This window comes from Lolium rigidum, chromosome 7 (assembly GCF_022539505.1).
Source record: "Lolium rigidum isolate FL_2022 chromosome 7, APGP_CSIRO_Lrig_0.1, whole genome shotgun sequence".
Lineage (NCBI taxonomy): Eukaryota > Viridiplantae > Streptophyta > Magnoliopsida > Poales > Poaceae > Lolium > Lolium rigidum.
The window spans coordinates 276108559-276180647 of NC_061514.1; the positions used below are offsets into that span (position 1 = coordinate 276108559).

At 42.7% G+C, this 72089-nt stretch overlaps 3 protein-coding genes across 7 annotated transcripts; 2 read left to right on the top strand and 1 right to left on the bottom strand.

Annotated features, from left to right (window-relative positions):
- The first annotated feature begins 19935 nt into the window (after positions 1–19935).
- LOC124669373 (COP1-interacting protein 7) lies at positions 19936–28056 on the top strand. Of its 5 annotated transcripts, XR_006992162.1 has the most exons (11): positions 19936–19994; positions 20067–20246; positions 20341–20443; positions 20530–20551; positions 20970–21000; positions 21707–21859; positions 22663–24781; positions 25024–26326; positions 27090–27173; positions 27333–27449; positions 27801–28056. XR_006992162.1 is itself a non-coding variant. In XM_047205994.1 (10 exons), the coding sequence occupies exons 1-10, from the start codon at positions 19936–19938 to the stop codon at positions 27395–27397; spliced, it is 4119 nt and encodes a 1372-aa protein (XP_047061950.1). In that variant the 3' UTR covers positions 27398–27742. The 5 variants fall into 5 exon arrangements, 4 of the variants coding, with proteins under 4 accessions (XP_047061950.1, XP_047061952.1, XP_047061951.1 ...); XM_047205994.1 differs by lacking the exon at positions 27801–28056 and having other exon boundaries at positions 27333–27742; XM_047205996.1 differs by lacking the exon at positions 27801–28056 and having other exon boundaries at positions 27090–27158; positions 27333–27742.
- A 2473-nt stretch (positions 28057–30529) lies between these two features.
- On the top strand, positions 30530–34939 carry LOC124678339 (succinate dehydrogenase subunit 8A, mitochondrial). Its single transcript, XM_047214238.1, has 2 exons — positions 30530–30705; positions 34645–34939. The coding sequence occupies exons 1-2, from the start codon at positions 30607–30609 to the stop codon at positions 34720–34722; spliced, it is 177 nt and encodes a 58-aa protein (XP_047070194.1). The 5' UTR covers positions 30530–30606; the 3' UTR covers positions 34723–34939.
- A 1291-nt stretch (positions 34940–36230) lies between these two features.
- On the bottom strand, positions 36231–41613 carry LOC124669597 (3-oxoacyl-[acyl-carrier-protein] synthase II, chloroplastic-like). The gene is made up of 13 exons (XM_047206182.1): positions 41090–41613; positions 39854–40059; positions 39545–39748; positions 39314–39424; positions 39108–39203; positions 38991–39036; positions 38795–38874; positions 38473–38541; positions 38262–38346; positions 38019–38173; positions 37856–37936; positions 37137–37196; positions 36231–36941 (listed from the first exon to the last, which is right to left on the bottom strand). Exons 1-13 carry the CDS (start codon positions 41283–41285, stop codon positions 36825–36827), a joined length of 1506 nt encoding a protein of 501 aa, XP_047062138.1. The 5' UTR covers positions 41286–41613; the 3' UTR covers positions 36231–36824.
- Positions 41614–72089: the final 30476 nt, after the last annotated feature.

A 72089-nucleotide genomic window follows, 5' to 3' on the forward strand; every position in this document is an offset into this window, starting at 1 on the left:
TCTATTTTGTGTGTGCATGTTTCTTTGTGGATAAATATCTTTGTGATATTGCCCACTTAGAGAAACTTATACACATAAGAGATGATACATCTCCTTTTGATATCTTATTTATTTATTGCGTGTTGATTGGTCATGCTAAGCATATAATTCATTGAAGACTATGATGTTTTTTTCTCATCCTTGTAATAGTCTTATAATATGCTTTATCACGCCTTTCACATATCCTCTTGGTTGAGCCTTTTTATTATGGTGCCTCTTTCTTGTTGCTCAACTATTTGTTTGTTGCAAGTGTTAAGCTTATTTTTCTATCTATGATCTATTGCAAATGTTTGTGTTTTAAATGGTAATGAGGGAGTGATGATTCCATGTTATGCATATTGTATTCAAATACAACATTTTAATTTATGCATGTACCTTGGGGAGCTTCCTCATTTGATTTAGAGCACTATCTTTTGGTGATCATTAGAGTTTGATTCACTTGGTATCTTTTGTTTTTTAATGATATTATGGGAGTGATAATTCCATGTTTGTGCACTTTATACTCCAATGCAAGTTGTCTAGTTTTGTGCACAAACCTTGGGGAGCTTCCTCATATTATTTAGAGTAATCTTCTTGATCTTATCATAATATCTATCTTTCTTTTGGTATCTTCTTTGTGGTTCATTTGGTTGCTTGCTTCATTTGTTGAAGCTTCTAGACTTTGTTATCTTTTTGCAATCTTTGATCCTATCTATAGTGTGATTCCTTCCGAATATTCGTCATTGGATACGTGCATTTGATTCCACTCAAATTATGAGAAATGCACACGCTATGGAGGAACTCTCACTATATTGACCTTCTAAATTTTTCACCCATTTCGGAAATTGGTGCCAATGGGGGAGAAGTTTGGAGGGTTTAAGGGAATTTGGTTATGTCTTTGCTTTGTGCTTAAGCATGTGCCTTTATTGCATTGCATCTTGTTGCTTTGCATAGTTGAATAGTTAGAGGAAACTCCACTAGGCTTTGAATGCCAATATATGCAATGAAAGTCAAGATCATTCACACACGCATATATTATGGGGGAGTTTGCTCTATATATTCAACTTGCTTGCTACTTCAATTCCTTATATAAACCCTCTCAAAGAGATTGTCATCAATTACCAAAATGGGGGAGATTGAAAGTGCATGGAGCCCCCATGTGTGGTTTTGGTAATTAATGACAATCCCTACGGACTAATGTTTGCATTGAGTTATATTTGTAGGAGTTGTCCATAGGCAATTCTTGAACCATATGTTGGCTTCAAGGTTGCAATAAGAAGAATTTGATGAAGGATATCAAGTGTCAAGTATGTCTTGAAGATGAAGATGAAGTGAGCCCTCAAGTTACTTCAAGACATCAACATGTTTGTATTTGGTTGCAATAAGAAGAAATTGATGAAGGATATCAAGTGTCAAGTATGTCTTGAAGATGAAGATGAAGTGAGCCCTCAAGTTACTTCAAGACATCAACATGATGAAGAATGAAGAAATGAAGTGCAAGTTCAAGATGAGCCAACTCGAAGAGTTCATAAGCTTGAAGCTTGCCATGGAGAAATGAAGTGCAAGTTCAAGATGAGCCATCTCGAAGAGATCCTTTGCTTGAGTCTTGCCATCCATATGGTGATCATGGATATGTGAAGATGCGCCGAAGAAGAAGCTCTCCCATGGTGGATTATGGGGGAGCAATCCACATGGTGGTCATGGTTATGTGAAGATGCGCCGAAGAAGAAGCTCTCCCATGGTGGATTATGGGGGAGCAATCCACAAGACTTCGTCAAGCAAGCACAAGCAAGAAAGGTGTTCCATCTTGTTGAGGTCAAGATCGTCGTCATCAAGCTCAAGTGGAATGCGCAAGTATAAGGTTTGCTCTTGATAGGGTTTCTTTCTCACCGGTCTCATAGTGTAGTTGGAGACCGGTTTATAGTTTAGTTGCCGTACTATCAAGAGGGCTCTCGAGTGAGTAACTCGATCGTATCGTTCGTAGAGAGCTCAAACCTTTGCATCCTTGCATCATCTTTCTTGGTTGTTATTTGGACCTTTTCCATGTGATGTTTTAGAGCTTGTGCTTATTCTCATGACAAGCTCTAGTTCATCGAAAACGGATTTCGCATAGATCATTTGTTGCGTTTTCGAGTTTGGTTCATCATCTTTCTTGGTTTTATTTGGATCTTATCCATGTTATGTTTTAGAGCTTGTTCTTATTCTCATGACAAGCTCTAGTTCATCAAGAATGGTTTTTGCACGGGCAACTTGTTGCATTTTCGAGATTGGAGGTTTTACCGGTATGTCTTTTTTAGATAGGTCAAACCTTTCATCATTTGTTTCTATCCTCCCTTGTTGGACTATGATGGTTTCCTGCATGATCTTGTAGAGCTTGTTCCTAGCTTCAAAACAAGCCCAAGATCATCAAAATCGGAGTCCGGATGCTAAAGTTATGCCCGTTTTAGTTTTGGTGTTTCGAGTTTTCTCGGGGGGGGCGGATAATCCGGCCCGAATGGCCAATTCCGGGGAAATATCCGGCCCGAGTCCAGGGGCGATTTCGGGGGGGGGCGGATAATCCGGCCCGGGGCGGATTTTCCGGCCTCGGGAGGCCCCAAACGGTCATATTTCGTTGGGAGGGGGTATATAAGACCCCCTTCTTCCTCCTTGGGCTGGTTGGTTCACTTTCTCTCTCTCCCCTCCATTGTTGTACTTCAAAGCTTGCCCTAGTTCTTGATTCCTCCCATGATTCTTGCATATTCTTGAGGGAAAAGAGAGAGGAGATCTAGATCTACATTTCTACCAATCAAATCCATTTCTTTGTGAGTGGAACTCTCTAGATCTTGATCTTGGTGTTCTTTGTGAATTCCTTTGTTCTTCCTCTCTTATTCCCCGAATAGCTTTTGTAGCTTTGTTGGAATTTGAGAGAGAAGGACTTGAGCATCTTTGTGGTGTTCTTGCCATTGCATTTGGTGCATCGGTTTGAGTTCTCCACGGTGATTCGTGGTGGTGAAAGTAAGAAGGTTGTTACTCTTGGGTTCTTGGAACCCTAGACGGTTTCTAGGCCTTTGTGGCGATTTGTTGGGAGCCTCCAATTAAGTTGTGGATGTGTGCCCCAATCTTTGTGTAAGGCCCGGTTTCCGCCTCGAAGGAAATCCCTTAGTGGAACCGTGACCTAGGCCTTTCTGGCGAGGGTCACCGGAGATTTAGGTGAGGCGCCTTCGTGACGTTCGGTGTGTGGTGTGAGTACCGCATCTTGGGGTGAGGCCTTTGTGGCATTGGTGTGCATCGAGCAACCACACCTCAAGGTGAGCCTCTTGTGGCGTTCGGGAGCACTAAGCAACCGCACCTCTCCACCGGAGATTAGCACTCGCAAGAGTGTGAACTCCGGGATAAATCATCGTCTCCCGCGTGCCTCGGTTATCTCTATACCCGAGCTCTTTACTTATGCACTTTACCTTGTGATATCCATCGTGCTTGAAGTTATATATATTTTGCTATCACATACTTGCCTGTATTGCTTAGCATAATTTGTTGGTGCACATAGGTGAACTCTTGCTTAGAATAAGTTGTTGGTGCACATAGGTGAACCATAGTATATAGGCTTTGGGCTTGACAAAGTAAACGCTAGTTTTAGTCCGCATTTGTTAAGCCCATCTCGTAAAAGTTTTAAATCGCCTATTCACCCCCCCTCTAGGCGACATCCGTGTCCTTTCAAAGGGCCATTATCCTTCGTGGGTTTTGCTCGGAGAAGAAGGTGAGCCTTCATGGTGTTTGGGAATCCTTCGTGGGACCTCCACCTCTCCAAACGTGACGCACCTTCTTGCAAAGGAAGGGAACACGGGAATACATCTTCGTCTCCGCATGCCTCGGTTATTTCTATACCCGAGCTTACTTTCCTTGTGATAGCCATTGTGCTTGAAGTATCTATTATATCTTGCTATCACTTGTTGTTCATATATATTGTGCCTATCTTGCTTAGCTCTAGTTGTTATTGTTGCACTTAGTTGAGCCTAGCATATTTAGGATTTGTACTTGTAAAATAAACGTTAGTTTAATTCCGCATTCTTACAACCCAAATCCGTAAGAGTTTTTAAACGCCTATTCACCCCCCTCTAGGTGACATCTCGTCCTTTCAGTTTCATTGGTTTTTCATTGGATTGTGTGTTTCAACTAACGATAATATCGCGATCCAAGCGAAACCTTGCTTTCAACTATGTGTTTAAGGAAACCATCATATCTGGAGGATCTAAGGACATTTATGGGCTAATTAAAACGAAATAAAGACATTTCCTTTTGAGGCAAACTTGATCCTGGTGACGGAGAGGCTTTAACGGACATCGGTACGGGCGGGGCTTGCCCGTACCGTCCGCCCATACGGACCGGCGCCACCTTCGTATTATCAAAACAAACCTTTTTTGTGAAGGCACGGAGACGAAAAATAGAACACAACAACCACCATTCACACCAGAATAGAGGAGATCAGATCTGAAGAAGGAGAAGACCAAACTTGACTCCATCGAAGAGAGAGCGATTCATACTTGTAAGATTAGGGATTGAAACCTCTATTTCATCCTGGTTTGTATTTGATTTGATCTTCAACTATTGTGGTTTGCTACGGTAATATCAAGATGAACTCCATTTACTTTGCTATGATTTCATTATGTTATTCTCCTCTCATGTGTGAGTAGATCCCATTGGTGTGGGAGATGTAGGGGATTGGTGAGATGTGATGTCCCAATTTTATTCCATCCATTTGCGAACTTATGTTTGAGATTATTTTGTATATGAGTATGAATGTTTATCTTGTTATCTAATTTAAGGGCCAAGATAGCATGATCCCAATAACTCATAAACATGAACTTGTGTGCTAGTGAATCGGTGACCCCCGAGTGACACGGCCGATATCAAAGAGGATCTAGCAATACTCGAGGAATCACAAGGAACCACCAAGCTTAAAGCTTTACTCCGGTTTAACCACCTTAATAGATGCGCTGACCATGACTTTGGTAACAGGCAGAAGGATTATTGGAGGAAGATGAAATCTACCAAGAGGAATCTTTCTCTCTTACGGGTTACTTGCCTTCTCAAATATAAATATGAAGAATCATATTCACTTATCACATTTATTCCACATGGCACATTCACTATCACCATGAACCGAGTCTCCCCGAGCCTACTTTTCTATCTGCAAAAACTCGTTTATTTACTATTAGCTGTTTACTTTTATGCACTTTACTTTATTGCACTATCAATACTCAAAACTCTTATCAATCATACTCACCGCTTTCCATTTCAATTCTTGCAGTCAATTTACCTAAGACTTGTGAAACCTTGGGTGCGACAGAAACAACGCTGATAAACATCTTCATGCGCTCCTTATTGGGATACGATATAAAAACAGGAAATAGTACTTCCGCGAAAATATACATGAATGACCATGTTGTTCTTGCAGGCCATCAAGCTATTTCCTAGCACCGTTGCCGGGGAGTGCTAAGCGTAGGGTGTTTCTTTCTTGACATTTGTTAGTTTTGATGATCTCTCTTGAGTACAGAGGTTCCACACGCTCAGGTAGAGTTTATGGTGGACACGAATGGAATGAGTTTTTGGTTCAAGGTTTGGATGCACGAGAAGCATTCCCTCTCAGTACATGTCTTTGGCTAGCAAGGTTGGGTAGCAAGCATAAGAGTTGAGCCAAACAAACAAATATACATGTGATAGAAAACAATCATGCAATCTTCCTTGGAAGTACAAATGATTCAATCTTAAGAATATTAAGCTTATGAGCCAACAAGAAATAAAGATAATGGAATAATATATCTATATGTATTTCTCTCTTTTCTACTTAAGCCTCAAAGTAATGTTGCTACTGACCAATGCTAAGTTTGCCAAGACCAACTAGAATTACTTGATGCTCCCAAAGTGATACTAGTACTAACCAATAAGATTAGTCATATGATAGAAATCACAAACTAAAATAAGATGTGCAGAAAGTAAATTATAAAAACTTCTCATTAATATTCCATAACGGAAACTCACACCAAGGGATACATAGATAATCGACTAAAGGAGAGATACCTCCACACTGCAAACTATCCCATATGATAACTCCACTACTCATGATATGACTCTACTAAAAAGTAAATAGGTAAAAGATAATAGTGTGATACCGCGACACTCCCCCAAACTTGGAACAAGCCAAGGGGATGCCAATACCAATGATGAATTACTCCTTCGGTGGTGGTGGTGCATCCATGGTTGGAGTAAGAAAGTTCTCCAAAGATTCTGCGAAGCCTATTGTTCTCCTCTCGGAGAATCTCCACCTCCTTCCTCAGAGCTCGATATTTATCGCAAAACTCATCGGTGACTCGAATGGCTTCCTCTGCTGCAGGGAAGGAACTGAGGTCTAGAACTAGTGGTATTGGTCCCTGCATATTATGAGAAAAAGCACGTCCAGCGTTAATTGATCCTACAAGTGTAGGTTTTCTTGCCCTCAATCTTGCAACAATCTATCCCTCTTCGCTTGATGATATCTCCTTCACTTCCTCCATCCGTCCAGCAAGAGTCCCCCGATCAAGATCACGGAGGAGCTTGCGCCGGCGTTGAAGCTCGTGACGCTCTGAAGATGAACCCCGGGATGACATCTGGACAGAAACAGATAGAAACGAAAACACGACGAGAACACAATATACAGACCTCGGGGGATCTGGGGGATTATATAGCAAAAAGTTTCATAAGGAAGGGAACATGGCAAACCCGGGTCGGAAAGGGGCTACAGGACGCCCAGACCATGCCTAGGCGCGGCCTGGAGCTGGCCCTCGCCTAGGGGTGGTCTGGTGCCCCTGGGCACCTTCTCCTACCTGTTTCTGTCTCGTAATTTTTCATACTTAGTAAAAATGACAAAAATATAACCTGGAAAGTTTAACGCGAACTTTTTCTTACTAAAATTGTTACCTATTCGAAAACGGACTCTGCAGATTCGTGGATTTGCTCCTTAATGAATTCTTCCGGAGTTACCACTTGGACAATATCAATATCTTCGTTATAAGAATCTCTAGAAATATAATGTTTGAGTCTTTTCCCATTTACCACTTGTGTAGTGTTATCCTTCAATGAAGCAATTTTTATGGCACCGGAACGATACACCTCTTCAATAATAAAAGGTCCATCCCATTTCGAGAGTAATTTTCCTGCAAAAAATCTGAGACGAGACCTATACAATAGAACTTTATCACCAACCTGGAACTCTCTCTTAAGAATTCTCTTATCATGCCACTTTTTAACCTTCTCTTTAAAGAGTCTAGCATTTTCATAAGCTTCATTCCTCCATTCATCTAGAGAACTCAAAAGTCAAGCAACCTTTTCTTACCGGCTAGTTTAAAGTCTTTATTAAGTTCTTTCACTGCCCAATAAGCTTTGTGTTCTAATTCTAAAGGCAAGTGACAAGCTTTTCCATAAACCATTTTGTAAGGAGACATACCCATATGATTTTTGTAAGCAGTTCTATAAGCTCATAAAGCATCATTTAACTTACTAGCCCAATTCTTCCTAGATTTATTAATAGTCTTTTGCAAGATAGATTTAATTTCTCTATTTGATAATTCTACTCGCCCACCGGTTTGAGGATGATACACTGAAGCAATTCTATGATTAACATAATATCTAGCAAGGGTCTTTCTAAAACCACCATGAATAAAATGAGAACCTCCATCAGTCATAAGATATCTAGGCACACCAAACCTAGGGAAAATAACATATTTAAGTATTTTTAATGAGGTCTCACAATCAACACTCTTTGTAGGTATAGCTTCTACCCATTTAGTAACATAATCAACAACAACAAGTATATGCGTATAACCCTCTGAAGGAGGAAAAGGACCCATAAAGTCAAATCCCCAACAGTCAAATGGTTCAATAACAAGAGAATAACTCATAGGCATTTAATCTCGTCTAGAAATATTACCAACCCTTTGGCATTTATCACAAGATAAAATAAACTTTCTTGCATCCTTAAAGAGGGTAGGCCAATAAAACCCTGATTGTAGAACTTTTTGTGTAGTTCTATTTCCATCATGATGTCCTCCATAAGCACTACCATGACATTTTCTCAATATCTCTTGTTGCTCATATTCCGGAACACATCTTCGCATAATACCATCCACTCCTTCTTTATATAAGTGTGGGTCATCCCAAAAATAATGCCTCAAGTCATAAAAGAATTTCCTTCTTTGTTGAGCTGTAAATGTTAGAGGTAAATACTTGGAAACAATAAAGTTAGCATAATCAGCATACCAAGGACTCTCACGCAAAGTTACTTTTATTGCAGCCAATTGTTCATTTGGAAAACTATCATTAACAGGAATAGGATCATAAGAAATATTTTCCAATCTAGACAAATTATCAGCAACAGGATTTTCAGCACCCTTCCTATGTACAATATGCAGATCAAACTCTTGTAAAAGCAACACCCATCTAATAGGCCTAGGCTTAGCATCTTTCTTTTCCATGAGGTATCTAATAGCAGCATGATTAGTATGAATAGTAACTTTCGAATCAACAATATAAGGTCTAAATTTATCACAAGTAAAGACTACAGCTAGAAATTCTTTTTTAGTAGTAGCATAATTCTTTTGAGCAACATCAAGAGTCTTACTAGCATAATGAATAGCATTCAACTTCTTATCTACTCGCTGTCCAAGAACAACACCTACCGTAAAATCACTAGCATCACACATAATTTCAAAGGGTAAATTCCAATCAGGTGGTTGAACAATAGGAGCAGTGGTTAAAGCCTTCTTTAGAGTTTCAAAAGCTTCCTTACAATCATCATCAAAAACAAAAGGTACATCCTTTTGAAGAAGATTAGTAAGAGGCTTTGAAATTTTAGAGAAATCCTTAATAAATCTCCTATAGAAACCAGCATGACCAAGAATACTGCGAATACCTTTAACATCCCTTGGACAGGGCATTCTCTCAATTGCTTCCACTTTGGCTTTGTCGACTTCAATACCTATTTCAGAAATTTTATGTCCAAGAAAAATTCCTTCATTTACCATAAAGTGGCATTTCTCCCAATTAAGAACAAGATTAGTTTCTTCACATCTCTGCAAAACTTTATCAAGAATGTGCAAACAATTATCAAAAGAAGCCCCATAGCCGGAGAAATCATCCATGAATACTTTTCTTCACAAAAACCATGAAAGATAGCAGACATGCATCTTTGAATGTAGAAGGAGCATTACGCAAACCAAAAGGCATACGTCTATAAGCATAAGTTCCATAAGGACAAGTAAAATTGGTTTTCTCTTGATCTTGCTTTTTAACAACAATATGGAAAACCCAGAATAACCATCAAGGAAACAAAAATGAGTTTTCTTAGACAACCTTTCTAGCATTTGATCAATAAAAGGTAAAGGATAATGATCTTTCTTAGTAACTTTATTAACTTTTCTATAATTGATGCACATCCTGTAACCAACTACTACTCTTTGAGGAATAGGTTCATTTTTCTCATTAGGTACAACAGTAATTCCTCCTTTCTTAGGGACATAATGCACAGGACTAACCCATCTACTATCAGCAATAGGATAAATAATACCAGCATCAAGAAGTTATACCTCACTTATTACCACATCCTTCATCTTAGGAATTAAACGACATTGATGTTCAACAACTGGCTTTCCATCCGGTTCCAGATTAATAGCATCGTGATATATAGTAGGAGAAATCCCCTTCAAATCATCAAGAGTATATCCCATAGCTCCTCAGTGCTTCTTCAATACTCCCAATAATCTTTGTTCTTCATGTCCTGAAAGTTTAGAACTAATAATAACAGGATATATTTTCTTATCATCAATATAATCATATTTAAGATCATCAGGTGAAGGTTTTAAATCAAAATCAGGATTCTCCTTTGGTGGTAATGTGGTACCTGACATAGGCATCCCCAATGGGTCTGCCGAAGATGGTACCCGGGGTTTACTGAAGGCCCACGACTCGATGAATATGGAGATTCAGAAGTCCAAGTTAGTACTAAGGAAAGCTAGAGTTATATTAGGAAATATAGACTTGTAATTTTACGGGACGGGTTAGAAACCCTCCCGGACTCTGTAACTTGTGTATTACGAATCCCTCGGCTCCGCCTCCTATATAAGGGGGAGTCGAGGGACAAAGAGAGGATCGATTCATTGTTTCACGCAACCCTAGTTTTCTTAATCGTCGAGTACTTTTCGGCTGAAACCTTCGTGATCTACTTGCCCTCTACTTCCGACTAAAACCCTAGTCTACAATCTGTAGGCATTGATAAGTTAATCCCTTGTGAGTACCCAAATCTTCCACAGGTAAATCATGCTTAAGCATATCCGGTTGACGAAGAAGAATCCCATCAATTTCATTCCTTTCCTCCATAAAGATCTCACTTTTCTAATCATCCATATATTGCTGCAAAGCATTGTTAGGGCATCTCCAGCGGCGCGACGCAAACGGACGTTGAGCGACTATTTGTGTGCGCCGTGACCAAAAATGCGTCTGGCACCACCTCCAACGGCGCGACACAAAGTGACTGGGCCGTCCGAGATGCAAACCTGGCCCAAATATGCGCAAGGTTTGCGTCTCTGCAGATGCTGCGCGGACGCGCAAAGTGTCCGCTCGGTCCTCGCACGGGCCCGCCTGGCAGGGGCACAACTGCTTCGTCTTCCGCGATATTACTTGCGGGCGGTGCGCTGCAGCCTTTGCAGGGCCGTGTTAATGGCGCGTCTCGGCTTCCGCGAGCGTGCGCAGCTAGGTGGCGTTGCAGTGGCAGGCCATTGAAAGCGAGATGGTGTCCGAGCCTCTTAAAGGGACGCTAGCGGCGCCCATTTCCCCGACCAAACCATTGCTAGATCCCACACTATCCATCCCACCGACGCCATGGGGAAGAAATGCTGGCCGTTCCGCAAGACCAATAACGACCACGGGGCTAGCGGCTCGCGGTCCGGCAAAAGGCACGGGTCGGCCGGTACGTCCATGTCGACCTTGCGCGGCAGCTATCGGAGGAAAACCGGTCGGTACCATGGCTGGACGCGAACTTGCCGGGAGGGGGCTGGTACCTCAACTCGAGGCGCGTGCTGGTCCCCCCGTGCCGCGCGAGGGCCAAGAGCGGCGGGACTTGGTGCGCCGCCACCGAGTGATCTTGCCGCCGGATCTGCGGGAGGATCAGGCGTACGCGCTGAACTCCTACAACTGGATTTAATTCGGGACGTGGGAGTTCGACGCGCGCCGCCGCGCTGGCTACCTCGGTGGTGTGGACTACTTCGACCGCGAGATCGCCGCAGAAGAAGAAGAGAACGGCCAGGAGGACGCGGACGAGGACGAGGACGCGTATGAGGACGTGGACATGACAGACTACGACCACGACGACGGTGGGTCGGCGTGGGATCTGGAGACCCAGCCGCCGGATATTTCCGAGGAGGAGGCCATTGCCATGGCACTGGCCAGCAGCGAGCAAGACGAGCTCAACGATCTCGCTTTGTGGGACGGGCTCGCAATCCAGCTCCGCAAGTCCGCGCTCGCGCAGGGGAGGCCGGCGACTCCTCCGGCAACGCCGACGCGTTCCAACAACCGCGCTCCGCCTGCTGCTCCGGCGTGGGATCCCTAGCCACAACCTCCTGCGCAAGCGACGGTACCTCCTCCACCGCCGGCGTACAAGATTCCATGGCCGACGCCGGAGTTCATTGACCTCGTCAGCGACAACGAGCAGTAGGCAGCACCTACTTTTACCACGCCTTTAAGGGTTTTTTATGTTTTTTATTAATGTAAATTATGGCTTCATGAATGGAAAAAAAATTATGCGTCGTGCCGTTGGAGCCACCCCCGACGCAAACGGACGCCCAGACGATTTTGACTATTTGGGCCGACGCGACGCGTCCGTTTGAACGTCCGAAATGCATCGCGCCGCTGGAGATGCCCTTAGGAGCAAGAGCAATAGAAGCAAGTTGTTCAACTCTAAAATCTTCATTAGGCAATTCAGTTTTATAAGAAGCTTTAGCAAACTTAGAAAAATTAAACTCATAAGAATCTCCATCAAATTTAGTAAGAATTTCTCCTTCTTACAGTCTATAATAACACCACAAGTATTCAAGAAAAGTCTACCAAAAATTATAGGACAAGTCTTACTAGCAGCTGAACCAAGTAATAGAAAATCAGCAGGATATTTAATCTTACCACAAAAAACTTCCACATGTCTAACAATTCCAATCGGAGAGATGGTCTCTCTATTAGCAAGCTGAATAACCACATCAATTTCTTTAAGTTCACAAGAACCAATTTCATGCATAATTTCCCTGTAAAGCTCGTAAGGAATAACACTAGAACTTGCACCAATATCACATAAACCATAATAGCAATGATCACCTATTCTGATAGAAAGCACATGAACACTAGTTTTCTTGGATTTACTAGGATGTGAAACAATATTAGAAGCATCTTCACAAAAAATAATATGTCCATCTTCTACATTTTCAGTAACCAAGTCCTTTACTATTGCTACCCACAGGTTCAACAGTTATTTGCTCATCAGGTTCTATAGTTTTCTTTTTTACTTTTATTAACCACACTAGTTACAATAGAATGTTCCTTTACCTTTGCAGGGAAAGGTACTTTCTCAATATAAGGTTCAGGCAAAACACGATCAGTAGTACAAACTTCAATATTTCTAGCAGGAACACAATTAACAATATCTTTATAAGGTGCATGGTACTTGTTACACTCCTTTTTGGGAACATCAAGATAAGAGGCAAAAGCCTTAAAACATTTTGTAAGAATTTGAGAATCAAGACCATAAACATCACTAGTATTACAAAAGTCATCAGTTTGCATAAAAGATTTAATGCATTCATAATCATAATTAATACCTAACTTTCTTCTTTTATCATTCTCCCATCCTTCAGTATTTTCTGAATGCGGTCGAGAAGATCCCATTTAGATTCTTCCTTCATACGTGTAAATGATCCAGAACAAGAAGCATCCAATAAATCCTTATCATGAAGAGAAAGCCTTGCATAGAATTTATTAATAACAATATTACTGGGGAGCTCATGAATGGGGCATTTGAGCATTAGTGACTTCAATCTCCCCCACGCTTGGGAAATACTCTCTCCATCTTGAGTCCATAAATTATATATTTGATTCCGATCTTTATGAATCTCACTTGGAGGATAGAATTTAGAATAAAAGAGAGGTACAATGTCCTCCCATCCAATAGATCGGTCATTCTTCAGCATCTTATACCATTCCGCAGCTCGTCCCTTGAGTGATAAAGAGAATAATTTCTTCTTAACTTGGTCCATTGAGATACCTGCACACTTGAACAACTCGCATAATTCATGTATAAAGAGTAAATGATCACCCGAATGGACAGTTCCATCTCCAAAATAGCAGTTATTCATAACACGTTCAACAATTTTCAGAGGTATTTTAAAAGGATCCAATTGAGCACGCGGTGGTTCATCTACTAATGTAACAATGGTAGTAGTAATCCCAAATAGGGAGTCAGATGGAGATGCCTCCATAATGAAACAAAGCAGTACCAGATAGAAATAAAAACAACACTTACAGTAAAAGTTACCTTTACCAATTCATTCTTCAATAGCGCTTTACTTCCCGGCAACGGCGCCAGAAAATAGTCTTGATGACCCACAAGTATAGGGGGTGTATCATAGTACTTTCGATAAATAAGAGTGTCGAACCCAACGAGGAGCAGAAGGTGTTGACGAGCAGTTTTGATCGAGGATTCATTGTAAACACTAGCAAATAGGTTTGCAGGGGTATTTGGTATTGCAGTAAATAAAATGCAGTAATAATACTTGCAGCGAGTGGCCCAATCCTTTTTTATAGCAAAGCACAAGCCGGTTGTTGTACTTATGATGCCCAAACGTTCCTGAGGACACACGGGAATTTCGTCATGCGCTTTCGCTTCACATAGCTAAATAATCTGCAATGGTTTGGTAAGTGTTGTGTGGGTGAACCTATGCTAATGCACTACCCCATACCTGGACTAATACATATTTGTGATTATACCTCTTGCAAGCATCCGCAACTACAAAAAAGTAATTAAGATAAATCTAACCACAACCTTAAACTTTGAGATCCTACACTCCCTCGTGCACCGGTTTCCTAACGGGTGTTTGGGTTTCTGTCGCTCCCGCAACCCCACAATTAGTATCCAAATGCACGATGCATTCTCATAGGCCCATAAAGGTGAAGTATCATGTAGTCAACGTTCACATGATACAACTAGAAGAATAGCACCACAACTTAAATATCAAATCATTGCATATTACTCAACATAGTTCCACCACTAACAACATGACTTCTCCCATGTCCTCAAGAACTAAACGAACTACTCACGAGACATCATATGGATCATAATCATAGGTGATATAATGATGAATAACAATCTGGACATAAACCTTAATTCAATGGTTTCACTCAATAGCATCAACTACAGGGAGTAATCAACACCGGGAAAGTTTTCCCTATGAACTAGACAAGTATCAAACCCAAGATGTTACAGTGGGATGGCGTGGAGATGGCGTTGATGATGGTTCTGGTGGTGGATATTATGGTGATGATGATCTCGATGAAGTCCAGCTTGATGGCGGTGACGACGATGATGATTTCCCCCCTCCGGGAAGGAATTTCCCCGGCAGAATTCTGCCTGCCGGAGAGCTTTTCTTTCTATCTGGTTCTCCGCCCCGTAGCGGCGGCGGAATATTTCTCTGGTCTCTCCCCCGATGTTAGGTTTCTCGGGGGTTGAAATACGTGAGGGGGCGACGTTAGGGGTGTGCCAGGGCGCCTAGACCATGCCTAGGCGCAACCAGGGCTTGGCCCGCGCCTAGGGGTGGTCTGGCCCCCTCCTAGCCCATCTCTGCCTCCCCTTCTGGCTTCCTCCGTCATCTGGAAAAATAGGATTTTATGTATATTTTCTGGAAATTGTTGTTCTTCAAAAATATGGTGTCTTGACGGTCCTTTTTCCAGCAGAATCCTGGCTCCGGCAGTTAATTATCCAATAATCATCAAACATGAAAAAATTGATTGAATAACATAAGTATCACCTCTAAATATGAAATATATCAATGAATAACAGTAAATTATGATATAAAATAGTGATGCAAATTGGACGTATCATTCCCTCACAAAGAGAGGGATTTGATTGGTGAAGTTGTAGAGATTTCTCCTCTATCTTTTCTCTCAAATATATGCAAGAATCATGTGAGGGAGAGGGAGATATAAAGCTGAAGAGGGTCAAGAATGGAGGTAAAAAACATGATCAAGAACTTTTAGGAATGTTGGGAAAGAAGACCCCTTTTTCCCGCTACCCGGAATGGCTGGCCTGGCTGGACAATTCTGGCATAGCCGGACCACTCTGGCCACTTAGTCTGATCAGGGCAGAGCAGGGTACTGCACGCACAAAAATTATCTCGTACCAAGTCCGTACGACTTCGGCTGGCCAGACTAAATGGTCCGGGCCGGACTAGTTTGGCAAAACTAGATAACAAGAACCAAAAACTTCATAACTTTTACACCCAGACTCCGAATTTTATGATCTTGAGCTCGTTTGAATTAAAACAACGTTATATTCAAGAACATGCAAATAAAATTCATAGTCCAAGAAAGGAGTATAAAACCAAATGAAGAAAGGTTTAATCTATCTATAAGAGACAAAACTGCAAAATTACCAACATTGAAAACACAACAACTTGAGTTAGAAAACTCCGATTTAGTTGAAAATATTAAGAACAAGTGGGGTATTTTTTCCCCTATGAATTAAGAGTTGTAACCTCTCAATACAAGAATAAGGAAAAAATCAATATCGAAAACGCAACAAGTATTTCATGCGAAATCCGTTTTCAATGAAGTAGAGCTTATCATGAGAATAAATACAAGCTCTAAGACACCATATGGATAAGAACCAAATAACAACAAAGAAATATGATGCCAAGTATACAAAGTTTTGATCTCTCTTTGAACAATTCGATCAAGTTACTCACTTGGGAGCCTCTTGAATCTTGATGTTACGACCAACTATCCTATAAACTAGTCTCCCAACTACACCACAAGATCGGTAAGAAATAAACTCTATCAAGAAACCTTAACCTTGCACATTGCACTTGAGCTAGATAACGAAGATATTGATTGCATCAAGACGGAACGCCTTCCTTGGTTGTGCTTGCTTGATGAAGTCATGCGATTACTCCCCCATAATTCACTATGGGAGAGTTTCTTATTCGTTGCATCTTCACATATCCATGATCACCATATGGATGGAAAGTTTCAAGCATATGACCTCTTCGAGATAGATCATATTGATCTTGCACATCATTTCTTCTTTTTTCATCTTATTGACGTCTTGAAGATACACATGAGAGCTCACTCGATCTTCTTCTTCAAGACATACTTTCCGTAGACTCAACCTTCTCTTATCACTAATCTTTGGATCATTCCTTGATTAATGCCTTGGTCATCAATTCATATTATTATTTCAACCTTGAAGCTAACATATGGTACAAGCATTGTCTATGGACAAATCCTACAAACATAACTCAATGCAAACATTAGTTCATAGGAATTTTCATTAATACCAAAACTACACATGGGGGCTCCCATGAAGCCAACGTATGGTCCAAGCATTTTCTATGGACAAATCCCACAAACATAACTCAATGCAAACATTAGTCCATAGGGATTATCCTTAGTTACTAAAACCACACATGGAGGCTCCATGCACTTTCATGCGGCCATTCCGCAGCTTCATTGATGTTGCCACCTTGAAAAGGGCAGAGGCTTCCTCGGGAACCTGGATGTTGAATTCACCATGGCTTATCTTGTTCCACTTTCCTCTACTAGAGCCATCTTGTCCGAAGTGCGATGTTGAGGTACTTAAGGTTTGGGATCCCAAGTCCTCCCGCTGAAGTTTGGGAGCATATCTTGTCCCATGCCATGAGACAATGGCCACATGTTCATATAATTAAAATCAGAAGAGTGGAAAATCGACTGTCTCATCAGATAATACATTACATATGTAGACAAGTCCTAACTTTGGTTGGACGATTTTCTATTGTTGAGAACAAATATCTCCATCAGATGGAGATTTTTTGTATGGAAACGTTCTCAAATACAATGTTGCAGCACGATCATTAATTATGAGGTTACCCATGTATAAAAAAAATGTTAGGTAGTTCCATTTTCTATTCTTATGTTAGTTCGCTCCAATCTCTAGCCAAGCCCATATGTGTAAGGTGTAAATTGTGATATAGTTCTTCGACCGAGTGTCCCTCGTTCTTCCCAAAAGAGTTTCTTGTGTTCTCTTTGTGAGAGTCACGCCAGATTTGGTATGCCCAATGGAGATGCAACGTTTCTCCATCGTGGTGGGTGCTCCTTTGTTTACGAGTGCTTCATTGACGTGTTTGCATCTTGGGTTCACCATGTTGTCAGGTGTGTGATCTTCAACCTAGACAAGCTAGCAACTTGTAACTGTTGATGGGGATATTCACTTTGGCTCATAGGAGCATTTGCTCCCGTAACCTACGTTTTAAAGTGTCAAAAAATTCTAAAATAAAATTTTCATGTACATGTACACATTTTATGTTCGTACACAAGTTTTTAAAAAATTAAGAAAATTATGTGGCTCCTGTAAAAAGATAAATTTTGATGCTATAATACAATTACGTACAGAACATTTTTTTGTCTTTTTTGTACACGCCACATAAAATGTTGTTTCTCCACAAAAACTTGTGCACTAACATAGAATGTCACGATGTACACCAAAAAATTTATGTCAGAATTTTTTAACATTTTTAAAATTGTTTTTAAATTATTTTGTATAATGGGAGCATTTGCTCCTATGAGCCAAAACGCCGCCTCCCTGTTGATGGCCCTTTTCTATACCAACTAGTCAATTATCTCATCTATTTAATGAAACCTCTTGGCGGTTGTCCCAAAGGGGGAAAAAAGAAACAATGGTAACAAATATTGCTCAATGAGTTCGGTTGTCTTAGATGCCTTTTCTTACAATCGGAAAACACATTTTGAAGAGTTTCACAAAGAATCTACAAGTATATATACACTCACTACGTACATGTAAAATTTCTTGCAGATTTTATTTATTTAAAGCGTACACAAAAATACAGATAGGATTATTAACAAATATTTTCATGTAGTTCACACCAAGATGTACTGTGTTTTTTTTTTTATAAAATCGTTCAACCTGAAACTTCAAAATATGATTTTTTTTTACTGTAGAAAATTCTGTACGCTACGTACCGGGAAGCCAACACACCTCTCATGTTTTTTCAACGTTTCGTAAAAATCTGTACCCCAAAATAAGTTGATATTACACTTCAGATTTACTGTAAATCTTGTTAGTGTATAAAGTAGGATACCAGTTGTCATAGACAAGCCACCGCTTGCACATTCTCGATTCTTGAGTTGTTTTCACCGACAAGACTTGGAGAATTCTCATCCACGTTGCCTCATGATTTGAGAGTTACTCTTCATATATTCTTGTTTGTTCAGCATCCGTACACTTTGCGCATGGGATTCTCTCTTCTTGGTCTACTCGTTTTTTTCAACAGCAAGGAACCAGAAGATGTCGGTCAACAATTAGACCAAGATTTGTGGGAAGTAGCTTAGGAAACAAAATCGTTTTTTTTTTCAGAAGACCAATTTAGGCAAGTTTATAGTAACAAGAAGATATGCAAGGAGATTTGGGATTAAACTTCTTCATTTATTTGTACTGTCAGTTATACACGACTTTGATGCAAGCTATAATTAACACATACTATAAGTCATCTAAGAGTCACATAAACAAACTGATAAATTTCTTTCCAAATACACAAGGGATGTCACTGTCGAGATCTTGACCTCTTGATTCTCCTTGTCCTTGAGAAGGACCATACCAGTATATTAGGTGCTCAATACCACTGTTCACTGCGACAGTACCAACACTACCCCTTGTGAGCCAGGCCCTATATGCATAGCCACACATAAACGGAGAACTTAAACTGGCACAACAACACGCAAATGCTATACGAGGCAACCTTATCTTAAGAAATTATGTAGCTTATGTCTAGCAAATCCATCAATTCGTTTGCTACCACCAAGCACTACATCATGGCCACATCGTATTCATTTGGTGATGCTGAAAGATTGAAAGATATATGCTAATAACATCGTTCTCAGCAAAAATCTTGGCTTCTTTCTGAAGAAAATCCCTCCTCCAAAGTTCAAAACCAATCCCCCTGGTTTTGTTTGCTGTTGAAGGACAGAAGGGTCAGATCCATACCAACTGCCCACTCAAAGCCGTTGTTATCCTGAAAAGCCAGGGAGATGCAAAGCAAAATAGAAAAATAAAATACTAAAAAATGAAATGAAAACGAAAGCAGCTTGGCTTCAACTCCCTTTTTTGCCACAATTACACTCCCAGAAAAGAACAATCTCTCTTAATCAAGCACCTAAGCTTCACCAAAACTCCAGATTAAAGCCGCTAATTTCACCCAAACACCCCCTAAATTTCCTGGTTTTACCTTCTTCTGTTGTTCCCACGGAGAAGGAGAGAGAGCAGAGCAGCACACCAGTCTCCAGCTCCACCAAACAGCAAGCAGCTCTCTTTCTAGTCCTCTCTTCTTCCACTCCGCTCTCCTCCCTCCCCCACAGCACAGCAGCCAGCAGGCGCACGTTATCGGATTCCGGGCGCGCGTGGGGGCGAGCGAGATCCGGCCCGCCGCCGCAGCACGCACCGGCCACCGCGCGATCTCGTCGCCGCGGGAGCTGCATTGCGCGGCCCGCCCCGCCTTTCCGGCGCTTCCGGGGTGGTCGGTTCCGCCGGAGGCGGGGAGCAGGTCTCGCACGCGATCCATCAGATCCGACCTCGCCGCCGGCCGCGGCGCTGGCGGCGTCGCCATGGAGCCCAACGTGCCGCTCGACTACGCGCTCTTCCAGCTCTCGCCCCGCCGCTCCAGGTGAGGATGCGGGGAGGAATCTCGCATTCCCGCGCGCTTCCTGTGGGCTAAAGGTGGCTGCTTTCTGCGCAGGTGCGAGCTGGTGGTGTCGGGCAGTGGGCGGACGGAGAAGATCGCGTCGGGGTCGGTGAAGCCCTTCTTCACGCACCTGCGCGCGGCGGAGGAGCAGGCGGCGGCCCAGCCGCCCCAGCCCGCCATCCGTCTGCAGCTGGACCGCCGCGCCGCATGGTTCAGCAAGGGCACCCTCGAGAGGTTTTCTTCATATATGGCCTATTATTGTTCTTCGCGTCCGCGATGTCCAAGACACTGTATGCTCACAAGTGCTTTGATTCGCTTCTGCTTGAAGGTTCGTGCGCTTCGTCAGCACGCCGGAGGTGCTGGAGATGGCGAATACATTCGAGGCCGAAATGTCGCAGCTGGAAGGGGCTAGGAAGATTTACGCAGCACAGGTATCAATAATAATCAAGCACTTCTTTTAGCGTTTTTTTTTTCTAGTGCAGTAGCATTTGTCTAAAATTGGTAATTCTGTTTGCAGGGTGTTTCCTCGGGTGGAGATGGTATGTCCTGATTCTTTATGTCTGTTCATACCTCATACTGTTCACACACTTTCATTATTAGAGTTGAGTCCATCTTACAGGAGTTATTCAGTGTGCTACCGGTGATATTATCCGGGAGTGAGGGAAAGTTCTTTGATTATTTTCTTACTTAGCAACTGGTAATTGGCGTGCATGGACAATTAGAGACTCTTGTTTAATGCTGCATACATTGATGCCACTATATCTATTATTCATCACATATTGACATGAAACTTAGTTACTTAGGAAATATATTTAATAAGCAGGTAATAGTTTAGGAAAGGTACGGAGAACACCGAGAATTGTTTTAATGTGTCATAATTACATTCAAGTGTGGCAGTATGTGATGCTTGTGAACATAATTAATATAATCTCCTTCTCTTGTTGTGCTAATTGTCAGCTGAAGCCTCAGCAGCAGCAGATATTACAAAGTAAGCATTTCAATTCCACCTCATTTACCTCTCATTTGCCAAATAAACTTGATTTAAGTGAGTAGAAGATGATCCACAATTAGTATGTACTTCGTTGAGTAGACATTTACCTCTATTTTGCAAAATAAACTTGACTTAAGTGAGTAGAAGATGATCCACAATTAGTATGTACCTCGCGGAATAGATTAGACAGATGAAACTCATTAACTGTATTTCCTGATAAACCTTGCATATTTTGTGTTTCATACTCCATATACTTGTCTGGCTATATGAAATTATTTTCTTTATCCTGGATGATCAGTTGCATATGTTTTCTTTAAATTACGTCACATGGACCTTTCATGGACATATTTCTGGCTTCCATATTTGGGAGCTTCAGAGTGTCCACCCTTTAATCATTCTATGTTGATTATAGAAAGATCAATTGTTAGTAGTTTTATGGAATGTTATTGACTGTAAGACCATGGATATCCAATTTTTCTAATGCCTCTGTTTGTGCACATACAAGACTCAATCTTATTGTATTAGTATAATCGACGTGCAGTGATGCAGCAATGCAATGTGATAGATAAGACATACTACTTGAATGCATGTTTTGTCTGTAGGCTGTGTTGCAACATCAAGTAATTTACAGTTTCAACTCTTTTGATGCAAGCTGACATATCTTTAACCATCCATTATTTATGCCCTGGCTATTTTTGTGCAGGAAGGAGCTTCTTAGAGCGATTGATGTCCGTCTAAGTGCACTTAAACAAGACCTTGTCACGTCTTGTGCCCGGGCATCATCCGCAGGGTTCAACCATGACAGTGTCTCTGAGCTTCTCCTTTTTGCAGACCACTTTGGTGCCAACCGGTTGAGGTATATGCTTGAAACTTGTCAAGCCCAGAACTCAGTTACAGACACGTAGCCTTATGATTATAATTTTAATATTTTGCTGGTTGGTGTTATGTAATTCAATGAGATTACAGTTAACAGCTTATCCGACAATCATATCCCATAGAGGCACGATCCATCAGCCACCAAACTATTTTGGTATCGCGAAAGTCGATGTGTAGATTTAAGTATTTAACACAAGTGATTCCCCATCAGCAGTAGACTAATGTGCTGAAGTTGTCCTTTTTTATGTCAAACAAGCAGATCTCATTTATGATTTAAAACAGCAAGCAGCTGTAAAAAGAAAGTTGATCACTGTTTTTGTGAAATGCCATTAATATTGCACACCAAGTTCTACTTAGTTCCATTTTCTACTTAGTTTAAGAAATTGAGATGCTAGATTGTGGAAGTTGTAAACTTAGAAACCTTAGAACTTAAATTTAGGAAAATATTCAAACCCCCTGTAGTTATTGTTGTGGAAAGTGGGGAAAGTTTGCATGAGAAGGTTCTCTTGGGGTCATTTTGAAGTGGACTGTGATAAAAAAAGATCAGCTTTGCAATTTTCAATCTCTACATGATTATTATGTGTGATTACCATGATAGCACTGGGGTTTCTTAAGAGCACTGTGGACGAATCTGTGGTTCTGCTTTTCTTGGAAATGAAACTAGTAGCATTGTGCATTGAGATATCTTCTGTCCCAGTACTTGTTTCTTTGTTGGTCCTTTTGTTGCCTTTCTTGATGAACGATGTTTAGATGCATATGACAACATGAACTTGTTATATCCAGCGAAGCATGCAATAGATACATGTCACTTTGCCAGCGCCGTCCGGACATCAATCCTCAGCATGCATCACAAGCAGCTTCATCACACTGGAAGAGCTTCGAAGATGGGAATCTTCGTGACTCCTGCAGTTCAGACATGTCTATAGATGAGCCACAGGCTGATCATGGCGGATCCAGTAATAAATCTGTAAGTGGTGCTAGTGTCCCGCATATCGACAGATTAAGTAACAGCCAACAATCAGTAGAGGTTCCACCAGGATCTAGCACTGAACAGCACTCTAAGTCAACCCTTCAGCAGGCAGTAGATAAACAAGAAAATGAAACAGAAGCCCCTCCTGCTCCTGCTAAAGAGCTTTCAAGGCGTTTGAGTGTGCAAGATAGGATAAGCATGTTTGAGAATAAGCAAAAGGAGCAGACTCCAACTTCTGGTAACAGCAACTCAGCAGGTACTGCTAAGGTGGTTCCAGTGAAAGGTGAGCACCGCAGGGTGCCTTCTGTTGCATCCATGGACAAGTTGGTAAGGAGGTTCAGCAGTGTCAGTGACATGAGCATTGATCTAAGTCAAAATGATAATGGTGGCTGTAATGACAGAAGTGAAAGTGGAACTCCTGCTGGGACACCAACATCTGCCAATCAGGAAGCCAATTCATCAAAAGTAAGAGCTGATAAGGATGCTAGTGGGGCTAAGCATCCAGTAACATCTCAGTCTTGGCCATTTCAAAAGGATGGTGACACACCCAAGGATTCTACTACTACAAGTGCTTGCTCCTCCTCAACTTTTAATACTACATCTCCATACTCCTTATCGGCCGCTGTTGCCGAGGTTCCTAAAAAACTGACTAAATCTTGTTTGGAAGATGACATGGCTATAACATCCAGCACTGAGAGTGAGTCATCCTTCGACAAGGAGCAGAGAGTTAATCAAGGTCAAGGCGACGCAAGGATATCAGAGCATGTTGCTTCAAATGTTTCTGGTCGAACCCGACTAATAACATCTCCAAGGACACCTGAGGAAGGTTTGCCAAAACATTATGATACTTTAACTAGCCCATCGTCAGAGGAACATGCGCGCACAGTAGATAAGGAAATCACTTCTGTTGCTCATGAGGTACCAGTTACAAGTGAACAGGTTGGACAGAAAGGTAACAGAGGTTCTCGCCTCCGTTCAAAAGAGATACACGCTGAAGCAGTTGTGGTCGGAAAGAATGATCGATCCTCTAGAACAATTGGGAAGGTGTCAAGTAGTGTTGATCCCAAATCAAAAGCCACGTCCAATTCCCGCAGCAATTTTAGGGGTTCATCTGGTAGGGATGGAGGTCCCTCCACAGAAACTGAAGGTCATGATGCTAGCTTGCGGCGGAAAAGTCTACCACGGAAGGTAGAAAATGTACGGAGAAAGGCTGCAGTTGGGTCTGAAATACTTCCTCCATCAGATTATTCTGGTCGCCCAGGAACAAACTTGAGCAGACAATCATCTAATGCTGAGCAGGAGTTGAGTTTGCTAGGAGGTAAAATTAAACCAGTAAATGATGGAAGTGCTGTTACCTTGGAGCAGACCAGGGTGGCGAGACCAGGGAAGGGGAATCATGATCGGCATGATGAACTTCAAATGAAGGCTAATGAGTTGGAGAAACTATTTGCTGCACACAAGCTAACCACCACTAGGAGAGGAAAGTCTACGGATCCGCAGGTTGATGACACACCTAGGGTAAGTGAGCCAAAGCCTATAAAGGTTCTTCCAGAGAAGATTGACAGGAACCAAACTGCGACGGATAGTATGACTAATAACTTTGATGCCAACGAGCTTCTGAAGATGGTGGATAAGGAAGGGTATAACATCAATAGCACACCAGAGAAACTTGCCATGCTTAGCTTGGAAGAGTCAAGAGGGAAGTTTTATGATCAATATATGCAGAAGAGGGATGCAAAACTAAAGGAGGATTGGAAGATGCAGAAAGAAGAGAAGGAAGCAATACTAAAGGCAATGCATGACAGCCTAGAACGGAGCAAGGCTGAGATGCGGGCCAAATTCTCTCGGTCTGCAGATCTCCCTGACTCTGCATATGTTTCTCGTGCTCAGAAGATTCCTCCGTTGCAATCAGCTATACGAAATAAGGATCAGGTATTAGATTCAATGTACAGTAGTGTAGTACTTTTTTGAACAGAAAATAGCAATTCAGAAAATTCTGGTAGTTCGTTAAATTAACATATACCCCAAGTGCTGTACTCTGGTTTTCCCACTAAACATAACATGTTCTTAATGTTTTGTGAAGTACTGAAAATATGATTTTCAGCAAGTATAGATGTAGAATGTATGCTATAATCATGTGTGATGCTGTAACTTGTCATCTTTGCCTTTTCCAGGGTGTAGATTCTTTCTTTGTAGAAGATGAAATGAATAGTGACTACCTATCTGGCGATGGTTCTTCCAGGAGTGCCGATTCCAGGAAGCATTTTTCAAACAAAGTTGCTTACACACAAAAGACATCCATTGCTCCTGTCCATAACCATAAGCATTCGTCAAGGACTATAAGATCTAGTTATGCAAATCGCAGAAATCCACCAGACAATCCTCTTGCACAATCAGTTCCCAATTTCTCTGACTTCAGAAACGAAAGTACAAAGCCATCAGCTGGTCATAATAGAGCTACTGCAAGGGCTCAGCCAAAAAGTTTTTCCCGTAGTAGGAGTAAAATTGAAGAGTCAAAGAGTATTATGAATGAACATCAATCAAGGGGGTCACAGTCTATGCGGAAAAACTTAAATGGTAGTGAATTAAGGGACACATCATCAGTGAACAAGGATATATACAACTGGGCTCCCTCGGGAACTACTAGTAGCACCCATAAATCTGGTGCACCAAAGTCTTTTCTTCGGAAAGGCAATGGGGCTCACCCTATTGTCGGTATAACCGGATTCCGTGCACCGATGTTTGCAAATGTCAATGATGATGATGACGATTTTCCAGATCAGCAAGAGGATTCCCCAGATGATGCCAAAGATGAAGAATACGAAAGCATTGAAGAGACTCTTAGGGAAAGTGATTTTCCTGCTGATTCAGACAGTGAGACCCCAAAACAAAGTCATGATTTTGGAAATTCAGATGACCCAGGATCAGAAAATGGCGATGTTTCTTTTCCAAGGGAAGCAGCCAATACCAAATTCAATGCGTTTGCAGGAAACATGCATGACTTACCTGGCGAATTACCAGCTCCCTGGAGCTCGCGCCTTCCACATCTATCGCCTTACACAAATGATACCTCAGATGGTGATGCTTTTGTCGATTCACCAACTGGAAGTCCATCACCATGGAATTCTCATTCGCTAGATCAAATAACAGATGCTGATGTTTCCCGGATGAGAAAAAAGTGGGGCAGTGCTCAGATGCCTTTTAGTGGTTCTAATGCATCTCAACAGCCACGCAAAGATGTTACAAAAGGGTTTAAGAAACTATTGAAATTTGGGAGGAAGAATAGGGGTGCTGATGGTTTAGTAAACGATTGGGTTTCTGCTTCAACTGCCTCGGAATGTGATGATGATATGGAAGATGGCCGGGATCTGGCCATAGGATCTTCTGATGATTTCAGGAAGTCAAGAATGGGCTATCTTTCTTCGTATGATGGTTTTGTTGAGAACGAAGTTCTCACCGAACAAGGTATGCTTCAAGGTTTTCGCTCAACACATTCTATTCCAGTATCTTTCACTTTGAGTATTGTTTGTGTGTTATGCTTCTTAACCAATTTAGGATTCAATGTATACCATTCACCTTTTGTCCACTGTCCATCTTTTTTCCATTATTAGGTCAGAGTAAAAGCTAGTAAACCTTTATTTTAATACAAGTGTCTTTCAGGCTCCTTCATTTTTGGGATAACTGTACTTGAGAAGTCTTAACTATTTGTTTTCAAGTCGACGCACCATCTTCAGCTTCTTTAAGAATTTAGAAGTGGGATTCAATATTATATATCCAGACAAAGTAAAGTGAGGGTGGGAGTATCTCTTGTTGATAAGCTAACTACCATGGAACAAATTGTTTATATCTCTTGACCTTAACATACCGTTTGCCACAGTTTTTTGGGTAAGAAATAGTCAATCCCATTGTGAATGACACAACACAAGGGACGAAGTCCTTGTTGATGACATATTGACATGGTATGACCAAAATTATCCCTTTGCAAGGTGGATCCCCCTAAAAGGGGCAGAACTCAAAACTGTAATCCAAAAACAGGGGTCCCCTAGCTAGATCATCATGTGCATGCAGTATTGAAAAGGTTTTCCTGATTGGAAAGACACGTTCACATTCGTGGATTTAATACTTCTCGCTTCTGAGTCTTAAAATAGGCCTTTCAGGCTTTGGTTACCAACTCATTTTGCTCTTCATTTCTTTCCTCCATAAATAAGTACACAGCTTTACGTAAGATCTTAATTTGCAGAACCATCGTTACGTAGCTCCATTCCAAACCCCACTGCAAATTTCAGACTGAGGGAGGATCAACTAACAGGTAGCCCAATTAAAGGTACACATACATCTAGGCATGTATATTCTTAAGTTAAGCTGCTCCATTATTACATAAGCTTGAAGGTGTCTGCTTTTTTATTATCGTCATTGTTAGCACAAATTGGTATTAGTTGTTCTGGCAGTGCTTCACTGAAACTATCTCCACCACAAATTGCAGGATCACGTTCATTCTTCTCCCTCCCTGCATTCCGAAGCAAAGGAGGCGATGCTAGGCTAAGGTGACCCTCAAGCAGCAGAGCTGGATTGTATAAAATATCTTCTGAAACTAGGCGAGGTATCAAATTTTCTTGGATGGTACGCGGACAGTGCTAGCTTGTCATATATAAATACATATCTTGTATCTATGGTAATTCTTATAAGCTACCAGTTGAGCGCTTCCATTGTTGTTGTTTGATAGTGATTTCTCTTTTAATTTCCCCCCTCTTGTGTAGAATTGGGCTTCTAGAAATTTTTGCATTTTTTTCAGTTGGCCCAGAGAACTGTATTTTTTATTGTTTTTGTGATATGCTTGTATCTCCCACTCCATCTGTTTAGTCGTTTGATATATATATCACAAATCCACTTCAAAGCTGTGTATTGTTCAGTAGACCATGCCATTTTCTTTCATTTACATATCCCTTTACAGGTTTCTGGGGCATTTCATGTATAGGCGATATATGACATCATGAGCTTTACTTTCTTGCCCCTTTGCATGACCACTTTTCCTGCTTATTGTAAGCATTTTTTTTCTTTCCTGAAACATATCTTGTATATTAGTTGATTTGAAATGACTGCAGACAAACTCATTTTAAATTCTTGGACTTGAAACATGTTGATGAGTTGCATTCTCTGCCAACATGCAAACTCCCATGAATGTTACCTTTCCTGAATGATAACAAGCAGAAAGGCTTCTGAATCAGAAAGGTTCTCGACATTTTTAGGTTGGATTGCTCTGCTCTTCCATGGTTTTCTATCGAAAACTTGTAAACAAGGAGAGACATATGCAAACTCCTTATGTCCAGTTCCCTGCTCTTCCAGATTGAAATTGGAACGGGATCCTCCTTTTGGAAATATAAAGGTACTTTTACTGTGTGAGTAAAGAACTCAGTTTTATGTCACATGGAACTACATGTTGATGTAGTATTAGTTTCTGGTCAAATCTTAAACTCTTAGAATCAGAATGTGCCTTATATTTCTGAAAGGAGTGAGTATGAACAATCAAGATTGAAAATTCGTAGATAAATAGGCCTATGCATGCATTGCAAGTTCAGACCACACTTTACTGTGTATATAGCTCTGCTATCCCATGTTCCTTGCAGCGTCTACATACTGCGCCCAGCCTAGAGAATAGACTTTGTATTTGTAGATAGATCATGGTGCATCCTGCCACCGGCCATGCACACCAATGCTCTATCTTCCCTAACTGTATTCGGCCTCACATTTGACTTCTGCAATTAAGCAAAGAATAGAGTGAAAGAACGAGCGAGAGATACTGACATGTGTGTGTTGCTAAGCTGTCAAGTTAGGTTGTTAGTAGTGCGGTGCCGTTTGACTGGATATACATATATGCAAGTGCAACTTAACTGGCAATCTCTTTAAAAAAGCTTGACTGTCAATGCGGTGCGAATGAGTAGGAAGGCACCCTATGGCGCTGTGCTGCCGTTGCGCCAGTTGATTGAGACCAAATGGTCTGAAGAAATTTTACTACATGCAAACACCCATATACTCACTCCGTTCACTATTATAAGAGGTTTTGGGCTTTTCCTTCTGAAAATGCATGTATACACGTATTTTAGTATGTAAGTTCATTCATTTTGATTTGTATCTACTCTACGTTGAAATATCTAAAACATAGCGAACGGAGAAAGTAAATTATTACTACTTGTATGTTTTATTTACGGAAACCACAAGTTTAGCTCGAGCTACATGTAGCTCGTTTAAAAAAAATCAAAACAACATTTTAAAGCTTCAAAATGTGGAAAATTTCGACTAGAAATACCTTATATTCGGATCTGTGCAAAAATGATAAACTCTCGTATCAATATTAGTGAACAGTGTCAGATTTCAAAATCTTAAAATCTGTTAGATTTTGTCATTTTTCTGCAGCTTAGAATATGAGGTATCTCGAGTTCAAATTTTACGGATTGGTAGATCCCATCATTGTCTACATCTGGATTTTTTGTCAATTTTTTTTGAAACTTTTAAATCCTATTTTTAAATTTTGCAAAAGGAAAAAGCTACATGTAGCTCGGGCTTCAAAAATGGACACTCGTTTTTTTAGCACTATTATTCCATCGATCTCCTCACAAAGAAAAGACAGACGGCTTACATCCGTGAGACGCGTGTTGCCACTCAACTCACATCCCCCAAGATTTTCTGCTCTTGTCTGGGAGGGGAACACGTAGAAAAATGCATGCATGCGCAGATGGAATATACACCTCTATCCCAAAGCTTAAGATTTTTTTAAAATCAAATTAAATAAGTTTGATAAATTTTTAGAACAATCTATCAACAAAATATTATAAGCCTTAAGTTTCGGGATGGAGATAGTATATGACATCATGCGTCTCGATCTTCACCCTTGTGCAGCCATCGTGTGTGTTTTGAAACATGGGAATATATGTACCTCTATTTTAAAATGCATCTTACACATAATTTAAATTTTAAAGAATCAAAAAAAAAAAATCGCACGTGCATCTTCACTTACTACACACTCACAAATTTGTTTCATAAAAGATCGACTTATCATGTGGCGTGTGTAAAAAGATAAAACGTTTAAAAAGACAAAACTCAGTGCTAAAAATAATGCTTTTCACAAGATAAGTTTTCTCTTTTTTACATAGACCATAAAAAATATTGGTTTTTTGTGAAACTTGACGAACGCACATAGAAAGATGTACATGTAAAATTTTTGGTCAATATTTTTCGATGCTTTGAAATATGATTTTTTGGTAAAGGGAGCATACACACCCGGAAGCCGAATTGAATTTCCAAACTAATTTAAAAATTCTTATCTCATATATGAACATAAATATTTAAATAATTATAATTTCATATTTGACATCACATGTAGGTAAAGCTGAGTTATTTCTATCCATCCGTAACGGAGGGAGTAGATCACACCTCTTCATGTTTTTTTAAGAAAAGATGATTTTTCAGTTCAGTAGCATGCTTCTCTCGGTTCGGTGTAGCCTGGGCCGTGGGCTGGTCGGACGTATGTAGGCGGTACGGATCAAAGGCCCAACAAAGAGCCCATGTAAGGCCCGGCTATTCCAGAGGCCTCTGCTCATCCTTCTCTTCTCTCCTTCTCCAGACAGGAAAAAAAAAACACAAAACTCTTCTCATCTGCCTTTTCTTCTCCGACGATCCGCCGCCCGCCGTCCGCCGTCCGCCGTCCGCCGTCCACCGTCCGCAGCAGCGAGAGAGAGCCAAGGACGAGACAAGAGGCGACGATGATCTACCGCAACTGGTCCCTGCTCTCGTCCACCGTGGTCATCTGGGGCAGCGTCGCCACCGTCGGCCTCGCCGGGATCTTCCTCTTCGGCGGCAAGGTAACCAGCCCCGCATCCGCAATCACGCCCCGGTTCCCCGCACGTGTCGCCGGATCTGCTCTTCCCCCGCGTATGCTCGTTGTATCTGGATTAGGGCAGATGCGGTTGGATTAATCGGTGGGTGGCTAGCAGGAGATTAAGTGCCTCATCGGGGCTTGTAGCGTGCAGTATCAGATTATGTTATGCAACCTTTTCATTTCCTGCGTATTATTGCCATTGATTATAGATTTGAACCTTTTTAGTGATTTTATCTGAGTCAAAAACAATGCCCTGCAAACTAGAGTGTTTCGACATTGTGCACCAAACTCAGGAATTAGAATCAGGCGTGTCAGTAGTTTAATTCTGTCATTCAATTTACCTGGTGTTTTTATTCAACTTGTTTCATGACATGGTGAGAGGTTGATAAGTCAAATCCCAGTTTTGAGGACTTTAGCTTCAATAAAATGGAATAAAAACTCATGATTATTTTGTCAGATTAGATAGTCCTATGTTAGTATTTAGATTTGGTTTAAAGTGTACCTGCCTCTTTAGAGGAAAAGACTTGGTTTACCTATCTGTAGTAAAACGAAAGTTAGCGAATATGTTTTTGAGTTCGAGTCGTTAACACTTTGCATGGATGCAAATGACGTCCAGGACAGCACCACTACAGCAATACCAGAGTTCAACGCCAACATGTCCAAAATAAGAGCTTACGAGTTCACTACATCAGTTTACTTAATCACCTACATACACAATTCATCACACCATTTTTAGCAGTGAAGTTTCCTTTTCTCCACATGGGTGTGTTGTTTGCTGCTGCTGCTTTGCTTCTTGTTCCAATTGCTGGGCTGTTTACTGTAGCTACTTTGCTCCTTTTGCTCATGGCTGGGCTAGCAGCAGGTATGATTGAGCTTTTTCTCTTGGTAGCTGATGGTGTTTCTTTTTTTGGAGCAACCGGCAGGAGCACTGCCTATTCATTAAGAAGAGGGAAATTTGGCCAGTTTATAAGGGAAACTGGCCGAAAACCGTAGCTGATGGTGTTTCCTGTCTAAGAGCAACAGATTTCACCTTGCGCGTTTGCAACCCTATGCATTGCTACCCTTGGTAAAAACTATTTCATCTGTTCATTAATTTAAGACGTTTTGGCTAGCTGAACTAGCTTGCCAAAACTCCTTATATCAGTGAACGGAGAGAGTAGAAGATACCTTTTGTTGTAACAGTTATAGTATGCGATACTTGTTATGTTCTCTCATTTGTAGTAAAAACTAGAATGAGAAGCATGTTCTATAGTCCGCTTTTTAATCCAATTAGTGTTGGCAACATGATACACATCGAAATACTACAGGAAGTAAAAACTTGTGCTACAGAAACTATATCGAAATACTACGTAACACATAACCGAGAACAAAAGAAACTGTGGTGTTCTGCAGTGTACCTTGTTGAACTTGTGCTATTCTGGTTGATGCTAGGTGGGTACATCATGGTTGGAGCAGGAACAATGGCTGTTTCGCTGTTCCCATCTTCAATCGTTTTTGTTTCCTTCTTTCTTTTCTTTTGTGGACCTCTGCAAAATCAGAAATTGATCACTGAATTGATTTATGCACAAAGTAGAGAGAAGAATGTTCAAAATAAATTCATCATACCTTTCAAGACGCACAACAGCCATTTGATCCGGGTCACCATTCCTAGAAGTGTGCCACATCGATGTCCATATTGCTTGCAGATGGGACATTGGTGGGGGCCCCTTTGATCCCCTCATTTTATAAATTAGTGCAATTCATGTACTTGCTGCGCAATTGATCCCCCTCATTTTACAAATTAGTGCAATTGTATGCACACATGGCTTTCCAGGAAGCTGCCACTATCAACAAGTGCATCTTTTGTCTTCCAGATTTACAACATGCCTAAACCCACTAGCACCAAGGCGATTAACTTGAGCAATGTGCTCATCACTTCTGTCCACTGTCAAATCTAGACCCCTTTCGTTCAGTTCTTTAACGATGTGTGGCAAAATAATCCCTTGCATTTTCTTGGAAATCCTTCTTAAATCCTATTTCACCATCAATTTGTGGTAAATCTTGTAAAAAAAAGTCTGCAAGATTCAGTCCCTTGTATTGTTTCACCCAATTGTTGAATGATTCAGCAAGGTTGTTGGTTTCGTAGTCTACCTTGGAATAAGTTGAGAATTGGCTCCTTGACCACAACCTTACGTCGTTCTTCCTTAGGTATTCAATTGCTTCTGCTTTTGCTTGTTGTATGGCTCCCATGTGCTTGCTATAGTGATAAGGATTCCACGAATAAGCTGCTGGCCATAGATGTCCATTGAACACCTTCCGATGGAACCTTTTCTTGAAGTTGGCTACCAGATTCATTATGCATTCCTGATGTTCAGGAGTGGGAAACACATCCTGAACTGCGCCATCTATGCCCTTCCGTGCATCATTGCAAATAGTGAGCCCCTCTGCAGTGCCGATGGCATGTTTCAGCCTTTCCATGAACCACAACCAATTATCTGATGTTTCAGAGTGTAATGACCCCAAAATCAACGGGATATATTGTGGCCGTCTACAACACATGCTGTTGCCAGATGCCCTTTAAACTTGCTTGTTAAAAATGTGATACCTATGGCCAAGCATGGACAAGAATCCATCTACACATAATTTCAATGCAATGAAATAATGAATAGCCTCTTGAAATCTGATAACTCCTGCAATCTCACGGTGATCAGTAACAAATACGCTGGCCAGGCAAGATCTATCAATCTCAGCCTTGAAATTGTACAGTTTGTCAAAACCGTCTTCCCAACCACCCTAGAGTGTGCACATAGCAATCTCCTTCCCGTAATACACCCTTTTGGTGCTGACCAAGATCTTGTATTTGTCATGAAGCGTTCTTTCAGCTCTTTAGGTCTCACAGTAGCATCCTCTATAAGCCAAGATCTAACCTTTTCAGCTACATATTTGCTGGTTGCATGCTTGATGTCTTTCTCATTCAGTTGCATACTTTCACAGCTATGATCCATGGTATTTATCTTCATGTGCCCATCACACATTAAAATGCGCTGTTTACCAAAGCATCAATGAAGTCACGGTGGTTAATCGTGTCCGAGTCTAGAACCTTGTTAACACAAAACCCATTCATATCCTTTCTCATTGTTGTATTAGTGTTTTTTACTTTCAACAGATATGATGATTTGGCGTCTCATTGTTATGATAGTGCAGTTAGTAGCCGGGCACGAACTTGTGTTATCAATCTGATTATTGAAGTTCTCTTTCAGTAAAACAAGATGTGGTGAAGATATATTGATTAAATATATCATCCATTTTTTTATCATAAGGCTGAAATTAAATCTGTTTGTTCCTTGACGCTCTATATTACATTCTTAATCTTATCGTATCTACCCTTAAGCCTTGAAAGGTTAATTTCTTAGTCATTTTCCCTTGGAACCAATTAATTGCGGATATGCAGTCACCTGTCCTCCGGTTGTTTTTGTAGCGCTGAGGCTAGTGAAGGCATATGCATGGTACTTCTAAAGTAATTTTTTCTTAGACACTGCCTCGAGTGAGTCTTTTTGTGGTATAGATTGCTGTAACTATTGTACTACCTCTGTCCACTTTTAGATGTCAAAAATTTGTCTAAATTCAAATGTATCTAGACACTCTTTAGGGCATAGATACATCCAAACTTAGACGAATCTACCGACATCTATTAATGGACGGAGGGAGTATTAAATTTGCAATGTGGGCTCTATCGAGAGCATATTACAGACGGTTGGCACAACTTATCTATATTGCTATTGATATTGCTTGATTCTATTTTTTTTTTCACATGACTGCTTTCAATCTTTTTTATTTGTTTAGCTTACATTCAAACAGTTATCCAGATTTTGTGAGTTGCTGCACTCTTTTAGTTTTATGTACCCACGGTGCAGCATAACAATCTTTCTTTGCATTTTGGCAGGAGAAGTTCCAGGGCTATCTTTCACGTGAAGGTGAGAGGCTGAGGCAGCAGGACAGAGCCATGATGGGCAAGAACTAGTGCAAAGTACAAACAAAATTTCACCGTAATCGACGTATCAACATGTGAACTAGACATGGAACTTATCTCCCAGCACTAGAACTTCTCCAATCGATCCTTGTAATGGCTTTTTTTTATTTCCTTGAACAATCTGCCTCTGCAAATAATGTCTGATGCACATGCTTGTGGAGAACTCATTTCGTTCCACAGTGCTGTATAAATGACTGCTGGTATCTCATTGTTTTGTCCTTCCAAAGCCTGTGATTTGTCTAGCATTCTGGGCTGTGGTTGTGTATCAACCAGTGTGCCATGAACTTCGCTGTGATGATCGGACTAAACAAGTCGATACCGTTACAGTTACGTTGTCCAGTCAGGTCTTCTTACCTCTTGTTGGTGCTATCTGAATGTCTTCGTGCGGATTTGCTGGAACTGCCTGTCCCGACTTTATGATGTTAACATGTACATAAGGTACCACAAGACGAACCTCTGTTCACATCTATGTCATCTAATAGGTGTTGCATTTCATTCCGATTCAAATGCCAGGATTATTTTATTCACAGCACAAGTAGAGATGAATTAATTGGCCCATGACAAAGATTCATTTCGGCTCATGGGTGCATATGAACCCACTGTGTGAAAACACATTTCAACATATCAAAAAATTCTAAAATAAAATTGCGCATGTACATCTAGACATTCTATGTCTGCACACAAGTTTTCATGGAAAAAGAACATTTTTGTGTCGCGTGTAAAAAGATAATTTTTTATGTTCTCACATGACTATTTACGGGATATTTTTTGTATTATTTACACATACCACATAAAATGTTCGTTTCCCCTGAAAACTTCTGTGCGGAATTAGAATGTCTGAATATACACGCGAAATTTTATCTTGGAATTTTTTGACATTTCAATTTTTTTATATTTTATATAATAGATTCATATGCACCTATGTGCCGAAACACCACCTCCCCCATGACAGCGTTACACTCATCTATCTAGGAACCATGTCATTTTTTCAGATTCAGAGAAGAGTCACACTAGCTAATTTAGGCCAGTTGCACGCATGATCCTCTCCTTCATCCACAGCTATCAACATTGATTCAAAGGCCGCCAAGGCTTTGAGTCTCCAGCGAGTGGAAGTACCGCAGCCGAAGAAGACAAGACAGGTGAGGAGGAGGTTGCACATGTCGACATGGCAGAGACCAGGAGGCTGCACATTGTCATGGCTCTCGTGGTCCACAGGCTGCCGCCACCACCATGACCAGGCGACCTGGAGATCAATGTTGGCTAATAGCATGGTTACTGTTTGTATTTTCTTCCACAGCACGAGGAACCAATTTCTTATGCAGCTAGCAAAAGCTTTGTTAAATCCAAGGATTCATACATGCAGATAATCGAATTCTCTGCAGCCTACGCTAAAAGTGCCCTCTGAAACCTAAATGTTGTCCAGACAGTTTCGACAACTGTTTGGTAGCAATGAATTCAAAGGAAACAGTTCAATTCCCGCTTAAATCAGGAAAAATCAAGACGCCGACAAACAAGGCCTTTACGTTTCAGTGAGCATCATTCCAATCAGTTCACCAATCTTATACCTTAGTTTACATGGAAAAAGAAAGTAGAGCAACGAAGAGGAGCAGAGCTGAGAAGTTCAGACATGCTTACAATGAAGCGCAGTTACTAAAACATCAATACAACAGCAAAACCCAGCAGCACCTCCACAGGGGTCTCTCATCACCTGATCTAGGAAAGAGCCCCAATAAGGGGCTGGCAGACGGTGAGGGGAAAAATAGCGGCCCGGGAAGGCAAGTCTGGATTATCCAACAATACTGTACTGAACAACAAACAATAAACATAGGCCATAGGCCACCACGCAATTCTTCGCTTGATACGGATGTGCCTGTGATGACGGCACATATGAACATAGCTGGGCTTGTGCGGCCTCAATACTTTCTTCGCTTGACTTTAAGTAGTATGATGTTCTTCTCAGCTCGGACCTCCAACTAACATCCGCAGCAGTACAGAAGAGCCTCCGAGCTAGTCCACTAGTCTTGTATATGCAGTCCCAGTTGCCAGTTCCGTGGCGTAATTGAACAACAAGGAAGCAGATCACCATCCCGAGTTTACTTCAAGGGGGCAAACAGAATTGATGAGTTGTGCCCACCAAATCCAAATGAGTTTGACAGGGCCACCTTTACTTCACATCTCTCCTTCTTTGATCCCACCAACACGCCGACGTCCTGTGGTCAAGATTGAGATCAGGACATTCATTGGATGGAATGAGCTCTAAATATTGCGGTAAAATCTGTTATTTCATATCTAGCTTATTTTGTGCAAGCCTTAATCTATTTAAGATATATACCAACCAAATAACAATAAATATCGTCAAAAGGGAAGATCTATAGTGGAAAACTTATAATTTCCAACAAGCTTACCACTATTTTTTCTGGGTTTTCCAAATTCAGATTTGGATGGACCCAACCAGTTCTTATAGCCTGCAATGAACACAACAAAGATTGATGAGTAATATAGCCATGATGATCTGAAAACGTTCGCATTAACACCAATGCATTGCTCTGGCATTGTGACATTCATTTTCGCTAGCAGAAAGTTATCGCAACAAGTAAGCAGGTGAGTTGACTGTATGGAAGTGAAATGGAAGTGGAAATGTTCAGATTACAAATGATGGATGTGTACAAGTTCATATTTGTTAATATGCACAACAATGGGAGTAACACTAAAATGAATGATGCTTATAAATCTTATTGAAAAAGTTGGAGAAGTATAGTAGTATCATGTGGAATAGAAGTTGTTGCCCGACACTTAACTTTCACTTGCTACTTGATAACTTTTGTTCTCATACAGATCCAGTTCAAATGTCCTATGTTAGTGATCAACGATATAGGAGAGGGCTATGCAGATTGTCTAGTCTTGCTAAATAAACTGGTTATACATGCCCCATTTCTCTAACTTTTAACAGATGTAGACCAAGCAGACAAGTGCGGAGCATTACTTTTCTACAACTGCTACCAATTGAACTAGAGAACACCATATTGGATCAATACTCGGAAAGATATAATTAATGTGAAGAAATCATTCAAAACTCCATAATGGTAATAATCCATAGTATAGTCCAGAAATATGACTTCCTTACCTGTATAGAAGCAACAGCTTCTATTCCACCAGCTGCTCCTATAAGATGCCCGGTCATTGATTTTGTTGAGTTCACCCTTAGCTGCACCAAAATAATATATATAATTTGTTTGATTTGATTTACGAAATTTCTCAAACATTCTGGCATCAGGTAATATATACACCTCAGGGTTCTGGCCAAAGCAACGAACGATGGCTTCATACTCCTTCAAATCGCCTGATTGTGTAGATGTTGCATGGGCATTCACATAGTTAATTTCTTCCCTTGTTACCCCTGAATCAGCCAGTGCCTTCTCAATGCAGAGAGTGATCCCCGTTCCTGATATGGAGTAAATGGAAATGTTGGCAGGGCTCATATTTAGGTAATGAAACAGAAGAGCACGGCAAAGTTCGAATGTGCATTTCACCTTCAGGATGCGGCTCAGTCATGTGATACGCATCGCATGTGAAGCTTCCACCAAGAAATTCAGCGTATATCGTTGCACCTCTTTGCTGCAGAACATTTGCACATACCAGAAAGTGTTGAACAGTTGAACATTAGTACCAAGTCAATCAGCTGAACAAAAAACAAGGAACAGATCTACATGAAAGGGGTCAATGGAACTGTATGTGGAGAACCTTAGCATGCTCAAGTTCTTCCAATACTAGAACACCTGCCCCTTCTCCCATAACGAAACCATCACGGCCCTGCAAAAGGTACACTTTAAATTTGGCAAAATGCAAAAACTAAGCCATTAAGTTCAATTTCAGAAAATCCCAAAAGCTAGCAAAGTGCTGGTGTGTTTGGACATGTGAAACAATGATAGTTACAAGAGTAACAAATCAGTGAAATTTCCTCCACAAATTGATCTTGCAAACTAAGACAGAACCGGCCAATGTGTATGAAACAAATCGTTTATCAACATTGAACAACAGATTTTGCAAAGCAAAGTAAACTAACCATATCCCACGGCCGGGAAGCTTTTGTTGGGTCACTGTTCCTCTGTGAAAGAGCTCTGCAGGCAACAAAACCTCCCAATCCTGCATGTAATAGTTTAAAGGTTCAAAACTGCCAAGTGGAAAATTAAAAGAAACAACGACAATGTTGGAATTAGAAATTATGCTTCCTAGCTTTAAATCTTATCAGGATCACATACCAATTGGGATGAGTGGCGCATCAGAACCACCACAGAGCATGACATCCTGGAATGTTAGAACAATATCAGACAAGATGTTACTCCCTCGTAGATCCTACAAAGAAGGAAGTTACTTACAGCTTCCCCTCTTCTGATATGGTTTGCTGCATTGAGGATACAGAAGTTACTGGTGGCACAAGCAGTGGAAATAGAATAATTTGGCCCCATCCATCCCTATGCATCACAGAAAATATGATCCATCAACTACAATTGTTATCCTTTTTCTATTTGAGAATAATAACTATAGTCGTTTTAAGCATGCATGAAAGGACATTGTATATTACCAGATCCATTGCAAGTATTGCAGAACCCATATTAGTAGTTGCAAAGGGAACACAAAATGGGTTCATTTTCCTGTAAGACACCCTCAGCGCTTCAATGGCGTCATTGAATACCTGCATGATATCATACCGTAACTTGTATGAAATTATCGAAAACAGGCATCTGTAGAAGTACTCATCGTTTTACAGGAGTATGACTATACTAGTATAGTACTATAGTATGGGAATTCACACCTTCATGCCGCCCATCGCAGAGCCAATAAGAACCCCACATCTGGTTTTATCCAACTCATTCCTGACTTCTTCAGTGAGCCCACCGTTTTCCAATGCCTTCTTACCAGCAGTAATCAAATACAACATGAACTTGTCCATCCTCTTAGCTAGCTTGGGTGCAACCCAACCATCGGTAGAAAATGATTTGATTTCTCCTGCAATTCTCTGTACAAAAACCCACATGTCAAACCCTGGATGAAAATATCCATCCTGATTGCAACAATGATCCTGCTCCGTTGCACATAAATGGAACCGTCAGCCAAGTATTACCGTGGGGAACTTGGAGCAGTCAAAAGTCTCAATCTCGCTTATTCCACTAGTGCCGTTCAGAAGGTTGTTGTAAAACTCATCAGGATCATGGCCCAGTGGCGTCACTACACCCATGCCAGTGACAACCACCCTCCTTTGTTTAACATCAGGTCTCTTCTTCTCGACGATTACCCTTTCAGGCTGCAAAGCAACAGCCATGGCCATTCCTGCAAATTGCAATGAATACCATTTAGATCCTTGTCTACTTTTAAAAGACCATATCTGCTTGAGTCAGCACATGTAACAAAAACCGGCAGACCTAGGTAGACAATTAACATTCTCCACAGAGGCACTGTCAAGCACCTCATTTGACATTACATGCCACATCCCACTCATACACAAGTTAACTTCATGCTATAAGAAGACAATAGTCAATAGTATTCAGGTTTTCAAAGTCTTTCATGCACTTCTTGACTAATGGCCTCAATATTCATACTAGTGCACACCATTCTTTATACACTCCGGTCAATACTCAAAAGTGTACTCTTTGGTAAAGTGTCAAAACCGTGTAGCCTGTGCTAATAAGAACATAAAACAAGCAGAGCCAGCCAAGCTAAATTGAAACAATCCGATTCACCACAATCGTGTGAATTCAATTCATAAGCATGTAAGCTGACAGCGAGACCAAGTGCACACATGAGCCACTGATAGCAACTTAATTCATGCAGAAGAAAAAAAATATTATAGGATTACAGTTTGTTTGCTGATTGGTTGATAATCAGTATTATGTTTCTATGGCTATTTTTCAGGGTTATTTTATTGGAGTCTTTCACACGCTTTCAGACAATGGACTTAATCTTCACACTAATGCAAGCTCATTCTGTCCCTACTCAAGGGCCCAAATCCTGCGGGCGGGTTGTGCTTCTACGAAGTGCAAACAAGCAGAGCCAGCCAAGATAAATGAAAACAATGTCGATGCAGCCGATTCAGCACAAACGTGTGAATCCTGACAGCGATACCAAAAACCCCACATGAACCACTGCACCAAGATCCTCGGCACAAAACAGGAATAATCTCTCCTCTCCCCTATCGTGACGAGCGTACACGCACAATGTGACGCCGAGAACGGGATAAAACCCGCACCTTGACCACGGGCGATACAACCGATGCTCTGGAAATTTACTCGGATTCGCGTGCGATGGTGAAGCAAGAGTAACAAGAGACAAATGCGGGATTTAGGGCGACTTGGCATCTCACCAGAGCGCGCCGAGCTGTGGCGCCTGGCCCCGATGGGGCGGCGGTCGCGGCGCGGGCCGAACATGGAGGCGCCGGAGCCGCCATCGAGGCACTGCGTCTGGCGGTGCTGGTGGCTGCGGCTGTCCTCCGCGCCGCAGTCGGCGTGCGAGCCCGCGGCGACGAGCCACGTGCAGAGCGGTGGCGCAGCTGCCGCCATTGTCCGTCTCCCCCCTCCGGCGATGCCTGGCACCCGCTCGCGGCTTCGCGGATCCCCGGAACGGCGACGGACACGCGAGGTGCTGAGATTCCGCGCGGAAACAGAGCCGCGCCGGAACGTCGGAGGCAAGAACGGAGGAGAGACGAGATGCGGGGGCGAGGGGTCGCGATTGGAGGAAGTTGGCGGCGCGACGCGGAGCAGGGAGCAGCACGGCGATCTCAGAAGGAGAGGAGGAGGATTGCCTGGCGTGTGGAGGGGGCGGGAGCCGACATTGGCAGGTGCTCGAGGGACGGGAGCGAGGTGTGAAGTGGAGGCTGGCTGTGGTGTTCCGGAGGAGGAAGAGGAGGGAGGGGGTTGGGGAGTTTAATATAGGAGGAGGAGAAAATTTGGAGATTTTTTGGGGTTTTCTTCTCCCATTTTTCAAGTTCTTCCACTTTCTTATTCTATACATTATCATCAGGTAAGACTTTCTTATTTTATTTAGTATATAAATCATTTTAGTGGTTTGTTTCCAAAAAGAGCCAAGAAATACGCACATTGTTCATGTGCACCATACTTACACCACGACGGGCGTTAATAGTGTGTTTCTTCTACACGCAGTCGTGGCAATATTGAAAAAAAAATCACACCGAGAGTGCTCCATGTACGGGACCTCACGTTGAAGAAATCACTAGGTTTCCTCCCTCGAGAGTGGTGTTTGTTCCACGAAACCTCTCATGCACGAAATCACTAGATTCATCCCCCGAGAGTGGTGTTTGTTCCACGGGACCTCTCATGCACGAAATTACTAGGTTTCGTGGCGTGCCAATTCATTTCAGATTCGTGAAACTCGGCGGGGGTGGGTGAAACCTAGCGGCATAGATCTCAAACCATGAAAAATGATAAATTCCCCGAGAGTGCTCCATGTGTGGGACCTCTCGTTTACGAAATCACTAGGTTTCATTCCCCGAGAGTGGTGTTTGTTCCACGAGACCTCTCATGCACGAAATCACTAGGTTTCATTGCGTGCCAATTTGTTTCGGATTCCTAAAACTCAGCGGGACTGGATGGAACTTAGCGCATAAATCTCAAACCATGAAACATGATAAATTTGACGGCATAAGCATGCACGGGAGGTCCCGTGCACAGGACAAAAGCACCCCACCCCCTCCTCTAGTTGGAGTGGTACGTGTTAGCCAACTTAACATCCACGCGAACATGTATCTTTGATAATTACGACACACACCGTTAACCATAGATATTGAATCAAAATATATTTCAATTAATTGAGAACAAACAAGCTCTCTATCACCGCTTTGCCAATGGTTGTGAAAGTATATGCTTTCTCTATTCACTAATATAAAATACTTTGACAAATTAAATTAGCTTGCTGAAACATCTTGTATCAGTGAGCGGAGGGGTATCAATTTATATATAAACGGAATCTAAACTTTCGGAAATACACTTTTAAACCCATGTACATATGCTCCTGCCACCAGAAAAAATAACAAAAAAATGTCAAAAAATTCAGAACAAAAATATCTATGTGCACACGCTAAGTTTCGTGGACAATCAACTTTTTTGTGTGTCCTATGCAAAAAAAAAAGATAAAGAAATGTTTCATGAATAGTCTTTTAAGCATTGAATTTTGTCTTTTTTTAATTATAATATAAAATATATCGATTTTTCTTGAAACGACTTTGTGAGCACATAGAACATCAAAATGTACGTGCTACATTTCTTGTTGATTTTTTTTAACATTTTAAAATAAATTTAAAATGCATTTCAAAATTCAGGAGCATATATACCTGAGTGCAAAAACGTTGTCCCTAAACTTGGAACATCTTTGCAAATCCACGGTAGGGTTGATGTAACAAATTAAGAAGCTGGTGACGAGAGTGGGACCCCAGCATGGCAAAAGAATATATGCAAGTGTCAGTGACTTGGGGGTTTGTTTCTCATGAACTAAAATAATTGTTTTCCTTTGGTTGGTGAGATTGCGAGAGAGTGATTGTGTGTGGGTGATGCAGCGGGGGCGGGGCAGATTTCGTTTTGTTTTAGTCAAGGAGCAACGTTGTCTTCTTTCGTTTGAGAGAGAGATGCTGTGATGGGGGCTGTGATTTAGACTCTGTTGCAATGGCTTCATCTTTGGCATTTTACTTGGTGAGAAGATGGATGGATGGCGATACTCGACTCGTTTATTTTTCCACCGGAACAACGCTCGATAAGTCGATATGATAGTATAGAGGGATGTGCTACAGGACGAACATTGACCCATGTTTCAGTGACGGTGCTGGTATACAACCATTGGCTGCAAATGAACCTAATGTTTTCATTTTTTACCAAATCCTTCATTAAATCTGTACTGCCATTGACTTCGGGTGAAAGATTTACCATAAGCAATAGAGATGAACCCAATAGGGATACCCTGCTCTAGCTTCGCCACCGAGATGTTCTCATCATGATCTCATGTATTGTAGCTGTGGCCGCACCAGATCAGGCGACGGAGACCGGTGTCGCGTGTCTTTTTACGCCAAATAATTTTTATACTGCTGCATTTGCTGCCCATCATTTTAATCTTAATTTCCTATGCTCCCTCTGATATATAAAAAATATTGTTGATTTAGTACGAAGTTGTATTAAATCAGTGGATAGTTATTAATAAAGTTTAAAAACTCATAGATTCGGTGTATTTACAGTAAAATCTATGTATTTGGACTTAATGAATGATCATGCGAAGTTTCTTGGTAAGTATCTATGTAAATTGAAAATTCCCTAAGAATTATTTTTTATGTGGTTCCTACGTAGAAAAGTGCTGTTAACTAAAGATAACTTGACGAAGCGAAATTGAAATGGATGTCAGAAGTGTTGTTTTTGTGATTCAGATGAGACTGTTGAGCATCTATTTTTTTCATGTCCTTTTGTAAAAAATTGTTTGGCGTATGGTTTATTTAACCTATAATATTTCGCCACCTGCTAATATTACTAATATGTTTGGTAGGTTAAACAAGGTGGATAAAAAGGATAAAGCTAGTATACACGTCTTAGCTTTATGTTGGTCCATTTGGACTTGCGGAAAATGATATTTTCTTTAACAAGCAGAAGGGTACAAATTATTTTGTAGGTTATTCGTCGAGCTGCGCACTAGATTATGTTATGGGTTTTCCTATTCTCTGAAGATCAGCGGAAGCATATGGTTACTGGATGCAACTGTCTAATGATGGTTGTGCATGACTTCTTTTTCCAGACTACTAGTAGAACTGAGAATGGAAGCTTTATGATGCTTCTCATTTTTCTTTGGTTGATACATGTCTCAACTTTATCTTGTTAAATGTAGATTTTAAATAACTCATACATTAAAATAAATGAAGCCATCGTGTGCATCTACTGATGCAGATGCTACGGTTTCACTCCCATTTTGAAAAAAAATGAATTGTGGATTTTTTTTTAGAACGAAGTGAAGTGTGGATGCATACGTGTTTGTGCTGATGGGCCTGTGAGCCATGCACCAGCGGGCTTATGGGCCTATGGTTCATCCACTTATCACATCTGCTGTCCTTAATTAATTTGGTGAACCTACTGACTGCACAGTTTTTTCCTCCATGAAATTCAAGTAGGACACTGTACATATAGATGACGAAATAAACGGTATGCACGTGGTAAGATTACGGATGACAGCCTTGGCAGTAATTTCGTGCGAGAGAGACGGAATGGCCACCACCTAAAACCCACCAATTATGAGTGCCTTTCCAACTCTCTTAGCAACAGCAAAAATGGTGAGATGATTAAGGTCAATCTTGAGTAATGGTCGTTCAATGCCAATATCCACATTGATGGGACTGTACTGCACTGGTATTCAGCATCAATTGACAGATTGACGATTCCCCTCAAGCACACATATGGACATATGGTAGGATAGCTAAGAGCTCTGAGGCTATGGCAGTTAACACGCACGAACATGCATCATTCCATGCATGGACGTACGCGAGCCGAATCAATGCCCGCGCGGATCGACGGATCGAGTAGCTAGGCGCGGCGTGCTGGTACAACAGTGCCAGTGCATGTAATCTCCTTTCATTGGAAGAAAACCTAATGTATAGTGTCCGGCGTGTTGTGTGTCAATTAAACGGCATTCAATCGTCCCTGGCATCTTCTTGCAGATTGAATCGCAGCTAGCAGAGGGGGCCTGGCGACAGGGGTCCTCCACTCCAAAGGTACGCAGGGAGTTTGTTTGGCAGAGGGCACGAGCACGACGACGACGACGACCTGGGAGCTTCAGAGCAGCTAGGGGCAGGCAGCAGTGCAGCATGGACAGGCAATAACTGCAACACGAGCATGGGTTTCCTTTCCTCTCTTTAGCGGAGCCCCGGCCGGCACCTCACATGGCACGTACGCCGCGCCACGAGCGGAATTCACAGTCTGACCACCCCATAGGATCGATCGGTAGGCCGGTGCTTCAATGCCAATACAAGCAGAATTAAGCTCAGCTTTGGCCGTCGAAGTGATCCGATGTGGTATCGCTATATGGATCTTAATCGGAGACGAGGCCGACCGCATTCAATTCGCTCCGGCTGCTGCTACAATCGCCTACTGTGCGTCCATCACCAACGTGTGATACGGCCTCGCCGCTGCTGTGAGTTCGTGGAGGGAGGAGTCTCTGCGACGGATGAGGTAGGACGGGCACACGCGTGGGTGGCCGGCGTTGCTTGCCGGACCGGCCGGAACTGTGTCCTGAAAATATCGGCCGTAGCATGTGTCATTTGCTTGGGCTTGCAAGGTAGCTACAGGCGCCTATAGCATATTGAAGTTTTGGGGGTAAATTTTCCTTCCGTGAGCGCATTTGCTTTGGCTTAACATGAAACGTACGTGATGTGGCCCTTCGTGGTTCACAATCTGGTTGATCTCTCGGTCTAGAAACCAGTTTGGAAAAGTATAGATACAAACCACAAAATGTTACACAAACAAACAAGGGAGTATGATGCAGACAGCATATTCCCCCTCAAAAAAAAATGTGAGTGCAAAATACTCTGCTGTGAGTGCATGATTTTCTAATTTTTCTGGTAGCTCCTAAAATCACGAAAAAAATATATTTAATCTGCAACTTTACGTCCGCCATAAGCACAAAAGTCAGCAAAAATTCCTGACATGTTTAAGGGAATACTACCTATCGCAGGCCGATGGGAAACAATTGATCGGACCTATCGGACGCCGTACATCTTGCCTCCATCAAACAGTCCACAATGCAGCCAAAAAAAAAAAACAGTCCACAATGGATTTGATGATCGGACCTTTGATGATTCCCCATTAACTACGCACGCCAGCCTCGTCCAGATCGGCTCCCAAATTGATCCGCCGCCTCTCAGGTTTGCCGGCCGCCACGCGACCCTGCTCTCCCACGCCGCCGCACGACCATGTTGCCCCGCCTCGTGCGCTTCAGCTCCCCCAACGGCACTGCGCCGGTGCACCCTCCCATCCAGGCCAAATCTTGCGCCTCCATCGGGTCCAGGTCTTGCGCGGACAAGCATTAGGGTCTACGGGCTACCACGCGCGGGGAATCGTCGACGAGGATTACCGACCGCCGGTGGCCGACACAAGAGATGTAGGAGGCGGCTCAGCCCAGCCTTCAAGGCTACACTCCAGTCAAAGCATCGGGCCGTAGGCTGCTTCGACAGTTCGAGTCAATGTCTCGATCCCTCACTGACTACACGATTAGGAAGAAGGTAATTCCGATTTCCTAAGGCTTAAATGTCTCATATTTTCTGCGTTTTTGAAGATCAAATCCATGTATTCCTTTATATATGTATTTGTGTCAATGCTTCTGCTTCCACGCTGTTCAAGTTGATTGCTTGACTTTGTTGCTTCTAAATAACCATGCTTCATATTTAAATTAGTCATGCTACTTCTTGTCTGCGTTGAGTTTGTATGACGTCAACTATGCTTGATGCTTCCAAGTTTTCATACGTACTCACTAATCAGTCAACTGAAATTATGAAAATTACTTGTGCTTACTCACCGGGTAGAGTATGCATCATCTCTACTATATGCGTACATACTTTCCGAGCTCTTATGTTTTACCTATGTACAGCTGAGCGTCCCCCGTGGGATTGGAAGCCCAGAACCCCCACCTCCCCAATTGTCTGATCAACCCGCACACTCCTCATCCCCACTCCCAAACATATCGAGAGAGAAAAATTCCCCATCCCCGTCCCGGACACTCGTATATATATATACCATCAACCCATCGACCGCCGCTTCATCACGCAGCACCGGCAGACCGCCGACGAGTCCTTCGCCGCCCAACTGCCACCTCTGTGTTTCGCTGCAGCACCACCACCCTTTCCTAGTAGCAACTCTAACTACGGCTAGCACCTTGCAGCACTGGCGTCCAATCGCCGGCAAAACCGTTGCTGGGTGGCGATAGCACCGCCACCGGTTGCCGGCAACACCACGGCTTGCTTCTTGCAGCACCGGCGCCCAATCACCGGAAGTAGTGCAGCTGGGCGCCGGTAGCACCGCTGGCCATGGTTGGTAGCAAATCTGCCTACGACCCTGCCATGGTTCGCATTGCCACCTGATGCTCGTAGCATCGCTACCTGCGACTAGAAGCACCACCCACGTGTTGTGGTAGCACCATGTCTCAAGATGAGCAGCACCACGCCTTGCTGCTTGCAGCACCAGTGCCCAATCGCCGACAGCATTTCAGTTGGGCGCCGGTAGCACCATTGGCCATGTTTGGTAGAAAATCTGCCTACGTCCGGTATCACCCCTTGCATGGTTCGCAGCGCCACCTGATGCTCATAGCATCGCCACCTGCGACCGGCAGCACCACCCACGTGTTGTGGTAGCACCATGTCTCAAGACGAGCAGCACCGCGCCTTGCTGCTTGCAACACCGGCACCCAATCGCCGGCAGCACTGCAGCTGGGCGCTGGTAGCACCGTTTGCCATAGTTGGTAGCAAATCTGCATACCAACGGCAGCACCCCCGCCATGGTTCGCAGCACCACCTGATGCTCGTAGCATCTCCACCTGCGACTGGCAGCACCACCCGCGTGTTGTGGTAGCACCATGTCTCAAGACCAGCAGCACCGTGCCTAAGCGTTGGTAGCATCGACCTACTCGGCCGCCCTTCCCTTGAAGCCCTGTAGCATCATCGTCGTGTTGTGGTAGTACCGTGCCTCAACTTCATCAGCACCGCTTCTCAGCATTTGTAGCATCGACCTCCTCCACATCCCCCAGATGAAGAAGCGTTTTCCTATGTAAATCATATATATGTTTGTGCTTAGACCATGAACACACTATGTTCATATGCATGAATATAATGCTTCTAAATATCAATGCTTCCTATCGATATCACTTTCTGCTCATATTTTGCCGCATTTCAAGTTCTGAACGATGCTTTAATCATTTGGTAATATTGTAATTTAACTGTTGACTCTAGGCTTACTATTCTGTTTTTACATACACTTGTCTCATGTTTCTTGCATTTTTCGCCACATGTTGCCAGCAAGATATGCGTTTTCTTGAGGTAGCATGAAATTGATGTATTGAAATAGTCATGCTTGTTATGTAGCATACTTCTGTTTCAATCCTGAAAAGTTTGCGGCAATAGAGCCATTATTCTGCCATTTTGTAGTTGTATTGTCAAAAGAATTGTATTTAAACAATGCCTTCGTTCTTCCTTCATTTCATTCTCATATATATATTACCCAGGATGCATGTCTTTATTTCAAAAAAAAAAAACCCAGGATGCATGTCCACAGCTTTCAGATAACATTTTATTTTAATTGCACAACTGGCTTGCCTAACTAGCTTTTGAAATGAAATAATAATGCATGTAGATTTATTTGTTTCCTGCAGTGTTCGTCTCTATGAAAGGGTACAAGCCACGATGGAGATCCATGTTCACCGACGTGGTCTATGGAAGCTCGAAGTTTTGAATTTTGAAGCAAGCTGAACCAGTACAAGAAACAAGCGGTTGAAGCATATGCCCTTTTAAAGATACAAATTTTACACCCCGAAAATATTGTAACTTCGGAGAGTTCATCTATTTGCCGCAACTTGTATGCAGTGTCGTCTTAAAATAAGTTGTGCATCTGATAAAGAATGTGTATTACTGTAGGAATTGAAAAATATACAAGGTACCTGCAGCATGATCATAGATGTATTAGTAAGAGGATTAAGTGCTTGCATCTTGTTAATATATGCTATGCAGAAAAGGTTATGTATCAGTGAGTACCAGGGAGCATATTTGTTAGGGCACCGCTAGGCGTCGGACGCCGAAAACATTCTGTGACTTCCAAAACATTCTGAATGAAAGATTGGAGCATATAAATGGCTGTGACTTCAGTGACTTAAGGTAGCAAGATTATGTGACATTAGAAAAATATTTTCTTCAAATACGAATTCGTGGTTGGAAACAAATGGTTATACGAAATAGTTTATTTTGTTTCCTAAAACTCTGGAATTAGTTTCCTTTAAATTATATGTACGGGCAACAGTAGACAAAGATTTACATCTCAAAAATAAATAAATAGTAGAACAGGATAATGGAAGAAAAAGGTTCACGATCTGCTCGATCCATTGCTTCCTGGCAGGTGAAAGATCACTTTTCTCTTGTAATCAGAAATTTGGTGATTACGGAAGCACATACTAAATTTTGATTTGCTGCCTTGGTTAAGGATGCAGATTTCTAGAAGCACGCTGGTGGACTGGATCTGCATGCGATACGAGAGCTGTTAATTCGGGGCCGCTCTTAGCGACGTTAACTACGCAAATAAACGCGGGGTTGGTTTTCTTAGTTTTCAGATCGCACGGCGTGTGTGCTTCCAATCCAACGACCTCCGACAGGTCCGATCGGAAGCCAATATCGGCGTCCGACGCCTAGCGGTACCCATGTTTAAGGGGTCAAAATAAAGCCGTTAAGCATTCGTTTGAGCTTCAATTTGATTCTTTATGAGACCTTTGATATTTTGTGAATGATAGAAACTTAATACACTCACTGGATATCATGTACCAAAATTTTGGAGGTTCTATGGCAGCGTGCATGTTATCTTTTGTGCCCACTAATGTCATCCACTCAGAAAAGAGACTCGAAAGAGTTTTGTGGTGAAGTTTTCTCACATGAAGTAAGGACTATCAAACAAGGAGTCATTCAAGTAATGTTCAGCACCATAAGCTTAGGATTCCCCATAGCACCCCACTGGACATATCAAACTCTCGGTTTGCACACCTTTTAACTTTGTTTTTGGGCACCATTCTACTTTTGCATAAACTTGGAGCGTCTATGTTTAGTTTTTATGTTTTTCTTTTGCAATTTTGTTTTGAATAAAGAGACCACCACCTGTAGGTATTCTTAGTGAATATTAATGAGCTACTGGAATAAAAATAAAGTTAAGTTTGGATGATAGTAAAAGAAAAGGGTAAAGGGATTAAAAGTGCTACGGAAAAGGTTGTGCATGTTGTTCATTTGGTTGTATTGTTTATACTTGAGATCAATGGTAGTATAAGTTTCACGCATGGTGCTATATTTCATTTACATCATGAAGGTTTAATTTAAGTGTTATTTTGCATATTAGTAAATGAGTAAGTGCTATGTACACTTCTGCATTACGTTTTCCCATAGTGGTCAATTTTCTCCTCTTTCTAGCCTTTCACTATAACAAGCGGTGCATGTTCTGCAAACTCCTTGAGCCAAACTTATTGCTAATATTATACTTGAGTTCACCATACCTACCTACTATTCAATATGTGCTATCTTTGTTTGTTTCAAAATCATTTCTTTGTGTATGCTCAAAGCTCATGGGGAAGTAGGCAGTGGGGGTCATCCACGAACTTGAAACATCACAACCCTTGCAGATTAGAGAAAAAAGAGTTGCACACAAAAACATGAGGGAAAAAACCTCCAACCAAGGGTGGAAAGTTAGGATTAAAAAAACAAAAGGCAAAAGGAAAGGGAAAAGCAAACAAATAGGTATGAAAAGGAGAAACAAGGTAGCATTTGTATGAATAAGTGCAATCAAATAAGCGGCATCTCTGGAGAGAAAAAAAAAAGCAAAAAGTGTCAATGAAAAGAAAGAAGTAAAGTGCCAAATAAAGATGTTTATGATAGGGGCAATGGGATCACACACTTGCCATCCGTTGACATGAGCTTCATATCCCAAAATACCATTGTTTATTTTCTTTTTAGTATATTTATCTCAATTCGAAGATTTAGCACATGCTATGTATCAATTCCTTCTGAGTCAAAGGAACCTATTCTGCCCCAAGTTAGAAACAATTCCTTACATAAGCTTTCTTATAGAAATTCTTTATATATATAGTCTTGCTTAATTGTGCATATTACTTATGCATTTAGTTCTATGCAAGCTTTGCTTATTGTCTTACATTCATAAAGTACATCTCACTGAAACATTATGTTATGAGTACTTTGTATTCTTGTTTTGATTATAAATGATACTACTCTCTGAAACAATGTTCATAAATTACATATGTATCAAGTAACAACAAACTCCAAAGTCCATGTGTACTTTTTATCACCTTTATGCTCGTGGACGAGCATAAGTTAAGCTTGGGGATCTTGATGCATGTAAAATACATACATAAACTTTGTAGTTAATTGTCATATATTACAACATATTGCATGTTGTTATAAGATGTTATATTCATGTTTTGTGTATTTTTAAGTTTCACGGACCTTGCGGAACTCAAACGGAGCGAGGATTTTCCTGGAGTCAATATTTTTCTAGGAGAGAAAATATGAGAAGAAGAAGTACCAGAGGGGGGCCACGAGGCCCGAACAAGCACATGTGGCACGGGACCCACCCTAGGCCGCGCCACTAAGTCTTTTTTCCTCCTCGAGCGTCTGCAGCCGTCTGTTTTGATCTCAAACTGACGGGGTTGACCTAAAAACCACTATATATAGACTCCCCAAGGTCATTTCACTTTTTCATATGCCTTCTTGAATTCTTATTTAAAATAACCCCATTTTCTTCCAATGAAGTTCATGGATAGTCTCAAGTAAAACGACTGCCCACTCCAGGATATGTCATCTTGGCATAAACACCATTTGAGTAGGTCTAGAGCTAGCAATCCATGTCGATTTGTTAGAGTGAGAGATTGTGAGCTTGCTACTATTGGAGGATGTACTTCCTATACGGCTTGGTAGTTATTACCCTGATGAGCTCTTCATGGAGATTGTGAATAGGTCGGTCCTCTCCTTCGTGGAGTTCATGAAGTGGTTGTGGAGCTTGACATCTCTGGAGTGGAGGAATAAGGTACCCATAGTGATTGAGCCCTAATTTCGTGGAGGTGGCTTAAGGAGAAGAAGGTGAGCATGTGTTGGCATTCAAAGAAATATGTGGTTACCACCACCTCTCCAACGGTGATTAGCTTCCTTGCGAGGTAGTGAACATCGGGATAAGTCTTGACTTTGTGTGCCTCTCCCTTCACCCGATTTCATTCTCTATTGTGCTTTTTTTATGTTGTGATAAACTTTTTATTGAAGTACTTTATCTTCATATATGTTACTTATCACTTACGTATTGTTATATATATCTTATGACCGTCTTGTTTATCCTAAGTTTTCGGTGCGCTTGGTGTGTAGCCTAGCATATTTATGATTTATGTTTGAAATCTAAAAGAATATTTTGTTATTTATTCAAGCCAATTTTGTAATATTTTAAAATGATATTCATCTTCGACCGCTCTAAGCGACTTTTAGGCACGTTCACATTGATGATGAACACTATAGTGATGATGAAGAAAGGAGTGACACTCCTAGTTTTATTGCGCTATCAAGAACTAAGTCTAATGCGAGGAAGACGGAGAATGAGGGGCTGAAGAAGGGACGGGACAATGCTCACAAGGAATCACCGGACAACATGATGTAGAAGAAATGAGTTTAATTGTTACCAAGAGGAACGACTGGAACATCAAAGACACTAAGGAGAGGAGGGATATCGTGGAGGAAAGGAGGTAGGGCAGAGCTGGAGCTCGAGTCACCTTGACGCACCACTTTACTATGGAAAAAATTGAGCAAAAATCTACTAATTGTGACATGGGCCCAATTATTGCAATGGAGCCTTATGTGACATTCACGGGATCGGGGTAGCGGACGGCTCTAGTAAAATTAATGTCAATTGGGGATTTATATGCTTTGGGAGCTCTAGTTCTAGTGTGCTTGTTTTTCTTCATGTTTTTGTTATGGACTTCATTTGTATTCATGAGAAACTATCTTGCGGTTTTAGGCTTAAATTTGACTCAAAATTCAAAAATTGTGGAGTTTAAATGTATTGGAAATGTGTATGACATGAAGATGGAAGCTTCAATTATCATATTATTATGTCATGAAAGTTCACTTTGAAAGTTCGGACTATATATGCACGATGAGTTGAGAACTAGAAGCACATCGAGTTATGCGCAATCAATTTTCGATAAGCTGTTGTAAAAGGGTAAGATATCTTTTGTAGCAATTTTGATTCTTCTATCCTCATACTTCATTTTAGGTACCTAAAAATGGATAAATTATTGAAAATGCTCTCAATAACACACTTCTAAGGATGACAATTTTACTCACGGTTACTGGTAGCTTACCTGCATGGTTTGGGTATGTGCATGCTTTTATATCCATGAGGTGTACACATATCCTACTAGTGAAGTTGCGGATAGGATATGAGTATAGCCTTATACCTGTGGGTATACTTATATCCTACCCATTTAACCAACATGTGGACTTATGTAGGTGAATAGTCCATTTATTGAGTTTACAAACCGATGTTAAGTTGTCATCAATTGTTAATATGTCGTGTGAATCACCTAATCTTGTTGGTATATGGGTTATGAATATGTGATTGTGATTTCTAAATTCTTATAATTGTCATATATTCAACAACATGTTATTGAGTGAAGATAATTGATTATTTGTCAAATGTGCTATGTGCTATCGATGAATATAAAATTGTGAATAACTCTCGGTGAGGTGGATTATGGTGGGGTTTGCGGTGCCGACGATCGGCCTGTTGCAGCATGGCAGCGGTTCTATGGACCCGATCTGGGCCTGGGCGGACCCTCTTGAAACTGGTATGCCTTCAGAAGGGGCTTTACCGGCATACTAGGCTCGGCTGAACCCGTTTCAAGCTACTCTTCGCCCCTACCTTGCATGCTCCGTGATGTTAGCCGCGGTGAGATGATGATGGTGACCCGCAGTGACATATGGAGAGTTTGCATCTCTCTTTAAACGTTTTCTCTGCGAGTTGAAGCACGTGTATAGTGACCGGCATTTTCATTCTCAGTGTAGGGCTAACAGCACCCATCTTGTCGTCCGTCCGCACGTGACGGTTTCGTGCCGCTTCTGGCGATTTCCAGGCGACTCTAAGCGCTCGAGTTCGGCGAACTCTGCTGAGTGATTCCAAACCAAATCCACGATCCTCACAAACCCAAATCCACAAATCCCACTCACCCAAATCCATCCCAAATTCCAGAGAGTAGAGCTCCAAGCTTGCCTTCCCCTTTCCCCTAGAGATTGAGCAGAAGTAAAGGTAGGCGAGGAGGAAGAGGCTCAAGGGGACTTTGACGGCGAGCGAAAATCCAGCGTCCCCTTCCAGAAAGAACCTTCAAATCGAAGGGGAGAAGGAGGTGTAGGTAGCAGCGACGAAGCAAAAAAGCGAAGAGGCCACGCAGAGAGAGGGCGGAGCCGGGAGTTTGACCGAGGCCTGCGGAGCTGCTGGCGAGAAGGTGCTCTTGCACTGGAAGCCAAGCAGGAAGAAGCAACAATGGAGGACATGAGAGCTGTTGTGCTAGAAGGAGTGGAAGGGAAACTCAAGAACTTGAAGCTATCAGAGGCATAGAAGAAAAGCATCAAGATAGGAAGAAAGCAAGCTTGTGCTCCATCCATCGGGAAACTTCAAGCTGTTGGTAAGATCCTATCAGACAAACCTGCGAAAGTAGATTATGTTAAAAAAAACCTTAGGAGAGATCTGGAGTCCTTTCTCAGGAGTAGAATGTAAAGACATGGGTAGGAACATATTCCTATTTTCTTTTGACGATGAAACAAGCAGGAAGAAAGCTCTGAACAATGAATGGCCCATGGGACTTCAATGGTAGTCTGATTGTCATGGAAAAATTCATGCCGAACAAAACCATCAATGATTATGCTTTCAAACATATTCCAATTTGGGTCAGAGCATTTGGCATACCAATGGGAATGATGAATATGGAGACAGGAAGATTAATAGAAGAACAGATAGGAGAATTCATAGAAGTCAATCTTGATGAAGATGGAGAAGCCATGGGGGAATACTTACGCATAAAAATAAGAATGGACATTACAGTTCCGCTAATGAGGTTCACTACCCTAGAAATTGAAGATGATGATGAGGAGGGCTACCATATGAATGCAGAGGGGATAAAAGGAACAGAGGAAAAAATAGTAACTCTGAAATATGAGCACCTACCTGATTTCTGCTACAGATGTGGCATCCTAGGTCACACGGAAAGATATTGCCTAGCAAATGAAGGGAGAGATGGAGGAAGACAGTTTGGTCCATGGCTACGAGCAATTATTGTGAGAGGAAGCCCAAGGGAAGATAGGGGAAGAAGGTCAGGTGAAAAAAGCAACTTTTGGTCAACAAGAAGTGCAGGAAGCAATGGAAGCACTCAGGGGAGCGACGGACCATCCTGGAGGAAAGATGCATTAAATATTGGGAAGGAAGGCAAAACGGGAGAAAAGGAAAATGAAGAAGTTACAAACCCATGAAAAACCAATCCAGAATCCCTAACCGCAGATAATAGAGGAAATGAGCTCTTGCTAGAAGGAAGGATGCATGCATGCAGCAGAACCAAGTGAGAAAGAAACAAAAACAATGTCAGAAGAGGAGGCACAGGTGACGAAGAAGAATAAACCTCTGCAAGCAACAGGAGACCAGAGGAATAAAGGGGAAAATAAAAATGGTCAAGGTACCTTCAAACGCATCAGCAGGACAAAGAGCAACACACAACAGAAGCAAGACCCTGAAAGGGAACCTGAGTTGAAGAAAAGGAATGCGGAGGAAATGGAAATAGATGGTGAAAACAAAATGACAAAGAAGGCAAGAATGGAAGTAGATGAAGAAAGTCTTAAGGCTGAAGAAGATGGAGCTTGCAAAAATCCTCCTTCAAGTAGCGTTGGGCTGCATGGACAGCCCGGCGGAACCCAATGAGACTCGGTGCTTGGAACTGCCGGGGAATGGGTAATGGCCCGGCAGTTCGAGGGCTTCTGGATTTCCAGAAGCAGGAGGATTATGCGAAACAAAAATGGTGAAATCAAATTTACATAAATTTAAAAGACTCTTAGGCATGTATGGGATGGTGGACAGGGACTGTGAGGGCAAAAGTGGAGGTGTTGTTATGTTCTGGAAGAAAGAAATCAATGTCAAATTATGCAGCTACTATAGGTACCATATTGATGTGCAAATTGAGGAGGAGGGTAGATTCAGGTGGAGATTCACTGGAGTATATGGGGAACCAGCAGCGGAAAAAAGGGATATTACATGGAGGCTTCTATGCATCCTAAGCAAGCATAACAATCTTCCCTGGTTATGCATGGGGGATTTCAATGAAATCTTGTATAACCATGAGAAGAAAGGAGGTGCTCCGAGGCCACAAAACCAAATGGAGAAATTCAGATGGGCAATTGAAGAGTGTGAACTAAAGGACCTAGGCTTCAGCGGCGACAAATTCACATGGAGAAATAATAGCTGCGATCCGAGGAAAATTGTCAAAGAAAGACTTGATAGGGCGCTTGGATCAAGGAGCTGGTGTAACAGATTCCCAAACTACAGAGTCTACAATTGTGACCAGAGACACTCACATCACAAACCAATTCTAGTAACAGTTGGGGAAGGAAAGATATTTAACAATATATATGAGGGGACAAGACCTTTCAGATTTGAAGCCAAGTGGCTCCAAGAAGAAGGATGTGAAGAAATCGTGAAAGAAGCGTGGGAAACTGCAGGATTATCCACTGGTAGCAACCTTATGGAGGGACTAACGAAAATAGCAGCTAGTCTCAAAGAATGGGACTCGAATGTCCTGGGTGATCTCCAGAAAAGAATAAAATAGATGAAGAAGGAGCTCGAGCGAGTGAGAAGGAGCGAAATAAATCCAGAAAATGTGGCTCGTGAACACTTATTAAAGGAGAAAGTGAGAAAGCTTGAAGATCAGTTGGACACCTTCTGGAGACAGCGAGCCCATGTGAGATGGTTACAAAAAGGAGACAAAAACACATCTTACTTCCATGCCTTTGCATCGGAAAGGAAAAAAAAGGAACAAAATTGAGAAGCTTCAAAGAGAAGACGAAGAGTGGGTGAGCGACAAGGAGCAACTCAAAAATCATATTGCAGATTACTTCTATAACCTGTTCTCATCATCAGCGGGGCAAAATATAGAAGAAATACTGCAAGTGGTTCCTACAAAGGTGAACTCATGAATGAATGAAATACTATGTGCAGAATACACCAAGGAGGAGATCAAAGATGCACTTGACAATATTGGAGACCTGAAGGCCCCAGGACCAGATGGGATGCCATCCATTTTCTACAAAAGATTCTAGAATATAGTAGGTGAACAAGTAACCCAAGAAGCTCTGAATGTGTTGAAAGGAGGAGCAATGCCAGCAGATTGGAACAACACCTTGGTTGTTCTCATACCAAAGACAAAAAAAACCAGGAACCTTAAAGAACTGAGACCAATTGATACGTCTCCAACGTATCTATAATTTCTGATGTTCCATGCTAGGTTTATGACAATACCTACATGTTTTGCTCACACTTTATGATGATTTCATGCATTTTCTGGAACTAACCTATTAACAAGATGCTGAAGTGTCAGTTCCTGTTTTTTGTTGTTTTTGGTTCCAGAAAGGGTGTTCGGGCAATATTCTCGGAATTCGACGAAACGAAGACCAAATATCTTATTTTTCCCGGAAGGTTCCAGAACACCGAAGGAGAGTCGGAGGCGGGCCAGGGGGCCACCACACCACACACGGGTGCGGGCCCGAGCCCGGCCGCGCCACCAGGTGGGGAGGGCGCCCTGGTGCCCCTCCTGCGCCGCCTCTTCGCCTATATAAGCCCTTGCGACCTAAAAACGCGATACCAATTGACGAAACTCCAGAAAGACTCCAGGGGCGCCGCCGCCATCGCGAAACTCCGTTTCGGGGGACAGAAGTCTCTGTTCGGGCACGCCGCCGGGACGGGGAAGTGCCCCCGGAAGCCATCTCCATCAACGCCCCCGCCTCCATCATGTTCCGTGAGTAGTTCCCCCATGGACTACGGGTTCTAGCTGTAGCTAGTTGGTACTCTCTCCCCCATGTACTTCAATACAATGATCTCATGAGCTGCCTTACATGATTGAGATTCATCTGATGTAATCGGTGTTGTGTTTGTTGGGATCCGATGGATTGTTACTATAAAGTTTATGAAGTTATTGTTGCTGCAATCTTGTTGTGTTTAATGCTTGTCACTAGGGCCCGAGTGGCATGATCTTAGATTTAAGCTCTATACTTATTGCTTAGATTGTATCTACAAGTTGTTTGCACATGTCTATGTCCGGAACCCGAGGCCCCGAGTGACAGCAAGCTCGGGATAACTGGAGGGAAGGCTTAGGTATGAGGATCACATGTTTTCACCAAGTGTTAATGCTTTGCTCCGGTGCTCTATTAAAAGGAGTACCTTAATTGCCGATAGATTCCCTTGGGGCTCATGCTGCCACCAGTCTGGTTGGACAAAAGATGTTATGCAAGTTTCTCATTGCGAGCACGTATGACTATATATGGAAAACATGCCTACATGATTAATAATCTTGATGTTCTGTCTTAATGCTATTTCAATCCTATCAATTGCCCAACTGTAATTTGTTCACCCAACACTTGTTATTGGAGAGTTACCACTAGTGTAGATAGCTGGGAACCCCGGTCCATCTATCATCATCATATACTCGCTCTATATGACATTGGAAGTAGTATCAACTATTTTCTGGTGCCATTGCCTCTGTGTTAATGTTATTGCTGTTGTGTTACTGTTACTATTGCTCTCATATTACTGCTGCTTTCACATCACCCCTGTTACTAGTGCTTTTCCGAGTGCGACTGAATTGACAACTCAGTTGTTAAGGCTTATAAGTATTCTTTACCTCCCCTTGTGTCGAATCAATAAATTTGGGTTTTACTTCCCTCGAAGACTGTTGCGATCCCATATACTTGTGGGTTATCAAGACTATTTTCTGGCGCCGTTGCCGGGGAGGCATAGCTCTACTCATAAGTTCACATGGGGAGTACACTCTACCTCTCTCTCTGTTTTTGTTTTATTTTATTTTGTTTTGCTTAGTTTATTTTTGTCTAGTTTCTTTTTGTCTTATTTTATTTTCCCTATATACCCGAAAATCCATAAAAATTTGAAAAACCTAAAAATTAAAAACTGCTATTATGGGAGATCCTACAACCTATTTGGAGCTTATAGTATTATATAATAATTATAGAGAATCAAGAACGGGTAAAGTTATGAGTGCTGTGATAGAAAAATTGAATGCAATTGCTAAAATCTTGCTTAAACGCCATGATATAAACTGTTGGTCTAAACAGGATACTAAACATCTTAAATTTCAATGTGGCTTTAGTGAAGAAGTTTTAATTAAGAACTATAATTGGAATAGCTATATTCATTTTGGGTTTGAAGAGGTAGAACAATTTGTCTTATTTATGGGAGCCTCTGAGATAGAATCCTTCATGTCTAAAAATTATGAAACTTGTGCTGTTTGTAAGGACCTTAAAGATTATGTCTCTTCTATCCTTAATTTTTGCATATAAAGCTACAACGATAATCCTTATATCATTGATTATAAAGAGAGACTCATTAATGCACAAGAATGCACTCACAATTTGCAGGAACCAGTGGAAGAAATTGATGAACCTGAAAGCTCATTGGATGAAAAAGAGGAGGAAATTGATGAACCTGAAAGCTCATTGGATGAAAAAGAAGAGGAGAGTGATGAACAAAAGGAGGAAGAATGGATTAGCTACCCATGCCAACCTTCTAATGAGAGTAACTCTTTATCTCTTACACTATTTGATTGTCCTCCATGCTTACCAAAGGAGGATGAATGTTATGTTCCTGTGGATTCTCTTGAAATAGTACCTATGAGTAAGACTTGTGAGAATAATTATGCTACTGTTATCTATGATAATCCATGCTATTTTGATAAATCTTATGATAATGCTTTGTTTGTGCCTGATGTCGAAATGCATGGTACTAAAGAGTTTTGCTTGGCAAATGTTTATGATAAATCTCTAGATGATGGTCCTATGTTACTTGATAATATTAATTGTACTATTAATGAAAATGGGATTGGAGAGATCTTGACATTATCTAGGAGTCCCATATCTTTTAATATTGATCAATCATTTTGTTATATTATTGATAAAAGTGGGTTTGAAAGTTTTAATCCTATTATTTCTGAGCTTGATAAAAATTATGTGTTTATGGATCATGAAAAGCATGCTTTATGTGATAGTTATATTGTTGAGTTTGCTCATGAAGCTACTGAAAATTATTATGAGAGAGTAAAATATGGTTGTAGAAATTTGCATGGTACTAAAACACCTCTCTATATGCTAAAATTTTTGAAGTTACTCGTGTTTTATCTTCCTATGCTTGTCACTTTGTTCTTCATGAATTTATTTGTGTACAAGATTCCTATGCATAGGAAGTGGGTTAGACTTAAATGTGTTTTGAACTTGCTTCTTGATGCTCTCTTTTGCTTCAACTCTTATTTCTTATGAGAGCATCATTAAAATTGCTGAGTCCATCTTAATGGCTATAAAGAAAGCACTTCTTGGGAGATAACCCATGTTTTTATTTTGCTACTGTTTTGTTGTGTCTTGGAAGTTGTTACTACTGTAGCAACCTCTCCTTGTCTTTATTTTATTGCAATGTTGTGCCAAGTAAAGTCTCTAATAGAAGGTTGATACTAGATTTGGATTTCTGCGCAGAAACAGATTTCTATCTGTCACAAATTTGAGTAGGTCTCTCTGTAGGAAACTCATAAAAAACTGCCAATTTACGTGTGTGTTCCTCAGATATGTACGCAACTTTCATTAGTTTTGAGTTTTCTGATTTGAGCAACGGAAGTACCTCTTAAAAATTCGTCTTTACTGGCTGTTCTGTTTTGACACATTATGTCTCTGTTTTTTTGCATTGTCTCTTGTGGACTTTAAGTGAGGCTTTCTAAGCGTGGAGATCTGTAGCTAATGTTTTATTGAGTTCTTGCAATATGTCACTACAGGGCCAAGGTGGATTAAAGTTTTTTGAGTACTAACCCCTCTAATGAAGTTTATGAGAAGTTTGGTGTGAAAGAAGTTTTCAAGGGTCAAGAGAGGAGGATGATATATGATCAAGAAGAGTGAAAAGTCTAAGCTTGGGGATGCCCCCGTGGTTCATCCCTGCATACTTCAAGAAGACTCAAGCGTCTAAGCTTGGGGATGCCCAAGGCATCTCCTTCTTCATCAACTTATCAGGTTTCTTCTATTGAAACTATATTTTTATTCGGTCACATCTTATGTGCTTTACTTGGAGCGTCTGTGTGTTTTTATTTTTGTTTATGTTTGAATAAATTCGGATCCTAGCAATCCTTGTGTGGGAGAGAGACACGCTCCGCTTTTTCATAAGAACACTGGTGTTCTTCGTTTTACTTTTAAGGTTCATGACAAAAGTTGGAAGCTATTGCACTTATTGTTATTTGGTTGGAAACGAGAAAATGCCTCATATTGTCTTGGATAATTTGATACTTGGCAATTGTTTTGAGCTCTCAAAGTAGATCATGATTAAGCTCTTGCATCATGTAGTTTGAACCTATTAGTGGAGAACTACCGTAGAGCTTGTTGAAATTGGTTTGCATGATTGGTCTCTCTAAGGTCTAGACATTTTCTGGTAAAAGTATTTGAGCAACAAGGAAGACAGTGTAGAGTCTTATAATGCCTGCAATATGTTCTTATGTGAGTTTTGCTGTACCGGTTCATACTTGTGTTTGCTTCAAACAACCTTGCGAGCCAAAGCCTTGTACTGACAGGGAATGCTTCTCGTGCATCCAAAACCTTGAGCCAAAACCTATGCCATGTGTGTCCACCATACCTACCTACTATGTGGTATTTTTCTGCCATTCCAAGTAAATACTTCATGTGCTACCTTTATACAATTCAAAAGTTATTACCTCTTATTTGTGTCAATGTTTTATAGCCCATGAGGAAGTATGTGGTGTTTTATCTTTCAATCTTGTTGGGCAGCTTTCACCAATGGACTAGTGGCTTCATCCGCTTATCCAATAATTTTGCAAAAAGAGCTGGCAACGGGGTTCCCAGCCCCAATTAATTAACTTTCATTAATAATTCTCTACACGTGTTTTGCCCTGATTCATCAGTAAGCAACTTAAGTTTGCAAATAGACACTCCTTCATGGTATGTGAATGTTGGAAGGCACCCGAGATTCGGTTAGCCATGGCTTGTGTAAGCAAAAGGTTGGGAGGAGTGTCAACCATAAATAAAACTGAAGTACATGTGCAAACAAAAGAGAAGAGGTATGTACTACCTTGCTGGTAGAGATAACGTCCTTCATGGGAGCCGCTCTTTGAAGTTCTGTTTGATGAGGGGGTTAGAGTGCCCACTACCATTCGTTGACAACAAAAAACACCTCTCAAAACTTTACTTTTATGCTCTCTATATGATTTCAAAACTTAAAAAGCTCTAGCACATGATTTAATCCCTGCTTCCCTCTGCGAAGGGCCATTCTTTTACTTTATGTTGAGTCAGTTTACCTACTTCCTTCCATCTTAGAAGCAAACACTTGTGTCAACTGTGCATTGATTTTTACATACTTGCTTATTTGCATTCATCATATTACTCTGTATTGACAATTATCCTTGAGATATACATGTTGAAAGTTGAAAGCAATTGCTGAAACTTAAATCTTCCTCTGTGTTGCTTCAATGCCTTTACTTTGAATTTATTGCTTTATGAGTTAACTCTTATGCAAGACTTTTGATGCTTGTCTTGAAAGTACTATTCATGAAAAGTTTTGCTATATGTTATCTATTTGTTAGCAAATATAGATCGTTGCCTTGAGTCACTTCATTCATCTTATATTCTTTACAATAGTATGATCAAGATTATGTTAGTAGCATGTCACTACAGAAATTATTCTTTTTATCGTTTACCTACTCGAGGGCGAGTAGGAACTAAGCTTGGGGATGCTTGATACGTCTCCAACGTATCTATAATTTCTTATGTTCCATGCTAGTTTTATGACAATACCTACATGTTTTGCTCACACTTTATGATGATTTCATGCATTTTCCGGAACTAACCTATTAACAAGATGACGAAGTGCCAGTTCCTGTTTTCTGTTGTTTTTGGTTCCAGAAAGGCTGTTCGGGCAATATTCTCGGAATTCGACGAAACGAAGACCAAATATCTTATTTTTCCCGGAAGGTTCCAGAACACCGAAGGAGAGTCGGAGGCGGGCCAGGGGGCCACCACACCACACCTGGGCGCGGGCCCAGGCCTGGCCGCGCCACCAGGTGGGGAGGGCCCCGGTGCCCTCTCCGCGCCGCCTCTTCGCCTATATAAGCCCTTGCGACCTAAAAACGCGGTACCAATTGACGAAACTCCGAGAAAGACTCCGGGGCGCCGCCGCCATCGCGAAACTCCGTTTCGGGGGACAGAAGTCTCTGTTCCGGCACGCCGCCGGGACGGGGAAGTGCCCCCGGAAGCCATCTCCATCAACGCCACCGCCTCCATCATGCTTCGTGAGTAGTTGTTGCGGTCAGAAACCCACCGGCGGGCAGCGACTGGCAACACAGTAGAGCCGGGAACAACTAGGGCTGCGGCTGGCCCCAGTCCCTCAGAGCGACGGCCCGCAAAGCCTCCTGGTCACACGTCCGATGCTATCGCAAGGGCGTGCCACCTGACCTATACCTGGTCAGGAAGGTGTTGGATGATGCCTCGCTTAGTTTCCTGCATGGCATACACGTAAACATTAAATACGAGCCTCGATCGGCTCTCGGGTTATCCCGTGAATCGGCTCAAAGAGCCGATCCACCCATGATTCGTACAAGGTGTCCGAATATATGGTGGTCCTGCTTGATCAAGATAAAGTTAATGCGATCTACGACGATTTAGGGTTTTCACCGCATAATCGGATCATCCTACTCACGATTGGGTCTCGCGCTCGCGCACGGTGACCGTAAGTCGATCCTAGACAGGGCCTAAAAACCAACACGAGGTTGATCCCCGGAACATCCTGTCTAGGGCTAGCAAACTCCACCCTACACGCCGCTGGATCCTCCAACCCTTTGTAAGGCCTAACTATTGCGGATGTTAAACTAATCCTTGATGAACAAGGAGCAACCGTAACGGATCGGATCTACTAAACTATGATCAAGCGGGGTGCCGCCCCTACACCTAAGATAGGTGTAAGGGCGGCTAGATGTACAAGGGTTGCACTACGACAGCATATGATACGAAGAACAATGCTAACCCTAACACATCTAAGATAACTACGTTGCTTGCCATCAAAAAGGATTCAGCACGAGCAACGCATGAACAACGAGATAGGCTTGTGCTGCCTAGATCGCAAGATGCGATCTAGGCAGCATGGTGCTTACCGGAGAAACCCTCGAGACGAAGGAGTTGGCGATGCGCCGAGATTTGTTTGTGTTGAACGTTGGTTGTTGTTTATTCCATAAACCCTAGATACATATTTATAGTCCAAGGGACTTTCTAACTCAGGCGTGCACCTAACCGTGCACGGGTAAAACTCTATCTCCTAACCGACTCGTAATCTAATATGTTACATGATACAAGGGCAAATTAGCCCAAACGTTGCACAAGGCCGATTCACGTATTTCTTCCATGTATATTCTTCAAACCCATCTTGATCGCGGCCCACCTCGACTCGGTCAAATTCTGGTGATAACACATGCCCCCTGGTTTTGGAAATGACATTTCCAAAATCATTACGCTTTTCTTTCGTCGGGTCATGTCGTGGCAGAGCAGAACTGCCGCAGAATCTTCCATCATTACGCCTCGCCTCCTGGGCTTCTCTGTATGAATTGACAATTTTAGCATCACGTCCTCGAGAACCGTCACGGCATTAAATCTCCACTACACTCCCTTTATTTATCTGTGCCAAACGGTTCACCACTCCATCCCCTTGCTCTGCTCTGTCCACCAGCGCCCAAAAAAACCTCTTCCCCTGCAGCCATGTCTTCCTCTTCCTCCTCTGCCTCAGGCCTCCCTCTCCAATCGTCGCCGAAGAACAAGAAAGAGGACGACCTCCACTCCGGGGCGAACCCCATCTCCTCTGACAAGGAGAAGAAAGAAGGAGAAGCAGAGAAGACCAAGGCTTCCCCCTCCGCCAGGCTCCCGTCGAAGAAGCGCTCCCGCATGTGGGCGGACAGCGAGGACGATGATGACGACGAGGAAGGAGAAGAGGAGGAGGAGGAAGATGATTCCTCCTCCTCCGCTGGGTATCCGCCGACGAAGCGCTTCGCAGCTTGGGCGGATAGCGAGGATGATGATGATGACGAGGAGGAGGAGGAAGCTCCAGCCGACGGCTGGGGCAGCAGCGGCGAGGACTTCTCCGGTAGCAGCACCGATGGCGGCGCCGACGACGATGCTAGCGAGGAGTAGTTATGTAGGATCAGTAGTCCCTTGAGCAATCGGCTCTTCATTGTAAGAAATCCCAATGTTAATGAAGAATTTCCCTTAACTTGATCTAGCCGATTTCTTATCAACCGATCCTTAATGAGCCGATGGCAACGCATCGGTCTCTCATAATCCGCCCTTCATTTCTTCGACCACGGGGTGACTGGAATCTTGGTCAAAACTCAATAAGCCAATGTCAGCGCATCAAGTCCTCATGAACTATCCTTCATTCTTTCGAACAATGAATTTGAGTTCCGCCAGATCACCACCCTTGACGAAAATCGCGGCGCAGGACTAGCCGATGGCCACCCAATCGGCTTTCAAAAAACAGAGCATTCACCAGACCAGCTGCCCCCCGAGTCTCAGTCAAGGCGAAATAGAGACGAAGGCATGCCATTCAGACAAATGGGCCTGGGCTAGATCAACGCCTGAGAGAACATTCATGCAGCGCCAGCTGATTCCCAGCAAAATCGGCTCTTCAGAACAGAGAACCTTCCGGGTGAGCTGCCCCCCGAGCTTCTTCAGTCCACTTCTTTGTCTTTGCAGGTCAGATCGGCTCCTTTCCTTTGGTGGATCTGAGGCAACCCATCCTTAACCTGATCTGCACGTCTTCGTGGCCCACTTCCTGCTCCATGGATCCTCTGATTATAACAGTTATACCTCTTGAGTCGATGGCCATGCATCGGCTTTATATCCTTAAGTCGATGGCTGCTGTATCGGCTGTGCTTAAAAATTTCCGAATTTTTTACGACCGATTCATGTATCGGCCCCCATACTTCAATACCCATCATCAAAGGATATCTTAGGCTGCTGGGCATTTGCAGGACGCTTCTACCTCATATCCTCGTGTTTTTTCCACCTAGGTGCCCCCCGAGCCGATTCTGTCAAGAGATTTGATGGTATCGGCTCTTTTAGGTATTCCCTGCTGGATCAAACGCTGAACCCAGGCAGAATGGATGGTAAGGATAATTTTGGCCGATTGCTGGAATCGGCCTCCACGTTGCTTGTTCGATGAAGGTTTTGTAATGTTCGTCCATAAATTTTTGGGGCCGATCACAAGGATCAGCCTCACCAAATCTGCTCATTGGTTTGTTCTTGCTACTCGGTCAGGCCGGTGGATAAAACCAGCCCAATCTCTGACTTTATCATGTTGGTGCGCTTGCTGTCGTCCACCTTGAGTGCATCGTGTAATCGTGGAGCACTAAGCTTCGTCGGAAGGACGAGCACCATGTTTGTGCCAGCCGATGTTTCATCATCGGCTTTCCTTTGCTTGGGGCGCCACTCCATTTTCCGTGGACGACCCTCTTCATCCAGGGTTCGCTGAACTTTCGCAGCCAGATCAGGTCGTGCCTTCCTCAGTGTATGCAAGTATAACCTTTTGGCTTCCTCCAGGCCGCGCAATCGCTGAACCCTTCGCTTCTGGGAACGGCTGAGTCCATCAGGGCACCACCTTGGCCGGTGGTACCTGTCTTCTTCTCCTCCCTCGTCTTCTGAATCTTCGAGATCCTCCAACCGAGGGGACTCAGCGCGTTTGCTTTGTGGCGGGAGAGGCCCTAGGCGCTTGAACACGGACACGTTGGCTGTCTCCTTCTTCTTCGGTTGCATTCTGGGCAATTGCCGATTGTGGGCAATCGGCTCATTCCTGAATCCCAGCAATGTCGAAGAAGGGACAATCCCGGTCTCGTCCTCGTCGTCTCGCTCCCCGACTTTTCCTTGGCACGGCGCTCGTGCTCCTCCTCATCGCGATCGTGCCGACGATGTCTTCTGGCTTCTCTAGCCAGACGATCTCTTTCATCCTCATCGCTGGATCGTCGGCGTTGGTCATACTGACTCACATACTTGTTGAGGAGGTGACCAGAGAGAGGTCGCTGATATCTTATGTTCTTCACTTCTCCCTCTGTGACGTAGCGCTTGCCGTCTTGGCGGAGCCAATCGCGTGGAGCGGCTTCCTCTGTGTCTTTGCTATGAGAGCGGCTGCCCTCATCTCCGTCCTTACCAGAGTGGTGCCCAGGTCCTACCATGTTGATATTGCACGAGAAATCTGGCTGGCACCCTCCATGGTAAGTATACTCCACCATGTTAACGGCGGGGAAGGGGTGTGTGTCGACCTTCATGGCGTACTGGTTGAAAATTAGCCGTCCATTTTCTATCGCCATTTGGATCTGCTGCCGCCACACCCTGCAGTCGTTGGTGGTGTGGGTGAACGTGTTATGCCACTTGCGGTATGGCTTTCCGTTCAGCTCTTGCGCCGTGGGGATCTTGTGGCCTTCGGGTACCTTTATATGCTTCTCCGTGAGTAAGAGATCGAAAATCCGCTCGGTCTTGGTCACGTCGAAGTCGAACCCTTTCGGAGGGCCTTGTGGCTTCACCCATTTGCGGGACACGGGGCCTCGCCGCTCGAGTCCATTCAGCCACTTGCTACCTCTCGATCTCCTGCGAGCACCTTCATCCTCGTCCGCCTCAACCGGGGCCACCGCACGCTTGAATTTGTCCCGGTAAACATCCGGGTGGCGCTGTTCATATGCCGACAGCTTCGTACCATGTGCGCCAATGAAGGGTAGTCTGCTTGGGAGGCCACGTCCTTGATCGATGATGAGAGACCCACCACCGCCAACTCGACTGCTTCTTTTTCACTTACGTGAACCGAATAGCATCGGTTCCTAATGGTCCTGAAACGCTGGATGTATTCTGACACTGTCTCCCCGCGCTTCTGTCGTACTTGTGCTAGATCGGCAATGCCAGCCTCGGAAGCCTCTGAGTGATACTGCTCATGGAACTGCTCTTCCAACTGCTTCCAAGTCCGGATGGAGTTCGGTGGCAGCGATGTGTACCACCCGAAAGCCGATCCCTGTGAGGGACTGCGCGAAGAACCTCACACGCAACTCGTCCGATGCTGAGATCGTGCTCAGCTGTGCCAAATATCGGCTCACATGCTCGATGGAGCTGGAACCATCTGATCCACTAAACTTTGTGAAGTCCGGGAGCCGATATTTGGGTGGTAGCGGGATCAGTTCGTAGTCATTGGGGTACGGCTTGGTATAGCCGAACGTCTTCCTTTTCGGCATCATGCCGAACTGATCTTTCAGAATTGTACAAATCTGATCCGCGGTGATGGCTAAAGGTGTCGAACCCTGAAGATTCGCCGGGGTGGCATACTTGACCAGCCATGCTTGCTTTTCCGGTTCTAAGCCAAGCTGCAGGAGCTGGGCTCACGGAGGTTTGTCGGAGTGGCGTACTTAGCTAACCACGTTTGCTTCTCAAGATCGGCTCCCGACGTTCCTCCTGGCTGTTCCGGAGGCCCCTGCTGTTGCAACCTGGTTTGAGAGTGCCCGAGTATTGCGGTCCGGTACGTATGCGCACGCGTATCCGTGCGGGATCTCCTTGGGCGCCTCGGGCAGGAATTGGTAGTCACTAGGATCACCACCAATCTTGTAGACGACGTATGCCGATGAGTTCGGCACTTCACGGTGCTGCCCATGCGAACGGCGGCGGAGGATGGGACTCGGAGTGGCATCTCTCCTTTGTAAGTCCCTAGAGCTGGTCCCGACGGAGAATACCGGTGGCTCATGATTTCCTGGACCACGCGCAGAGCGACACGCTCCAAAGTGTTCACCGGGCTCTCGAGTGGCGGTGCGGCGAATGAGCCACCATGTAGTTGATCTCCTGACGCGGCGACCTGGTGCGTTCTTCGACGGGGCGGACAGGTCCACTCCATCGAGTGCGCCTTCAGGTGAGAACCCCTTCCATCCGACGCCATGGGAGCGGGTTCGTGGAAAGAGCCGATGAGTTCGGCTTCGAGGACCGCCTTGATCTCGTCATGCTTCTTCTTGAGCTCGTCGGTCGGATCCTCGTACTTGACCGGAGTGCTTTCCGCCATCTCGGATGTAGATGGCGATGCGGTGGATGTCGAAGATTGTCCCACCGGGCGTGCCGGAATGTGTTGCGGTCAGAAACCCACCGGCGGGCAGCGACCGGCAACACGAGTGGAGCCGGGAACAACTAGGGCTGCGGCTGGCCCCGGTCCCTCGGAGCGACGGCCCGCAAAGCCTCCTGGTCACACGTCCGATGCTATCGCAAGGGCGTGCCACCTGACCTATACCTGGTCAGGAAGGTGTTGGATGATGCCTCGCTTAGTTTCCTGCATGGCATACACGTAAACATTAAATACGAGCCTCGATCGGCTCTCAAGTTATCCTGTGAATCGGCTCAAAGAGCCGATCCACCCATGATTCGTACAAGGTGTCCGAATATATGGTGGTCCTGCTTGATCAAGATAAAGTTAATGCGATCTACGACGATTTAGGGTTTTCACCGCATAATCGGATCATCCTACTCACGATTGGGCCTCGCGCTCGCGCACGGTGACCGTAAGCCGATCCTAGACAGGGCCTAAAAACCAACACGAGGTTGATCCCCGGAACATCATGTCTAGGGCTAGCAAACTCCACCCTACACGCCGCTGGATCCTCCAACCCTTTGTAAGCCTAACTATTGCGGATGTTAAACTAATCCTTGATGAACAAGGAGCAACCGTAACGAATCGGATCTACTAAACTATGATCAAGCGGGGTGCCGCCCCTACACCTAAGATAGGTGTAAGGGCGGCTAGATGTACAAGGGTTGCACTACGACAAGCATATGATACGAAGAACAATGCTAACCCTAACACATCTAAGATAACTACGTTGCTCGCCATCAAAAAGGCTTCGAGCACGAGCAACGCATGAACAACGAGATAGAGCTTGTCTTGCCTAGATCGCAAGATGCGATCTAGGCAGCATGGTGCTTACCGGAGAAACCCTCGAGACGAAGGAGTTGGCGATGCGCCGAGATTTGTTTGTATTGAACGTTGGTTGTTGTTTATTCCATAAACCCTAGATACATACTTATAGTCCAAGGGACTTTCTAACTCAGGCGTGCACCTAACCGTGCACGGGTAAAACTCTATCTCCTAACCGACTCGTAATCTAATATGTTACATGATACAAGGGCAAATTAGCCCAAACGTTGCACAAGGCCGATTCACGTACTTCTTCCATGTATATTCTTCAAACCCATCTTGATCGCGGCCCACCTCTGACTCGGTCAAATTCTGGTGATAATAGTAGTTCCCCCATGGACTACGGGTTCTAGCTGTAGCTAGTTGGTACTCTCTCCCCCATGTACTTCAATACAATGATCTCATGAGCTGCCTTACATGATTGAGATTCATCTGATGTAATCGGTGTTGTGTTTGTTGGGATCCGATGGATTGTTACTATAAAGTTTATGAAGTTATTGTTGCTGCAATCTTGTTGTGTTTAATGCTTGTCACTAGGGCCCGAGTGGCATGATCTTAGATTTAAGCTCTATACTTATTGCTTAGATTGTATCTACAAGTTGTTTGCACATGTCTATGTCCGGAACCCGAGGCCCCAGAGTGACAGCAACTGGGATAACCGGAGGGGAAGGCTTAGGTATGAGGATCACATGTTTTCACCAAGTGTTAATGCTTTGCTCCGGTGCTCTATTAAAAGGAGTACCTTAATTGCCGATAGATTCCCTTGAGGCCCGCTCGCCACCGGCTGGTTGGACAAAAGATGTTATGCAAGTTTCTCATTGCGAGCACGTATGACTATATATGGAAAACATGCCTACATGATTAATAATCTTGATGTTCCGTCTTAATGCTATTTCAATCCTATCAATTGCCCAACTGTAATTTGTTCACCCAACACTTGTTATTGGAGAGTTACCACTAGTGTAGATAGCTGGGAACCCCGGTCCATCTCGCATCATCATATACTCGCTCTATATGACATTGGAAGTAGTATCAACTATTTTCTGGTGCCATTGCCTCTGTGTTATCTATTACTGCTGCCGTGTTCATCGTTACTATTGCTCTCATATTACTCGCTGCTTTCACATCACCCCTGTTACTAGTGCTTTTCCAGTGCAGCTGAATTGACAGCTCGGTTGTTAAGGCTTATAAGTATTCTTTACCTCCCCTTGTGTCGAATCAATAAATTTGGGTTTTACTTCCCTCGAAGACTGTTGCGATCCCCTATACTTGTGGGTTATCACCAATCAGCCTATGCAATGTTATATACAAGGTGGTGGC

Coding starts and splice junctions, on each gene's coding strand:
- LOC124669373 (XM_047205994.1), top strand. CDS start 19,936: ATGGAGCCCAACGTGCCGCTCGACTACGCGCTCTTCCAGCTCTCGCCC. Junction 21,860..22,662: donor TTTGGTGCCAACCGGTTGAG/GTATATGCTTGA, acceptor TGTTATATCCAG/CGAAGCATGCAATAGATACA. Junction 27,174..27,332: donor AACAGGTAGCCCAATTAAAG/GTACACATACAT, acceptor CACAAATTGCAG/GATCACGTTCATTCTTCTCC.
- LOC124669597 (XM_047206182.1), bottom strand. CDS start 41,285: ATGGCGGCAGCTGCGCCACCGCTCTGCACGTGGCTCGTCGCCGCGGGC. Junction 39,204..39,313: donor CAATACTTGCAATGGATCTG/GTAATATACAAT, acceptor TGTGATGCATAG/GGATGGATGGGGCCAAATTA. Junction 38,875..38,990: donor TGCGCCACTCATCCCAATTG/GTATGTGATCCT, acceptor TATTACATGCAG/GATTGGGAGGTTTTGTTGCC.
- LOC124678339 (XM_047214238.1), top strand. CDS start 30,607: ATGATCTACCGCAACTGGTCCCTGCTCTCGTCCACCGTGGTCATCTGG. Junction 30,706..34,644: donor TCTTCCTCTTCGGCGGCAAG/GTAACCAGCCCC, acceptor GCATTTTGGCAG/GAGAAGTTCCAGGGCTATCT.